General features: G+C 42.6%; 3 protein-coding genes across 4 annotated transcripts; all 3 read left to right on the top strand.

Moving 5' to 3' along the window:
- Window positions 1–14,436: 14,436 nt before the first annotated feature.
- On the top strand, window positions 14,437–19,454 carry LOC127782799 (histone deacetylase 6). Its single transcript, XM_052310067.1, has 6 exons — window positions 14,437–15,054; window positions 17,057–17,497; window positions 17,589–17,731; window positions 18,160–18,250; window positions 18,335–18,469; window positions 19,016–19,454. The coding sequence occupies exons 1-6, from the start codon at window positions 14,512–14,514 to the stop codon at window positions 19,037–19,039; spliced, it is 1,377 nt and encodes a 458-aa protein (XP_052166027.1). The 5' UTR covers window positions 14,437–14,511; the 3' UTR covers window positions 19,040–19,454.
- A 10,974-nt stretch (window positions 19,455–30,428) lies between these two features.
- LOC127781147 (mitochondrial pyruvate carrier 4-like) lies at window positions 30,429–33,799 on the top strand. The gene is made up of 6 exons (XM_052308057.1): window positions 30,429–30,588; window positions 32,154–32,255; window positions 32,756–32,854; window positions 32,956–33,008; window positions 33,186–33,259; window positions 33,349–33,799. Exons 2-6 carry the CDS (start codon window positions 32,204–32,206, stop codon window positions 33,398–33,400), a joined length of 330 nt encoding a protein of 109 aa, XP_052164017.1. The 5' UTR covers window positions 30,429–30,588; window positions 32,154–32,203; the 3' UTR covers window positions 33,401–33,799.
- A 17,753-nt stretch (window positions 33,800–51,552) lies between these two features.
- LOC127782239 (phosphoenolpyruvate/phosphate translocator 2, chloroplastic) lies at window positions 51,553–58,416 on the top strand. 2 transcript variants are annotated; one of them, XM_052309342.1, is made up of 9 exons: window positions 51,563–52,099; window positions 53,413–53,535; window positions 53,627–53,779; window positions 53,880–53,965; window positions 54,894–54,978; window positions 55,119–55,238; window positions 55,363–55,431; window positions 57,885–58,014; window positions 58,106–58,416. In XM_052309342.1, exons 1-9 carry the CDS (start codon window positions 51,719–51,721, stop codon window positions 58,180–58,182), a joined length of 1,224 nt encoding a protein of 407 aa, XP_052165302.1. In that variant the 5' UTR covers window positions 51,563–51,718; the 3' UTR covers window positions 58,183–58,416. The 2 variants fall into 2 exon arrangements, with proteins under 2 accessions (XP_052165303.1, XP_052165302.1); XM_052309343.1 differs by lacking the exons at window positions 57,885–58,014; window positions 58,106–58,416 and adding an exon at window positions 56,039–57,877 and having other exon boundaries at window positions 51,553–52,099.
- The last annotated feature ends 2,532 nt before the right edge of the window (window positions 58,417–60,948 follow it).

The raw sequence follows: 60,948 nt of genomic DNA on the forward strand, positions 1-60,948 counted from the left end.
AGCGCTAGGATTGGGGCGAGGAGGACGCGAAAACGGTGGTTCGGCGGGTGCTGGGCCTGGACACCGTCGAACAAATGCTGATTCCAGATGGGATCCTCCCTCTCTGCAGCGACCCCGACCGAGGGAATATCCTGGCTGTGATGACGGCTGTCGGCGCTGGTAGGGGTCGGCCCCGCCGGGGCGCCGTTGGCGGCGGTGGCAGTGATGGCGTAGGTAGCAGCAGTGCGACCGCGGGCGGCAATCGGACTGGCGGCTCCGACGGGGGTGGCGGCTCCAGGACGCCTGGTCTGAGCCGTGGGCCTATGGGAGACTCGGCCGTCGACCCGAAAGGGAAGCGGAAGATGTCCGAGTCTCAGCCGCCCTCCCTCCCCTCCCCCCCCCCCCCCGCACGGAGGGGGAGCCGAGCAAACAGTCGACCGAACACCAACGGGCCATAAACGCCCCGTCGCGCCTGAGGCAGGGTGGAAGAAGAAGCAGCTCTGGAAGATAGGGCAGACAGAGCCGTGTCGGGGGAGCTTCATCGAGCCTCCAAAGTGGACGTTCAAATGCCCCTTTCGCAGGTACGGTCATCAATGCCCGGCCCGATGCTCTCCATCCACTTTAGCTTCTTGCTTCTTCCTCTTCTTTACTTTCTTAACGCAACTAGGGTTCTCCTGTAGCGAGATTCCTTCCCAAGGGGCCTCAGCGTCCGAACCCCCCCCGGGGGTCGAAGCCCGAGCGACCGGGACAGCCGGGATCTGGCCGATCTGGTGCTACGGAGCCTTTGCAGCACCCCGGCGGGGCCCGTGGGCCGCACGCCGGGTCTGGCTCCGAGTCCAACGCGGCCGAGACCGCCCCCTCGAGGGAGGAGGGGGCGCAATTCGCCGTGGGCGATAGCGGCACCGAAGCACCCATCGGGGGCGATCCCGAGGGCGCAACCTACGAGGAGCGCCGCTCAGGAGCGGAGACCGAGGCGGGACGCGGCCCGGAGGCCGAGACGGGACGCACCCCGGGGGCCGAGGTGGGGCGTGGCCCGGAGACCGAGGCTAGGCGCGGGCCTGAGCCTGAGGCCGAGGCTGAATCGGCCCGGGGGCCCGAGGCGGAGGGCGACGGCAGCAACCGTTCTGCTCTGCACCTAGGGCGCCCTCCGGGCCGGCCACGCGGAAGGGGGACCGAGCACAGTCTCCAGTCCCGTGGGGGGTCCAGCCGCACTCCGTCGTCCCGGGGGCGGACCGTGACCTTTTCTTCCCCGACCCCCACGCGTATGGAGCCGCTCCTACAGGTGCTCGCCCCCGCCGACTCCACCGTCAGGGAGGGGCTCAACGCCCAAGTTCAAGCCCTGGCGGACGAGCGAGCAGCCCTGGAGGCAGAATGGGCGCAGCTCATGGCGGACCGCGCGCGGGTGGATGAGGGATGCCGCGCCGTGGATGGCCTGGTGGAGACGGGGCGCAAAATGCGCCAAGCCCGGCTGGCGGAGATCCAGGCGCGCGAGGAGACACTGGACTCGGTCATGCGGGAGACGGAGGAGGAGCGGCAAGCGGCGCTCATCGCCTCGAGCGCCTTAGACGAGGCGCTAGGCGACATCCGCCTGCAGTACGAAGCCTACGCCGAGGACCTGGCGAAGAGGGCTGAGGACGCCCGCGGGGTCCTCGACGCTGCCGCGGCCCAAGAGCGACGGGCATAGGAGGTTGACACCTCGCTGCGGGCCCGGGAGGTGGCGCTTGAGGCCGAGCGCACCCGCTCCGCGCAGGAGTTCAAGGCCACGATACGCCGGCGGATCGAGGTCCTCGATCGCAACCAATGCGAGCAGGAGGGGTGCGGTCGGGCACAAGCGCAACGGGCCCAGGAGCTGGAGGAGTGGGCTCGAGCGCTCGAGGAGCGGGCGCGTGCGTTGGACCAGCGCGAGACTACCTTGGCCGCCCACGAGGCGACGGCGGCCGAGGCGGAATCCGCCCTTCGCCTCCGCGAGGAGGCCGTGGCCGAACGCAACCGGACCACCCTCGCCGCCGAGGCTTTAGTGGCCCGTCGCGCGGAGGAGTTGCGGCTCTGAGAGGAAGCGTGGCGGGAACGAGATGAACCGCTGCGGGGTGGCGGCGCGCCGGCTAGGCGAGCAGCTCACCAAGTGTGAGGAGGCCGTTGCTAGGCGTGAGACCCGCCATCTGGAAAGCGCCCGTACTGAACGCGCGGCGATAGCGGCGAGGGTGTCCGAGCTGGGGGCCAGGGAGAAGGAACTGGCAGCGCGCGAGCAGCCCGGCGACACCGAGTTGGTCAGCCAGCTCACCGCGGCCCAAGATACTCTCGCCAATCTGGGGCACCTGGTACAGGACCAGGCTGGGGAGATCGTGGCCCTCCGCCTCACCAACGACATCGGGCCCGGCCAACTCTACGACGCCATTGAATGGCTGGAGCGCGCAGGACGCCGGGTGGGCATCTCCATGCGCCGGGATAAGAAGCTCCCGCCCAACAGGCCGGCGCTCGCACTTCGGCTGGACGAGATGGCGGCGGACCTGGAGAGGCTGGAGGAGGAGGTCGGCGAGGCTGTGAAGTCGTCATCGGTTTCCTTGGCGCAGGCTGCGGTGGAGCTTGTCCTCGTGAGTCATCAAGCTCCTCGTGACCCCGGCTTCCTTCCGTGGTGCACGCTCGAGGATTTCCCCCTGGGGACTGAGGCGAGGACTTGGGAGCAGGTTCGGGACGCGGCCGACGCGATCATCTCAAGCTTCGAGGGGACGGCCCCTCGGTTCAACCTCGCGCTTCCCTCAGACGAGGAGAGCGGGAGCGACGACGGCGGTGGCGATGACGGCGACGAGGATTGGGGCAAGGTGGTCAGCGGCGCCGGACTCGGAGGCGGGGGCACTCCGTGACTGCCCCCGCCTCTTCTCCTTTATTTTGTTATGTGCTTGTGGCGAACGCTCTGGTTGTAAATAAAGCTTCCCCCTTGCACCTTTACATTCTTGCTTTCTCTTCTGAATGTCTGCGGCAAGGAAAAAACCAAGGCGAACGCATTTAGTTGACTTCTTTACGATCAGGTTGCCGTTTTTACTCCCTTTGTCCCCCCCCCTCGGGCTCGTTCTGGTAAAAAGGGGGGAATTCGCACTTGGTCCGCAGCACCTAGGTGGCGAGGGGCAAGGCCGTCGCTCCGGGGGAGCCGCCCAGCGGGACTGGCCAGACCAGGACTACGATGACTGGGGGTCGGGGATGGCCATGTGTAGGCCCTTTCGAGCCCCTAGGGTCGCCGCAGCCCGACGCATGGCCCGCGTTCAGGCTCCCCTTCGGTGATTTTCAGGTTACCCGACACCACTTAGGGTTCGGAGCAAGCACGAATCATCCCTAAGCCAGCACGAGCCATAGGAAGGAGCAAAAAAGGGCGCGCAACAGCTTTTGATTAAGCAGAAAGATTTATTGCTGAGGAAGGAAGTGGATACAACATATTTAACAGTGGTAGCCACCAGCCAAACCCGCACAAGTCGAGGGATGTGCGGGGGTTGGCCCGACCCCTAAGAAAGCAAAAAACGCGTGACATTATGAGTAGAAACGGCGGAGATGCTCGATATTCCAGGGGTTAGGCAACTCCGTGCCGTCCTCCGTGGCTAGTCGAACTGAGCCCGGCCGGGGGACACCCCACATTGGTGAGAGCTTGCTCAGCCCTAAGCGCGACTGTATGCTGACTTGTAGTGATCAGGCCCAGACGTGGTGCCAATTGTAGCGCTGCAAGCTTTGCTGGTAGCGCGCCGCTCGCAGGGCCGCGCGCCTTCTCCGCCTTCCAAATAGTTGAGGTCATCACGGCGGAGGTCATCCTGGTTGGCCTCATTGTACAGCGCGACGCGAGGCGAACGCAGGGAAAGCTCCGAGGGTAGGACCGCCTCGGCGCCGTACACCAGGAAAAAAGGCATTTCTCCCGTGGTGCGGCTCGGGGTGGTCCAATTTGCCCACATCACCGCGGGTAGCTCCTCGAGCCAAGAATCCCCGTGCTTCTTCAGGATGTTGTACGTCTTGGTCTTGAGGCCTTTGAGGATTTCAGCATTGGCCCGCTCGACTTGGCCGTTGCTCTTGGGGTGGGTGGGCGAGGCGAAGCACAGCTTGATGCCCATGTCGTCACAGTAGTCGCCAAACAGCTCATTGGTGAACTGGGTGTCGTTGTCTGTAATGATACGGTTGGGTACACCGAACCGGGATGTGATGCCCCTGTTGAACTTGAGGGCGGAATGCTTGTCGATCTTGACGACCGGGTAAGCCTCGGGCCACTTGGTGAACTTGTCGATGGCGACGTATAGGTGCTGGTATCTGCTGCGGGCCGCTTTGAAGGGCCCTAGGATATCCAGACCCCAGACCGTGAAGGGCCAAGAGAGCGGGATGACCTGCAAGGCCTGGGATGGCTGGTGGGTTTGTTTGGCGTGGAATTTGCACGCCTTGCATCGCCGGACCCATTCTTGGGCGCCTTGCAACGCGGTCGGCCAGTAAAAGCCTTGTCGGAAGGCTTTACCAACCGACGTGAGTGAAGCTGAATGAGCCCTGCACTCAAAATGGTGGGCATCGGCAATGAGCTCGATGCCTTGCTCCCGAGAGATGCATTTCAAGAGGATCCCATTGGTAGCACACCGGTAGAGGGTCCCTTCTACAAGCACATACCGCTTAGAGATGCGCACAAGCTTCTCAGCTTCTGCACGATCCTCAGGAAGAGTGTTATCGTCGAGGTACGCCCGGATGTCAGTCATCCAAACGACCTGACGAGGGGGGTCGGGATCGACCCCCTCGGGCCCCGAGGCCTGTGGCTCGCCAAGCATCGGGGCGAGGACCATGGCGCCGGGCTCCCTCAGGGGGTCCAACTGCGCCAATGGCTGCAGGAGCCTTTCCTCGAAGGCCCCTGGGGGAGTGGGGCTCGTGTCAACGCGATGCGCGACAACTCGTCGGCAATTGCATTGTCGCGCCGGGGTACGTGCCTGAGCTCGAGTCCATCAAAGTTGGGGCGAAAATTCGGGGGCCACCGGACATTCCGGAGACTCGCCACGAAGGCCCTGCAATCGGTCCCTCCAAGGGTGAACGCGGGGGGCGGGCCGCCTCGTGTGGAGGAGCACAACACTCCGGATGAGGAGGCGCCCTCCCCCATGCGGGCAGCACGGCGCTCGTCCCTGCGTCGCTCGATGTTGATTCGAGCATCCTGCTCCTCGTAGAGGCCATCATGACGCCTCCAGCTTCTCGAGACCCTTGACAACGTCGGGGCCGTCGACCGCCTCAAAGTCTGGGCCGACCGACGGGCCCTCCTTCTTGCTGATGAGGAAAGGGCGGTGGGGGTACGCAAGGTACCAGTGGCGGCGGGCCGGCCACCCGCAGCCAGCTGTTGCTGGGCAGTGGTGACCAGGTTGGCCACGTCGTCCAACCATCGCTGGACAGGAGTCTCCGGCTCCGAGTTTACGGGGGGATGCTGTAGAAGGGCTCCCGCCGCTTGAAGTGCGCCTCGGGGTGAGCCGCCGTCACCGTACGTCAGGCGGCATCGTGCCCCGACGCTGCGCGGTTTCCCCTCGCCCGGCGGCGGGGAGAGGGCCGAGCCACCCGACCGGGTAGGATCCTCCCTCCGTGGGGGGTCGCGGTGGGGAGGAGTCGGAGAGTTGTGGCGGCAGTGGCGGGGGCCGCGGCTCCCGCTGGCATCCTCACTCCCGGAGGGAGTGGGGGTGTGCGCCACCACTTCTTCCTCCAAGACCTCGACCATGATCGTTGAGGACAGAGAGAAACTTGGGGCGCAAGGAAACAACTTCTTTCTCAAACGCGCGAATTCCCCCTACCTGGCGCGCCAGCTGTCGAGGAATGATCCTCTCTAGCGGGTGATCGTGAGACCCTCCTTTTGTGAGTTCGGCCGGGGGAAAGGGCGCGTTGATCAAGAGCGTATGTCCGCCTAGAGTCTTCCGAGACCGCGCGTGAGAGCTGGGATTATACAGGTTCGGGCCGCTACGGAGCGTAATACCCTACTCCTGTGCGTGGGATTTAGGATGGAGTGTTACAAAGGTTCCTAAACTCCAGGGAGAACTCTAACTCTTCTTGGTGGGGCTCAGGCTAACTGAGAGTCGTCCCCTCCTCTTAGTGGGGAAGGTCCTCCTTTTATAGTTCAAGGGGATACCACATGCACTGCCTCTACCTACTTCTTCACGGGAGGGGGACCCACACTGCCTGGGTAGTACTGCCATTCGTGCCTTCGCCTGGAAGCTAAGCAGCCGTCCGTCCTTGAGTGGGGCCCAGCGCCATCCCCCGCCTGACACGGGGGATGCCCTTGTCATTCCCCTTTAAAAGAATGGAGACTTTTGGCGGTTCACCTCAAGTGGAGGGAGCTCCTGACGGTACATTGATGGGATGGAGCATACCTGCCCCCACTCCGCCGAGCACAGGGCGAAACATGGGGGCACCGCCGCCCGTCCGATCGGATGTGACCGGTCACAATCCGGTCATGCCTGATTGACGCAGGTCAATCAGGCAGCGCCGCACGTCCGCCCTCACCACATTAAATGTGGCGAGGGACGGTTGGGGCACCGCGCATTGATGGCGGTCCAGCTTCGACCACCACCCCACTCACTCCCCCCACCATGTGGCGGCCGGGCGAGGGCCTCAGGGCGAGGCAACCCGAGGGCACGAGGGGCGCGACGTGGCACCCCGAGGCCCCCTGGCTGCCTCAACGTTGTCCGAGGTGCGGGGGGAGGGCAAGGCTGCATGGCCGCGTGATTGGACGGGAAGGAGACTTCCCTACATTTCATATACCCCCGGGCCCATATCACTGACAATATGTGACAGTAATGTTATTCTTATTTTATCTATAATTTACTCTTTTATCTATATTTGATCATGTTTCTACAACACTGAAACTGGTGTGTCGAACATACAATTTTCTCTCCTAAACTTTTCTACTTTCTTGCAGTCTTCAATTGATTCTAAGTTCTTTACCCTAATTTGTTGTTTATAGTGATATCACTATGTCAAATGAATCGTGTTAGGATGCAATAGATTTATGGAAAATAAGTAGACTATTAATGTGTTGTATGCTACAAACAGACTGCCCTCGCTAGTGCAAAGTACCTCATAGGGCTGATGTTATTAAGACTGTGTAAAAGGTTGCTGCAGTTTGTGATGACCTCCATTGTACCACATTGACTAAGGGATCTGATGATAGCAGCAACATCAATGAAGGCGTGGAAATGAGCAATGGCAGGACCTTTTGTTGTTTTTGCTGTTGCTACTACTGCTACAACTACCCTGCCATGGTGTTAACGCCAAAATTTAGTAAGCCCCGAGGTCATCATCGGCTTAGCAACCATATTGGCTTCAGAGTCCTGGAATTGGCCAATGGGAATTGTCACTCATCGGCAGTCAGATTCTTAGTGGATTCGGTTAAGAAAATTAATCAATTAAATGAAGCTTATCTAGAAAAAGTTGAGTTCAAGGAGGATGCGACATGACAATTTATCTATTAATTAGGAAGAGTTAGTTAGTTTCCTTTTATTTTTACGAAAGTGTGTTTAGTGTCTTTAAGACTTGTATCTTTTCTTTTCTCTTTAGAAAAGTTTATGTCTTGTCCAATAAGGACTAGTATCTACCCATGGGTATAGATATGTACACATGGGGTCCTTGTAATCTATCTCCATAGATCAATACAATATATTTTCGGCGCATCGCCACCCTTTTACTTTCGACAAGTTCTTGTTTCGAGTTGGGTTGCATCGGTTTCGATCTCGGACAAGGGGTAAGGCTTGTCATGGCAGCTTGTATCGGCGGGATTAGGGCTTACATTATTTTGACACTCTAATCTAGCTAATGCATCTGCCTATTTATCATATGTCTTAGTTAATCCAAATCGATGATTTAATTACCTGTATCGGCCAGATCTTTTCTAGGGTTTTGCTGGTATCGACAAAATTTGTTTCATCGATTTAGATTAGGTAAGGTATCCACTACCCTGAAAATCAGTTAAAGGCTTGATTGTTTAGACTTTATGCTTCTTTTCACACTTACTACTTGTTAACAGTGAAATTTGGTAAGCCCCGAGGTCATCATCGGCCTAGAGTCAATATCCGCTTCAGAGTCCTGGAATCGGCCTATGGGAATTATCAAGTCGCCAATAGTTGAATTCTTAGTAGATTCGGTTAAGGAAATTAATCTATTAAAGGAAGTTTATCTAGAAGTGACCAAGTTCAAGGTGGATGTGGCATGACAGTTTATCTATTAATTAGGAAGAGTTTGCTAGTTTCCTTTTATCTTTAGAAAAGTATGTTTAGTGTTCGATAAGGACTTTATGTTTTCCTTTTATCTTTAGAAAAGTTTCTTCCTTGTCCAATAAGGACTAGTATCTATGCATGAGTACAAATATGTACACCTGGGGTCATTGTAAACTATCTCATAGATCAATACTACTCTTGGCGCATCGCCACCCTCTTTTCTCGAGTTTTTTACTTATCACAACTGAACTTGGCACCTGACGCAGGGTTGCATCGGCTTTCAATCTCCAGCGAAGAGGTAAGTCCTACGTTCCGCCAGCCCAAGCAATTATACCTACCGGCTACGTTGGTGTTGTTCAAGGCTGTATTGCTTCGATCTCTTGGATCGCTCTAGTTTGGTTGATATATTTGCCTACCTATTTATTATGTATCTTAGTTAATCTAGTTTGGTAGCTCAATTTACTTGTATCGGCTGGGATCTACTTTAGGGTTTTTTGCCAGTATTGGCTAAATCGCTTTACTAGATTAGATTAATTAATGTATCCATAACCCTGAAAATTAGTCAAAGGCTTGATTGTTTAGACTGTATGTTTCTTTGCATACTTTGCGATGCATCATCCCTAGTTGTGCTTAGAACCATAAAAGCTAACCTGTCTTTGATTATAATAAGGGTTTCATCGGCGTTTCAGCCGATGAGTTATCTGGACGTTGCATCGGCTTACAACGATTACATACAAGTTGGAATTAGCCGATTACAACAAAGATTTCACTGTGTATCTAATCATTTGGATATAATGGTATCGGACTTCCAGCCTCTCAGGGTTATGGATACCACATACATAATAGTAGTTGACTAAATCTCGGCAGGACCCACCACATACCATGTTTTATACGGAAATTGACTTCGGATATGGAGGGAGTTCCGGATAAGGAAAGACAACCAGAGTTCTATATGGAAACGACAAGGACTACTCGGATTGTATCCATATTGGTTTCCCTAGTTCAACTTGGATAATGGGACACCTATGGGTATAAATACAAAACCCCTAGGAGGAGAGGGGAGACGATCAACACCCACCACAATAGACGGAACAACAGAAGCCACAACACACAAGCCAACATATGCCGAGACAAGACGCCGGATATCGACTTCAGGGAAAAGTACGGCTAGTCCCATACGGTGTCTCCGGATACTGTCAGGAGAGACGAAAGCGCTATCTCTGATCTTGCCGGGCACGGATTCGAGGAGGAAGACTACCCTGTTATCGACTACGAGTCAGACCTTCAGACCGCCATGTCGACAACAGTTAGATAGGCTACCCCAAATACTGTACTGGTGTGATTATGGTGAATAAGAGCAACAACCGGCTTCGGCCAACAGGATGTAGGGTTATTACCTGATAACTCAGGGGCCCGAACCTGTATTAAAATCCTCGTCCCTGTCTCTTTTACCTCAGTCTCGCGTATATCCTAGCACCGACGATCCCCATACTATACAAATACCGGAATCGCGATATCAAACGTCGACACAGCCGATGTATGATTTAACCATCGGATCACATATTCTATGATATTATTGTCAGCCGATTGATTTACATTGGATTATATTGTTATTTTATTATCATCAGCCGATTGTCTATATATCGATATTTACTCAAGTATCAGACTCTGCATTGAACATATAGCCGATTATTCAAAACCCTATCGACATCAGCTAGTATCGGCATCAGTTGGAATTACTCTATCGGCTTGTTAGCCGATCGACTTTTTGATCTATTGTCTACATATCTTGTTAGTTGCAGGATTAAACTAACTGGCACGCTCGCATCCCATCAAGATTTAGGACCTGCATTGGAGCTAAGCAGACATCCCAGTCCTTCGTGTTGTTTTCCACGTCAACACATGGTACTTCAAAGTAAAAAAAAAAGGAAGTGTTTGAACCTGTTAAGAATGTCACCAATACACTCGTCAAGCTGTTTGAAAGCAACATCAAATTTCATATGTTCAAGCCAGAGAACTACACCACATACCACAGTATCCTATATAGCATTTAACATTTCCGTTTCACTCCTAGTTAAAGAAATGGTGAAAAGGGCTTTGACCACTTATATTCTACTATATTTCTTTTATTATAGTTGATTAACTTATTCTACTATATTTTTATTCATTTCACTCCAAGTAAAATAAATGGTTAAAGGGGCTTTGACCACTTAAATAAATTCGTCGTAGCCTGTGTTTTTATCACAAAACATGTCAGTGTTTTATCAAATACAAACAAAACCATGTATACACGAGAGAATTTGTTCATCTGGTAGTGTTTACACAACACATACACATATACTACCTCTTTACTTGACATTTTAAAAATTGACATACTCTCCAATAGATACGTTCCATCATTAGTTTTTCTATTAAAAAAATGGCTGTGAAAGTAATTTTCATGACAAATCTGTAAATGTCATCTTCACATATTAAGAACATAAGCAGTATTACACTATGAACTCTTTGGTGATCAATAAATTCATGTTTCCTTACCAGAAAAAAAATCATACACCATAATGAATATCTTTTGTTTACTTCCCAACATGCCAAACAACGTATGTGAGAATTTCTTCCAGTTGTTTTTACCTTTCTATTGATGCTTATACATGCATTGTCTATTTATAGTGATTCTATTTTACTCTCTAGATACAATAGTAACTATCAACCAAATTCTCTCTTCACCTCCCTTATTTCACTATCCCTGGAGGTGCAACAATTTTTTTCTTGTTGGCATCAAAACAGTTTATACTAGATGATGCCCCGCGCGTTGCTGCGGAACTTCGTATTTAGAAATGGAGGACTACATGGGGAGGTCACAGATAGATGTAATAGATAGCAATCCCTTTACCATAAAATAATTTTATTTATCTTGTAACAAAATATAGTTGCCATGTCTAAATAAACCATAAGAAAATTCCCTATCTCGTAATAACATTCTCTTTCTTGAGAATACTAACCACTTGTTAGAGTGGAAATATTGTGACGATGGAAACAAAATAACTTGTAGAATTCTGGACTGAAAGAATTCATAGAACTGAAGATAAATAGTTGCACTAACCTGATGAATCTCCCAATGTTTGAGAGAATGTTTAATTATGCTGTGACAAAGAACATCCTTTATACTCTAGTCATAAAAAAAATTGAAGAATTAAATTACGTCAACCACAAAATTGTATCTTATAAACCTGAATGTCAAGTAGGAACATCATATAGCAAAGAACGATTAGCATGGACAGATCCAGGGAACAATATGTACCTGAATTAGGTTCACTGCTGAAATAATCACGGTATTGACCTTTCAATCAATCATAGTCAATTAGTGAAAATCTGATAGTTTTGTTATGGAAGAAATTACTTAGCACCTCTTACAAAGCAGGTATATATCCCAGGATAGGCATATAATAATATCTGGAAAAGCCAGTGACCATTAACCAATGTGAGGCAATTACGCATTACCGAATATATTGTTGATATTTTCTTGACTGAGGAGTCATATTGGTGGAAGTACATGTTGTAGTTGCTGATTTGGGTGGGAGTGCCCTGGGGATTGACCTCAGCCGTAGCCCATAGCTGCTGCTACAATGATAATAGGCAATCTACTAATAGCAATGATCTGCAAGCGGAATTCAGAAATAAAACAAATTATAGGTGCAGCAATGATAGAAAATTGGTATGCATACCTGTGATCTTAGCGTCCTGGTACCATATTGGCTCATCTAACAAAATGTAACGATCGAATAAATTTCAATCCGTTTGAACAGGGGGGGTAGATACCTAAAGAAGAGCCCAAATCAAATCGCTTCGATAATCTTAGGGACAACAGGAACAGGTCAATTTATCATCAATCTAGCATGACTAACGAAACATAGAGGTCCTCTCAAAAAAAAAAAAAGAAATATAGAGGCCAATAGATTGAATGAACATATGTGGTTTAGAAGAGTAAGAAGCATACCTAGGAATATATACACATGCGATTTGTTGAATGTGAGGAGGCGAGTGAAGGTTTGAGGGGAGGGAGAGGCAGGGAGAACAAATCAAACGACAGTTTCCAGTGATCGAGACATGGTAATAAGAAGCAAATAGAAGAAGGCAAGTGGTTTGGCGGAGCTTGATGCGGATTTGCCGACAAAGAAGCTGAAGAGAGTTGTCTCCATTATTGTCTTCATGTCAGCCATCAAGGCTGCTCGTTGGTGGACACCGGCGTTTTCCATTTCCTGTCCCTGAGATGATGAGCAGCCTAGGGGTGGTGCCTAGCCAAGGAGAGGGAGCGGAGCAGTCGGGCGAGGAATCGCCGGGGAGGAGGTTGGGGAAAACGATCTATTGGGCTTTTGACACATGGATATGGGCCTCTCCTGGATGGCTCATGGCTCTATCGTTTCGCTTCGGGTCGCTTCAGCGTTGGTACGATAGGCAACATGGGTTACCATCCAGATCTAATCAAACGGCTGTAGATCAAGTAGATGACGTGGCTTAACCACAACTCAGAAAATTGATAATAACTACACTAAGTAGGGATCACTTGTATGGTATTATAGGATGCATAGCCTCCACGAAGCTACGATGGCAAACACTAATACAAGAGGAAACAAATCGCTTTAGAGTATATTGATCATCTTCACCAACTGTTACAACACATATTATACAAGTAACTAAAAGTCAAAAAGATAATTTAAATATGAGTAATGCTTACATTTAATCCATGTCATTTGTGAACTATGTATCATTTACGAGAGAAACAAATTGTTGTTTCATTAAAGTAGAATATCTTCAATATTTTCCAAGCACTTTTATAAAATTATATGCTCCTCTTACATTTATAATTTCTGGTTGAACCTTACATTCTACAAGTACACCATAGTTCAAGCAATGGTTGTTATGCATTAATTCTCTACTAGTACTAATAACTTATTGTTGTAAAAAAAGCATAATATGTGATGCAAGTAGGACGACATGCATATTTGTATACTCCCTCCGTTAGATAAAAAACGAATCTAAAACCATATGTGACATATTTTAATACTATAAATCTGGATATATGTATGTCCAGATTTATAGTCCTACGATGTGTTACATCCGGTACTAGGTTGGTTTCTTTGGATGAAGGGAGTATGTGAGTATTTTTCATAACAAATTTATAAATATCATTTTTTACATACTAAATATTAATGTTTTATTCTTTTCATGTATTAATGATGCATGCCATTTGTTTGCGGAAGGAAGTGGTATTATACTTGATGGTTTGCAACTTCATATGTTTCCTTCACCAGACAACTCTTTGCATACATATATAGTATACCATAAGGAACATTTATGTTTATTTTACCAACATGTCAAGTAAAGTAGGTGATAATATCTTCGAGCTGTTTTCTAACATCTCTTTTCTTACCTATTTATTCACTGTCTATTTCTACTGATTATGTTTTAGTTTCTATAATGGGAACTAATGGCCAAATTCTCTCATCACTTCCTACATTTTTTTCTTCGTGTGCCTTATTTCACTAAACAACTGCAAAATTTCTTTCCTAGTTAGCCTCCAACAAACTGCAATGGCAAACACTACCACGAGAAAAAACACATTGCTCGAGGACATATTGGTCATCCTCGACCAACGGTAACATCACATATTATATTACTAAAAGTCAGAAGATTATATTGCAAACATCTCTACAAGTAACGCTTGCATTAAATTGTATGGGTTTAAAGCAATGCTTCCTTTGCAAGAGAAACATATGGCTATTTCGGCATAAAAAGGAATTTCATCATCTATTTTCCAAACAAGTAAGAAAATAAAATTTTGGTCCTCCTAACTATTGCGATTAGTTTTAGTCCAACCCAGGATTATTTCACTACCACTATTCACCATTGTAAAAATCCTATCATATACTCATCCGTTCCGAAATATAAAGTGTTTCCTGTAAAAAAATATAAGTATTTCTAGATAGATTCTCTACCCGACATCTATTAGCTTTGAAATCATTAAAATGATGAAAACTATGAAACCCAAAAATCCTTATATTTTGAATAAAAAGGTACAAATTACAATAATATGCCATTTTTTCAAAAAAAAAAGTTAATGCAAAATGTCGAAAAATAACCAATGCAGAAAACCTATAAATTCTATGACGTGTAGGGTGAAAAGGAAAAAAAGAAGGGAAAAACTGAATCCCTCTGTCCCTCCCGTCTCCTTGCCTTGGCTATAAACCCCCGGAAACCACAAGGCAGAGAGAAGGTCCTTCCCTTCCCACAAGGGGAAAAAAGGGGAAAAAAAAAAAGAAAAGAGAAGAAGAAATCCTCCGAAATGGCGGCGTCCGGCGAGGGGGCGTCGCTGGCGTCGGCGGCGGGAGGGGAGGACGGGCGGCGGCGGCGGGTGAGCTACTTCTACGAGCCGTCGATCGGGGACTACTACTACGGGCAGGGGCACCCGATGAAGCCCCACCGCATCCGCATGGCGCACTCGCTGGTGGTCCACTACGGCCTCCACCGCCTCCTCGAGCTCTCCCGCCCCTACCCGGCCTCCGACGCCGACATCCGCCGCTTCCACTCCGACGACTACGTCGCCTTCCTCGCCTCCGCCACCGGGAACCCCGCCCTGCTCGACGCCCGCGCCGTCAAGCGCTTCAACGTCGGCGAGGACTGCCCGGTCTTCGACGGCCTCTTCCCCTTCTGCCAGGCCTCCGCGGGGGGCAGCATCGGCGCCGCCGTCAAGCTCAACCGCGGCGACGCCGACATCACCGTCAACTGGGCGGGGGGCCTCCACCACGCCAAGAAGGGCGAGGCCTCCGGCTTCTGCTACGTCAACGACATCGTCCTCGCCATCCTCGAGCTCCTCAAGTTCCACAGGGTATGCCTTTGTTTTGTTGGGATGCTTGCCTTGGTTGTGTTGTGTACCTGTCCTGTGATCGGAGGAGGAGGAGGGGCATTACGATTTGGAGGTCGTTGTCTAGATTTAGATGCGAATTGGAATGGTTCCCGCTGATGGACGCGAATATTTGAGTGCATTGGGTTTGTGTTTCGGTTTAGTTTTTATTTTTTAGTGCGTGGTGAAGAAGATGCTAAGACTTGGGGAGGGATTTGGTGGTTTGACTTCCAACAGTGCGAGGAGAAATTACTATTGTTCGGATGCCTGATTAGGTGATTGTAGAAATTTAAAGGGCTCTATCTCTTTCTGTGAGTGCGTGCACGCGTTCATGCTCGTGTGTTTGTTTAATCTTGCAATAGGATTCCATATTTGCTTTCAGTGTTAATTGTTTGTTTTCATTGGATTTAGATATATGAATGATTTCTATGTTTTTACCTGGCCCGACATATTTGAGGAAGTTTGAAACAAATGGTGCATTTTGGGGATTTTGCTGAGTTTTTATGAGCGGAGGTTGCTTATGTTACTAGTGACATTATGGGCATGGTTATTGTCTTAATGTTGTCCAACATTTTATTTGTGAATGCTTAGATAGTTAGATTGATCAACATTAAATACAGCTGGTTGAGTTGTCTATAAAAATTTAAAAATGCTTTCAGAATATTATAACTTGGTTGGGATGTACAAAATATGTTCGAACACAAATCAGCTCAAGGCTGCATGTTAGAAGCCTTAACAACACCCAAAAAAACTGTGTGACCGAATAAAGTAGTTATCATCTTTTCTTTTATAAATCAGCTTTGCAGCCACATTCCTAGCGATTTTGCAGCTAAATTTTAACTAGTTTGTATATTTATTGAGTGTGTGATATTATTGTTCATATGGTTACTTTTTCTGTCAGTAAGTTGTTTATCTGATTTGATTATTAGGTATTGGCATTAGTTTTAACTGAAAAGAAGGTGACATAGATGTGATGTGAAATGGTTAATATGGCCAGTCTTACTGGGATGTATCTTTAATGGTCCATTCATCCATTGTTAGCAAGAATATTTTTTTTCTGTGATGTGAACTAACATGTATATCCTAAATGGAATTTTTATATGCATGGATTGTTTTGGAATATGTGGTATTGCTGGTGATATAGTTGTGTTGGTTACTTTACTGCTAGACAACATTTTCTTTTTGATATGCATGCAGCATTAATCTTTGTGATTTGGACTTTTTGGAACCATCTGTTGATTGTTTTCTGACCATTTATCAGTAACTCAGTCCAGTATTACTTTCACAGATACTTCATCCAGTTTGTTGCTCATATGACTGGCTTTAATGTAATTATTCGCATCTATTTACAATAAATGTTGCTGCTGAAATATCATGATCTATATGTGTACCTTTCACTTGTAATTCATTTAGTACTACTCCCTCCATTTAAGGTTATATGACGTTTTGACTTTGGTCAAAGTCAAACTGTTTCAAGTTTGACTAAGTTTATAGAAAAATATAGTAATATTTATAATACTAAATTAGTTTCATCAAATCAATAATTGAATATATTTTCATAACAAGTTTGTCTTGGGTTGAAAATGTTACTACTTTTTTCTACAAACTTGGTCAAACTTAAAGCAGTTTGACTTTGACAAAGTCAAAACGTCTTATAACCTGAAACGGAGGGAGTAATTATTTACCATTCCTGGAGAACTGTTTTAGATACCGTACTTGCCAATATAATAAGTCCTGAACATATCTTTTAAATTTTTTAATCACCAGGCTTAATAAAATTTGGAAGGCATGTGTTGCAAACTTATTCAGCATCGTGATCCATGTTTCATCAAGCTTTAGTGTGTTGATTGTGGAATACATCAAGAATTTCATCTTGGCTTTCTAAACCACAACTGCACTTCTCTGATGCTATTGAATATTGCTGCTACTACAACAGTCCTATGGCTACCTAATTTTTCTGATAGTTATCATTCTTCTTTTGTTGTAGCGTGTGCTATATGTAGACATTGATGTCCACCATGGAGATGGCGTGGAGGAAGCTTTCTTCACTACGAATCGAGTCATGACTTGTTCCTTTCACAAGTATGGGGACTTCTTCCCTGGTACTGGGCATATCACTGATGTTGGAGCAGGCGAAGGAAAACATTATGCTTTAAATGTGCCCCTGAGTGATGGCATTGATGATGATACCTTTCGTGATCTGTTCCAGTGCATCATCAAAAAGGTAATGGAGGTTTATCAGCCAGATGTAGTTGTTCTCCAGTGTGGAGCCGACTCTTTGGCTGGAGACAGGTTAGGTTGCTTCAACCTGTCTGTGAAAGGTCATGCAGACTGCCTCCGTTACCTTAGGTCATTCAATATTCCTATGATGGTTTTGGGAGGTGGGGGTTACACCATCAGAAATGTTGCTCGCTGCTGGTGCTATGAGGTCTTACTTTTATCTCTTATTTCATGTACAACTGATTGAAGTTGTTGGTTTCATGCTGAACAGTTCTGATGGAATATGGTTGTTGCAATAGACTGCAGTTGCTGTTGGAGTTGAACCTGATAACAAGTTACCTTATAATGACTACTATGAGTACTTTGGTCCTGATTATAATCTCCATATTCAACCCAGAAGTGTGGAGAACCTGAATTCGACTAAAGACCTGGAGAACATAAAGTAAGTGGACTGTTTCTATCAATATGCTGAATCATCTTTTTTTTTTTCTCCCATAAGTTGGCCCATCAGCTTCTGTGTAGGGTGCCTCAAGCGATGTTTTTTAGTAGTTTTCTCAGCATGTCATTTATAATGGTGTTTCCATATTCACTATCTATACTGTTCAGCATATCACCATTGCTATAAAATGTTGGAATGTCTCTGAAACTTCACACCTTCAATTAATGTTTCATTTTTTACCCTGTATGAATTTGTGACTGTATCTTTTTGAAGTGTGTTCCCATATTCTGTAATTTTCAAATGTAGATCATGTGAAAACCACTTTCATCGCTCCTTGCACTTTGTTGCTAGGGTCCATTTTCTCACTGCTTCTTGTGTTCATTTCCTTTCTGTAGTGGTTAATGTATTTTTGTCATTTGACTGATCTGCAGGAGCATGATATTGGATCATCTCTCAAAAATTGAGCATGTTCCGAGCACTCAGTTCCATGACAGACCATCAGATCCTGAAGCTCCAGAGCAGGTTACTCTCTTGGCATAATTTTGTATTATTCTGTTAATTCGTTTTCTTGCTTTGTTGTGCAAATTTGAGAATGTGCTCTTGTAGGAAGAGGAGGACATGGACAAGAGACCACCTCAGCGCAGTAGGTTATGGAGTGGAGGAGCTTATGAATCTGATACAGAGGATCCTGACAACATGAAAACTGAGACCAATGACTTATCTGCCAGCTCTGTCATGAAGGTTTGAACTTATGCTTCTGAGAATCTTTCTTCCATCCTATAGTGTACTTTGTTCTTGAGAATTTCTAGTTGATGCCGTAATAGTGATGAATATTCTCTGTTATTGACGTTAAATTTTAACCATCTAACTAATGAATTAAGTTTAGATTGACAAAGTGAGCACTCAAGCATATACTCTCCATTCCAAAATATAAGGCACTATCATCCTTAACCCAAAGACCAAGAAACAATTATTTTCATCTCTTTGTTTGGATCACTCTAATAAATACAATTCATGCACCTAATAAGATTAGAGATCTTGAGGATAAAGGATTTAAAAAACAATAATTTAGTTGAGAAGAGGTGCTAGTTAATTATTTGCATGCATGCACGCCTTGTATTATGAAATATCTGAAAAAAAAATGGTTGTGCCTAATATTTTGGAATAGAGGGAGTATATAGCAATAACAAATAAAATAGCTTGCAGCTTGTTATGGCAAAACTCCGTATGTTGCTAGCACTATTTTTGGAAGATCATAGTGCCTAAAGTTCAGTGTTATTCGTGCAGGATGAATCGAATGATGATTCCTAGAAGAGATCCTGCGATTCTGGTTCTCAGCACTCCTGATTTGTACGTGCATGCTGAAGAACAAGGAAAGTATCTGAAGATGTCTGATATCTGCGCCTGACCATTTTGCAAAACAATGAATGCTTTTTTGGGTGCTTCTAACTTTCAAGCATGTCGGTAATTCTGGTTAGTCGGCGGCACATCCTCAAATGGTTTGTGCCAGAGGAGTGTATGCTAGAATGATTCTTGCGCTGATATGGATTTATAGTTCTTTTATGTTCATACTTCTCCGATGTGTTGAACTCATACCGCAGATCCGCAATCAGTTCCCCCTAGCCTGTCCAAACTTATTTTTTGTGGCATTTGAAATCCATCTGAACCGCATTGTCATTCATATTTTGATTAAAGAATGCCTGAAGGGAAAATTAGTTCAAGTGAATTCCCAGCATAGCTGCTGCGGCTGCTTCTTTTTTTTCCTTTATTTTTTGAAATGAAACTGCTATTATAGTTGTCGTTGGAAGGCGTGTTGAACTGTTGATTGTCCATTGTTGGTTGTTGGAAGGCGTCCGTTGTCGTTGAAAGGCGTGGTCATTCGGATCAGGTGTAGTTGGGGGCAACTTCATGCATTCCACTGCCGGCTGTGAGATCGAATCTAAGGACATTATTCATTCGATACTATAACAGCTACTGTAGGTCACTGTAGAAGCGTTGCTGTAGCTATAATCTGGTCCGTTCATCAAGAAAGCTGATGGATAATAATTCATGTTGTAGCTTAACTTGCAGTGGACTGTGTTGACGCAAAACGTGTCCTCTGCTAACACACACTGAACACCTTGTGTGTGATTTGCAACGGCACTAGAGATGTGCTGCCGCAAGGGATAGATGCTACCAAACAATCACCTGGAAGGAACCTTATCAAGATGAATTCATGTTGGTTTGTGTTAGGTTGTTTGGTATGGTAGTTAGGACATTCTCATAAAGATGAGAGACGATAAACAATGTACTACCACGGGGATACATGCTAGCAAACAATCATCCAGGAGGAATCTTGTCAAGAGACGATAAGCAATTATAGGATTGGAGGGTGAACGTACAGAGGATAAAAGAAGAAAGATAGAAGTAGGGTAAGAAGATATATACATGTAGGCATAGTATATTGGTTTTGGTAATGGATTGTTTGTTGTTTTATTTGGTTGTTTGTTGTTTTATTTGGCCTTCGGCTGTTTATATTTATCAGAGATCATCTTGCATGAACAAAGCTTCTCAAAATATCTTATTAGGCTTAGAGATGTATTAGGACTCTACAAACCCTAACCCTAAGCAAGGAAACATAAAAAACGTAAGTAAATTTGACTTTGACTTAGGATTATCGTTTAGATCGATCGGTCATGACCTCCAGTAGAGTCTCCGATCAGAATAACCAGGGTTTTATTAGACCGACAAGAGGCCTGGCCTAATCATACGCGTTTGCTAATTGGCATGTATGTGTTGAGTTTTTTTTATTTTTAATTTTTTTTATTAAAAGTTTTACAAAAATAATTTTCTATTTCGAAAATTGACAGAAGTAGTCGCCCGCCGCCTCCCAGAGGGCGGCGAATGTGACGTGGCAGACGGCCATTCGCTCTCGGGTGACGGCCGTCAATGAAATTTGCAGGCGGCCCCCTTGCCGCCCTCCGCTAGGGCGATTTTACACTGTGCGGGGGGCCGCCTGCAAATGGGCGGCAAGGGGGGGCATGGAAATTTGCAGGCGGTCCCCTTGCCGCCCTGGGGGAGGGCGATTTTTGCCTCCCCCCTATATAACCCTGTCCCCCCTCTCTGAAATTTCATTATAATCTCCAAAAATCCAAAAAAAACGAAAGAAAGAGAGGGGAGGGCAGCAGAAGGTGAGCGGCGAAGCCCTGCTGGTTCGCTCACTTCATCACAGGTTTGCTCCCATACCTCTTTTGCATTTGTACTAATATGTTATGTTTGAGTACTATATGTTGCGTTTTAGTTTTAGTTCCATTTATTTTAGCAGATCTATAGCACACAACACATATGTGTAGATCCAGAGCACAGAATATAATAGTATGAATTGAGACATAGACAGTAGTGTTAATTGTAAGATGTAGTTTAGTTTGATTTGGAGAACGTAACCTACTTTTAGAATTTTGGAGAACAATATTGTAGAGAATGTAACTTAGTGCGTAGTACAGAAATGCGAGGTTAACGTAGTTATTGTTTTCATCAGGCACAATGTCAAATAAGGTCACATTTCAGATAGTTCACGGTGAAGGAAATATTAGATTTGGTCTAGATGGTGTTGATCTGTCAGATTTTGTAATGACATCTAAGGGCATCGATAGGCCTGCGGAGAGAACATTTCAGTCAATTTATAGTTGGTTGTTGAGAAGAATTAGAATAGACCAAGAAGTCTACACAATGTCAGTATCTGTTGTAGTGAGTCGTGCAACAGAAGGTTATTTTTGGGAACTAATGCCGATGGACAGCACTGCTGCTTGGAGACGGTATGTGGAAATGGCTTTTGAACGGTCATGGCCCCTCGTTATATTTGTGTCGGTACAAGAGAAAGATACAAATGTTTCAATGCAAACCGAAGATGTGGAGGGTCCTAGCAATGCAGGGGATGTTGTTGGACCATCGATGCAAAATGAGGAAAATCAACCAAGGGAGGAGCAGGCCATGGGCATGGCGGATGAGGGGAGAGAGTCGGTATAATTGTTGATGAAATGGAGAGGGAAGATTCGGATAATGAGCAAGCGGAGGATGACGCATCATCCGATAAGGAAGGTGATGTAATGGCCACTGATTGGGCAAATGAGGACTTCTCTGGACTTGCTATATCAGAGGGTGATCATGTACCCTGGGAGTATAAGGAGAACAAGGTAATTGAGGGTGCTAGGTATGCTCGTAAGGATGAGATGAAGGAGGCGGTGAAGCATTGGGCAGTTTCCTTGCAGAGAGAGTTTAGGGTGGTCAAGTCAACAAATTATGTGTATGAAGTGAGGTGCTTGAAGGAAGATTGTCCGTGGCGTGTCCATGCATATAAGGGTAAATGGAATGATTATTGGAAAGTTAGCATTGTGACCGAGCACCAGTGCTACTTACAAGGGGTGGAGAAGTATCACCGAAACATCACTTCAACTTTTGTGGCAAGTGAGATGTACAGCAATGTTGTTGGTAACATTGGCTTTGAACCAAAATCAATTATTAGCCACATCGAGAACAAATTCAAGTAAACCATAAGCTATGCAAAGGCCTGGAGAGCCAAACAAAAGATTATTGAGATAAGGTATGGCACATTTGAAGCTTCTTATGATAATTTGCCTCATCTATTAGCCACCATTGCCCAGAGGAATAATAATACTTACTATGACCTACATACATTTACATCGGCTGATGATCGAACAAAGAGTGTGCTGCAAAGAGCCTTTTTCTCATTGGGTGCTTGCATCAATGCTTTTGTGCATTGTCGACCTGTTCTATGCATAGATGGAACATTTTTGACAGGTAAATACAACTGTCAGTGGTACCTGCTCGAGCTACCACTGGCAGGAGCCCCAGTTGGTCCCGTGGACGGTGTTTTTGGCTGGAAGGAGGATATCACCGCGCGCTTCGAGCACGTGATGCGCCTTGCACACCTAGAACCGCCCAACACCCTTCCCCCGTACTCTACCGTCAGGCCTAGCAAGGCTTGGTTGCTTCAGTTCACTGTAAGTAAATAACTTGTTATTATCATACATGCTTATTTTGCGATCAACAGATTGTTTTGTACTAACATTTCATTCTTAATTGTAGGCGGATCTTCTCCACCCTGACGCTGATGATTACTCGGTCTGACACTCCCTTGAGGCGTACCTGTTGTGGTTGTTCAGGTGGGTGATGTTCACTAGCACCCACGGGCACGCTGTGGACTGCCGGCTGGTCCACTACGCACGGTCCATCGCGGATGCTCAGCCACAGGATGTGCCGCAGTGGAGCTGGGGTTCTGCCGTGCTAGCAGCCACGTACCGTGCCCTCTGTGAGGCGTGCACGAAGACCGACGCGGGAGCGATCTTCGCTGGTTGCCCTATGTTGCTTCAGCTTTGGGCAGCCGAGAGGTTTTCCATAGGTCGACCAGTGGTGGACAGCGCACCCTACGGGGTTGGTCGCAACGCACAGTGGCCAGAGGACGGTCCCACGATGGGGACTTGCTGGTGTCGACGTGGGGTTAGTGCAACTTTGCTGCGTCATAAGTTTATCAGTCGTCTTTTTTTTTTATCATCACATAACATGTCTAATTCCGATCATGTTTATTGCAGCGTCGTTACGCTCACGTCCAGGTAAGACGAGGTTACCCGGACTTCGTGTTTGAGTTTGACTGTCTCCAGTCGAGCGACGTCATCTGGGAGCCGTACATAGAAGAGGCCGTCGCTGCGAGAGCACCGCTAGGACTTTCGTCCTTGTGCACACGCGACCAGGCTTACTGGCTCACCATCCTGCCGATGGTGTTCGACATTTTCGTCGAGCCTCACTGCCCGCAGCGTGTGATGAGACAGTTCGGACTGAGGCAGGTGTTTCCGGGCAACGTGGAGCCGACCGTCCTCCCTGCCGACATCTCGTGAGTTCGGATTGTTCATTTCAAAATTTTTATGCTAATTACTTCATCGAGCCATATAATTTACCTCTCTTCATAGGTTGACTCGACGGGGACAGCTAGCAGGCGCACTTTGGGCTCCACGTGTACAGCAGTACGTTGACAACTGGGTGTTAGCTACAGAGGAGGTGATCAACGAGCTCTTCCCACACACGGAGGAGAACTACCGTGACTACCTCCGTTGGTACCTTCCTCGCACTCGTGCGCGTGTGACCTTCACTCCAGACGCCCCAGAGCCGCATGTTGCCGCTGTCACGGACGCGTATCCCACGCACCATGACCGAGACTACTTCGTGGGGGTACGTCGAATTTGTATTAGTTCTTACAATTATTTCATTTATCTTGCATAATATAGGACAATTACTGAATTTTTTATTTCCATCTTGCATAGGCCGATGCTGCACGGGATATCAGTGCCGATATCACCGCAGTCCAAGTGAGGTTGAACAGAGGTTTGCACTTGACTGACGTTGAGCAGAGGGTGACCTTCGACCGGATGCAGGAGAAGATGCGTGCGGTCATGCGCGTCTTCTCCTGTTGCAGCGCTGTGGACGTCGTACCTCCAGCTGGTCCGGTACAACCATGGCCTCGCGGGCCTACCGTCGGAGCAGGACCTCGACCTACAACACCGGTTTCGCACGGTACTGCTCAGCCCAGAGGTTTCTTAAGTTTTGTTTCTGTTTTTGTACGAAAACATCACCCCGTCGTAACTTGATGTTCCATCCTCGCAGGACCTCGTTTGCCTTCGAGCGCCCCTAGCGTTGGAGCAGTGCGACCTACAGCACCGGTTTCACACGGTAGTGCTCAGCCCAGAGGTTAGTTCATTTTTGTTTCAGCTTTTGCACGAATACGTCACCACTTCTTAACTGCATGTTTCATCATCACAGGACCTCGTCTGCCTTCGAGCGCGTTCGCAGGCACGACCGGCGCTTCCGCGAGCTCCGCAGGGGCATTCGCCAGCGCTTCCGGCGCGTTCGCCACCTCTTCGGGCGCGTTCGCCAGCTCTTCCTCTCACGGAGCGTCGATCCCTCGCCCACACGGTACTTTAATTTTTATTAATACTATTAAATACCTGTATGAAACTGATGGTCCTTGTCCAGCAGGATTTCCAGCCGGGATCTTCGGTACTGGTGCCTCTTTGTCTCACGCCGGTAGGTCTGGTCCTACTAGCCAGTTCTACGACGATGACTTGCACGGTGCGCACGACCACGACATACTAGGCTCCTCTTAGCTTGGAGGCGCTCAGCCAGAGGTCACACCTGTACAGGCAGGACGGGTTGGTCGTGCCATACCACCGGACCGACTCACGTACTCCCAGGGGCACGTTAGGGCGCAGGGTAGGAGGGACAGGGGTAAGAGGCCTTGTCAGTAGTGTTCTACCTCTTCAGTGCTTATGTGACCGTTTCTTTTGGCTTACAAACTTGTAAAGCAGTACTACTTTTGCTTTTACTACTGCAGTACTACTTGTGTTTCTCTCGCCTATATAGTTCTTTTCATTCATATGGTGCTAGAACAACTTATGCTCACGACAACACACTTTCGGCGCTTCACGGTAGTGTCAGATCCACTAGTGCGCACAGTCCACCACAGCACACATGAAAAGCACCAGCTCGAGTAGTCACTATCAACTTTCGACGCTGCCTGCTGACATAAAGTGAATCACACCCGCGCGTGCTCGTCTTGTCACATCTAATGAATAATGTATCTCATTGAGTGCACATATATTGCACAGAAAACGACGCTATATAATTGACAAGCTGAAGGCAACCTCTTCATATCTTCTTTCCAACTAGCACACAACTAACGAGAATGGAAGCGCCATTCCTTGAGCGTCTCAACTGGCGAAGCGATCCTTTCGCTGGTTGGTTTCCACCATGGTGTGACCGTCCTTTGTGCGATTGTGGGGATGGATGCATACTCAAGTCTTCCCCCATGATACAAACTCGGGGCAGGAGATTCTTCCAATGCGCGAACTTTGATCAGGTATGATTCATCTATTCGAAGTTCAAATGGATAAAAAACTAACTTCTTCGTACACAATTGTAACATCTTACGCAGACATATCGTCCAATGTGCAACTTCATCGAGTGGGTAGACATGGAGAACCCACAAAACGACGGAACACGTGCATACCCACGTAGTGAAACAAGATCGGACTACCTAAGGCGGAAGGATGAGCATGAACGTCGAATTGCTGCTGAGGCTTTAGAATGGCAGGTAAATCCCCTAGGACTCCCCACGTGGCGTGAGCGTCCGGAGTGTCGTTGTGGTGACCGTTGTCAGGTCATAAGGTCTGTAAGGCACCGAACTTGAGGACAAAGGTGTTTCGTGTGTCCAAACATTGTCGACGATGTATTCGTGGTAATTACAACTATTCTTTTCATCACTCCTCAGTACTATCATTAACTTAACTATCCCCACAATGGATGTACATAGGAGGATGTAAGGAAATGTCAATTTGTACAATGGATTGACACAGTCAGAGTTACTTCTAGTGGCGGGCCGATAACGCAACCTGAACCGACCATACAGTTCATTCATGCTTTGATGGAGTACGAACGTCGGGTGGAAATTGCAAGCTTAGACTGGAGGAACAATCCATTAGGGTTACCTAAATGGTCCGAGCGTCCAAAGTGTGGGTGCAGAGATCGCTGCCAGGTGGCTACCTCATTTGCAGAACAAACATTTGGAAGGAGATATTTTGTCTGCCCCAATGTAGACAACAATTTCGTTGTATGTCTAACCGTTTCCAAAATCCGCTATGATTTGCACAAAATTTCTACCCAAACTGAATAACATTACTATTTTTTCAGGGCAATCCAACAATGTGTGGATTTACTCGACGGATCGACAATGTCACTCCATCATATCATGGCCAAAAGATAACAGAGTCAGAAACACAAGTAGAGTATCAACGATTGAAGGACCACGAGAATGCAATGCATATTGACCGACCTAGAAGGGGCCGATAGGTTACCGCAGGCTAGATTCGTCGGGATCGACAAATTTGTACCGTGTATCAATGGCACTTCTTATCTATCTTATCATTACAATGTTTAATTATGGTGGTGAATTTTTGTATGCGTAAGACTAAAAAAATAATAAAATTATATTTTACCAATCTTGGAGATTTTAATCTTGTATAGTTTTCAATATAAAAGATTTGATAACAATTTTCTATTTATAAAAATATCTATTTCTCAAATAAAGCACAATGTAAAATCGCCCTCCCCCAGGGCGGCAAGGGGGCCGCCTGCAAAATTCTAGGCCCCCCGCCGCCCATTTGCAGGCGGCCCCCCGCACAGTGTAAAATCGCCCTCCCCCAGGGCGGCAAGGGGGCCGCCTGCAAATTTCCATGCCCCCCCTCGCCGCCCATTTGCAGGCGGCCCCCCGCACAGTGTAAAATCGCCCTAGCGGAGGGCAGCAAGGGGGCCGCCTGCAAATTTCATTGACGGCCGTCGCCCGAGAGCGAACGGCCGTCTGCCACGTCACATTCGCCGCCCTCTGGGAGGGCTCCTAGAGGGCGGCAGGCGAGTACTTCTGTCAATTTTTAAAATAGAAAATTATTTTTGTAAAACTTTTAATAAAAAAATTAAAAATAAAAAAAATTCTGTGTGTGTTGCTGGCGCGCACTCTTCCGACAGGCCCACGTGACTACGTAAAGCCCATGGCCACGTGACTACGTAAGGCCCATGCAACTAGCAGGACGTGTTTTGATTTTCTTTTTCCATGGATTTCTCAATCACACGCGCATGATTTTTTTTTCACAATTTTTTTCTCAGCGTGAATTTTTTTAATCAGGTGCACACGAACGCACAGTAACCAATCCATCAAGATAATGATGATAATTAAGATAAGATTTGTTTTTTAAAGATTTTTTTAAGTAATAGATTGAAGAGAAATTTATACGTGAAGTCAAATTCTAAAAAATTTCAATCTAGATTTGAAAACTTTCAACTCGAAATTTGAATTTTTGAAGTCAAAATTTGAAAACTTTCAACTTATCATCTCGGACTTGAAAATTTTCAACTCAGATTTGAAAACTCTCAACTCGAGATTTGAAAACTTTCAACTCGGATTTCAAAACTTTCAACTCGTATTTGAAAACTTTCAACTCGATTTTGAAAATTTTCTACTCGATTTTGAAAACTTTCTACTCGATTTTGAAAAACTTTCAACTCACAATTCAAAATTTTCATATCAAAACTGAAAACTTTCATATCAAAATTCAAAACTTTCAACTTAAAATTGAAAATTTTCATATCAAAATTCAAAAATTTCAACTTGAATTTTGAATTGGAAACTTTTTACTCAAATTTCGAAATCTTTCCACTACAATTTAGAACTTTCAACTATTTTAAAAGTTGTAACTAAATTATGTATATATGGTTTTTCTTTAAAATAGTGCTAATGATGACAATTAACGCTAATTACTTAATTAGTGGGTGAGCCTTGCGTCGATACGGAAAAAGTGCGCGCTACTTCTCCTGCTCGCGCGTCTGTGCGAAGTAGACGCCCCCGTAATCATACAGTGGTTTGAACATGATCTCACTGGTCTTCGCGAGAAGACTATGATCCTTTCTAAATTGCTTTAAATTTGTTTTATGTTGAGACTTCTCCATAGCCTTGTTTGATAAAGCTTATAACTCCTAGAATCTCAATTTTTTCAATAGCGGAACAAGTGGATTTTTTTTCCAGAAAAACACACGGGAAGGTAGAGTTACCATTTCCTAACCTCCACAACCCTAATACATTTTAGAGTTGGAGCTATTTCATGTCCTAAAATTTTAAATTTGTATAAGAATGAAACATGTTAATATAGAAGATGGATATAACTCTCTTTTCCTAACCTCATAACTCCGGATTCGTTCCATATTTGAAGCTCTATTAAACATCCATGGACATTTCATCCATTGAACATGAGTAAAATGGTGATATATATTATATTGGTGCCCATCATTGCTAAAAATGTTATTATATATATAATGATGATGCTCTCTCTCGTGACCCGATCTTCTGGTAAGGGGGATAACTCTCGCTTTGATCGAGTGCGACGTTTGCGACGTGGCTACCAACCAGAACAAGTCCAGGACGCTGTGCAATCGCTACACCACGAACGATGTCGTACCAACCGTGATACGCGGTTGATGATCCATGCAATGCAAACGAGAGAATACGGCAAGAACAAGATAAGACGGAATCTAAATATTGCGAATAGGTAATTAAGCACAAAAAAATAGTTGTGATTGAAGTGGTAGATTTAATCGACCCGGCAAATCAACACACCAACTATTGAGGGCTCTGAATCTATAGTCGCCGACTAATCGAGCGAGGACTAGAGACAAGGTGAATGACACTTGGCAAAATTCAACTAAACAAAGCCCAATTGTTTTTGAGGATGTACAAAGATATTTATAGAGAAAAATAAAGTTAGGGTTAAGTGCTAATTCGTGGAGGTGGATAGAGACATTTCCGAGATGGGCCTAGTCTATTACAAGGCCCAAGGCCCAAGTTCGGTTTCAGCAACAACACTGTCTTGTTTTGACAATTCCCGTTGACTCAGAATGAATTTGGATATGAGTCTGGATGCGTTTGAAAGGTAGCAAGATATGCTTTCCATCAAGTCTAAGATCACCTAAATCGGAGGGAGTTGGTATGAAGGCGCTAGGTCCGTTTGAAGTCAGTGTTGTCTCCGGAGGCCGAACTGGATTCCAAAACTCATTGGACTTTAATATCTTGTAGATCCTCCATTCATCTGATCTATTCTTTGGCAATGGTTTATATTTCTCATGCTTGATTGTATACATATACTTGATGGTCACATTATATAAGCCAGATAGATTAGTTTGGAACATGTGTGTAGTTTGGCATGAAATGCCAATATTACACCTCGAGCTTCCTTAAACTCCTCCAAATGGTGTTTTCGTAATACCGTGGAACCTGAAACTAATTTTCTGATAGGCGACAAATAAAATGATTTTTAAAATTGTACATGTCAAAACTTTGAAGATGTTGATAAATCATCGTCTATTTGTACAAAGTTGATATAGAATCAAAGCGAACACCCTGTCGCCCATGGTGGTGGAAGAATTATAAAGGGATCGACTTTCTTATATCGAAAGTCTGACGGTATACATGAAGAAGAATATGAAATTTGAACTAAAATCACAGGATTTAATTTTTAACAGAGAACCATATTCCAAACTTATTATTTTTAAGGAAAACCCAGACAATTCTTTCGTGCAAAAGCAGCATCCAATAGGGGTGTGGCTAATCGATCCCCACGCCCCCTGTACACGAAACTGCTAATGCGCGGGTGATCGCTCCCACGAATTTAGGTGTATAAACTTTAGATGCATAAAAATACTATATATAGAAAATATTTGAATTCAAATTCAAATTTGAAACAGGTATGTAAACTTTTGACTTATAAACTTTGGGTCTATATACTTTAGATGTATAAACTTTAGTTGTATAGAAATACTATATATAGGAAAAATTTGAATTCAATTCAAATTTGAATTGGATATATAAACTTTGAGCCTCTAAACTTTAGATGTGTAAACTTGAGATGTATAAACTTTAAGTGCATAAATTTACTAAAATAGGAAAGAAATATGGTGCCAAAAAAAGAAACCAGGTCTTGGGAGAGGGAGACCCAATCCGATCGCCCCTGGCGGCCCCCGGCGATCAATCGCGCAATAGGTGTTTCGATCCAATACCCCCTCTTGTTGCTGACGTGTCACGGCGCAATGGTCAATGGGTTTGGAGGTCAATAGGGGACAGAGCTCGCTATCCATCCCGAATCCCATTTCCCAATTCCCTACTCCCAAATCCCAACCTCCCATTCATCGGGTCGTGTCGCCGCGGACGAACAACACGGCGAGCGGCGCCGGTGGCGAGCTACCTACCCTCCATCTCTCCAGATCCCTTCCAGGTGAGAGCCCGCCGCCCCCACCCTCCCCTCCCCTCCCCTCCCTTTCGCCGCGGACGCCTCGCTCTTCGCCTCTTCGCCGCCACCGCTTTACCCCCGCCGCGCTTGATACATTCAGAATCTGGCCTGCTCGCGTGAACCGATCCGAGGCCCCCTGAATCATGTTGTTGTTTGAACGAATCTGATTGATGTCCTGGTATGAGTAATTTCCAGGTTTGGATCAATGATGATTGGGGAACTGTTGCTTGGAATTTCAGTGTGAAAAAAAATGATGTAGAATTTTGCGTTCCTTCGTTTGGTATTCGTGCTTGGTCATGGTGGACTAGATATTTTTGAGATTTATGCTTGTTTGACATGGTGCCTGACATAAAGTAGTTAAAATAACTAAAATGTCCTGTTGCCATCACCGAGTATTGCCATTAGGATTGAAATAGTCTGTAGAAGAAGAAACAAGGAAAGGGAAATTTTGTTCCATTTGTTGGATGTTCTATGGTGTTACAGAACTTGGCATTTCAAAGCCTCCTCTCACTCTCCCTCTGGGACATGTGGTTCTCTAGTCCTTGGACCAAGGTTAAGTAGTGCTGTTCAACCTCTTTTCTATGGGCTGGAGAGACCCTGCCTGAGTGGCTGCTGTTGCGGTTTTGAGTGGGTTGGCTAACCGGAGATCCCTAGTTATAACCCCTCGTGAGAATACTCTCACCTAATCGTAGCTAGGATTGGATTTTTTTTGGGACGGAGGGGGTATGTTGCTTCACTTGTCAATAGAATCTTGCTCAGTAGTCAGGACCAATGACATTTTTTCCTAGATTTAGTCTGGTTGCAGCAGAGTGTTAACTTCAAGAAGCTTCAGCCCTTCTATTGCCTGCTTCTTGTTGAGCACCTCCAATGTTGCATTAGTGGTAGGATGTTACACATCTACCATGAGAACAATAATAAAAATACTGATACTGAGATCCTAGATGCCTGGTAGATGAACAGCCTGCAGAATGCACTAGCCCCACTTGTTGACTACTTGCAAAACCAGTCTCAGGATTGATATTTCTCCTTTCCCTTTGTTTTTCTTATAAAATCTCATTTTGTATGCCTGGTTTCTGATGTACTTATGTCTTGTGGCAGTGCCACATTTAACTATCCAATTAATTTAAGCTGTTTTGGACCAAAATATTTGTTGCGGTGCTTCTTTTGGAGTAATTAATTTTATGTACACAACTGCCTATGAGGATTACTCAAATCATTATGCCTATGAATAGCTCAAGATGGAATATGGATTTAGCTATCTACACAATATTTTCAACCATCTACAAATTGGAGCTGCTTATGTTCAATATGCTTAGTAGTTGTTGAATATCATGTTTTTATGGGGTATATACACATGTTGTGTGTTGTGTCAGTACTGTCATACATGAGTTGGATACTTTGATTTATTCATAGCTCCATGTAATATGATGGCATCTGATTTCTTGTATTTCTCTGTGGTTGTTTGTCTTTTCGAAATTCAGCTAGTTTTTTTTAATCACATTTGAGATATCTTGAAGATGAGAATGCTGATTGTACTTTTGTGCTTGCAGGGACAGTACAAGACAAGTCGCACAAAACAGAAAATCTTGTGATAGTTTAAATGGCTTCAAAGCTTCAAGCCTTTTGGAACCATCCTGCTGGCCCCAAAACCAGTTTGTTATCTCTTTGTGCAACTGTAACAATTTGTTGGCACCACTGTTTATCTTAGGTCTATGATTATTGTTTCTGATCCGAAATTAATTATTACCCTGAAAGCTTGCTACTTCCTGTAGTCATGAAAACATGTTCTTTTGGACATGTCTCAGATTCTCAACTCAAACTTTCAAGACTTTAAACATCATTATCTTTTCAAATATTTTGATCGGATGCATGAAAATAGTATTTGTCTAGAAAAGTACTTACACAATACCATAAGTTTATTGGGTTTTAAAAATATATTGCAATAGAAATGAGTGGTGAAAGTTTAATTATGTGACTCCTTGGATAACCAAAAACACATGTCATCATGACTGGAGGGGGAGTACTTCACATTGAAGCATTGGCCAGCTCAAGTGGCTCAATACTTTTTTTTTTTTTGCATTTCAATTTTGTGTGATGGTTATCTACCAGATGGTGCATTTAACCTGTTATTTGTTGACCTTCGTTGTCGCAGTTCATTTCTGGGCTCCGACATTTAAATGGGGTATTAGTATTGCCAATGTTGCAGACTTTGCTAAGCCACCTGAAAAGATATCCTATCCACAGCAAGTTGGTATGTTTAGGTTACCCAAATCACTGTCCTTCAGATATCAGAGCCATACTAGTTTGTTATGCATTATTAGTATATGTTTATACTGTTGTTGTGGCATGCAGCTGTTGCTTGCACTGGAGTCATTTGGTCACGCTACAGTATGGTTATAACACCAGTAAGCCCTTTGTACTTATCTATCAAGAGCAGGTTTAAACTTTGCATTGTACTGATTCTTTGGCTACCTCCTTTGCAAAATACCCTTAATTTCAAATATGCAGTTGTATATTCATTCAAATAGTCAGGATATCAATTCAGGTCCATCTCATTGCTTTGTATTGCTATAATGTTGCAGAAAAACTGGAATCTATTCAGTGTTAACGTTGCAATGGCCGGCACAGGCTTGTATCAGCTTTCCCGTAAAATAAGGTATGTCAATATCTAAGCCATTTCCCCATTTCATTATTTGACGACTTCTAAGAGCAAGATAATATGGTTTTTGTTGATCTCCTTTGCAGGAAAGATTACTTTTCTGATCAGAAGGATGATGTTGCATCATTGGAAGGATAATGATGACTGACATGATGAAAACCCGGCCCACAACCTTTGAGCGATACTCAACTCACTCTGAATTGCAGAGACGCGTCGTTTTCTCCAAGACAGGAACCTGTCGTTTGTTTCTATGTTTCTCTTGCACCAATTTGTGGATCGATCTGGAATGTTACATCCCAAAAAAAAAAATCAAATAATCTTTTTGACAATCTGTGCGAATAAATGTGCAAATACATCAAGTAGTCTCTCCTTTATGTTTCTCCGTTGTTTATTCACATGTTTTGCTAAGAAGCTGTTACAGCGAACAATCTTTCTGTTTGCTATCTGAAGTTACTACATTGTAACCTGGCTTTCAGCTTTCAGATTACCGTACCCTGTCTGGTAATCGAATGATTAAAGTTTGCTGTGATTTTCTGATGTGTTGCACTAGCAGCAAGCCTGAAAGGCGTGTGGAGGTTGAGGCTTTAAATCTTTATAGAAAAATATGAGGTCTCTAGGCATGAGACCGTGCGCATTTCTAATAAAATAATGGTGTAAATACGTCAATTCATGTCAGAGTGTTGCTACTATTTTTTTTCTTCTCGTAAAAACGAAAGTGCATTTCATCATGCGAAGATGCAATACTTTTCTAGATAGTTTGAACTGCCCGTGCAAAACTAGGTGAAATCCATAACCAATACCTGAGAATTTCAAAGCTCCAAAAGTTGCAGTATAACACAGTATTAATGGATCATAGTTTCCATTTTAACTAATTCAAACTCAAACCAATGTATCAACCGAAATATTCAAACCAAAAACATAGCAGACAAAGAAAACCAAAATCGTTTTTTTTTTCCTAGAACACGTAGGAGATCTGCGTACCAAAATCATTTTTTTTCCTAGAACACGTAGGAGATCTGCGTATCATTTTATTAAGATAGAGAAGAAAATACGTACAGTGTTAGAGAAAGACTTTGACACCCGCCCACTAAGAATACAACAGAATACCACACACCCAAAGGAAGAAAAAACACACAAACTAGTGCATTAACAGCCCAGCCCTAAAGAGATCATGGAGCCTAGCAGCTCCTGCTAGGCACCAAATAGCGTCCTCATTAGCGATGGCTCGGAGGACATCGGCCAAGCATGGGGTAGTGCCATTAAACACACAGTTGTTCATGTGCTTCCAAATTTACCAAGCTACCAAGATGATTAAAGAGTTTAGCCATTTCTTCTCATTAGTAGGTAAACCCCTTACCGTTATTGACCACCAATTAGTACTCCTAGCAATAACCTGGGTTGGAAAGCTAGAGTAACCAAGCCGTTTCAGGACCAAACACCATACTTGTCGAGAAAACACAAAAGTGATTAGGATGTGATAAATAGTTTCCTGAGCTATCACACAATGGACATGTAGGCGGGTGTTGAAGTCCTCACTTGTCCAACCGGTCCGCTGTTCAACAACTATTATTAATTGCCAACCATATAAACAATTTGAATTCCAAAGGCACCCAACTCTTCCAAATTCTTCTCCAAGGTGCAAACCTTACCGTCCCAACAAAGATGGCCTCATATGCAGATATAGAAGTATAAATTCATGAGTTTGAGAGCTTCCAAACATGTTGATCTGGGACTCGAACTTGTAAGATCACCCCTTTGACCAAGTCCCAGATCTAAAGAAACTCCACAAGAACCTGAACCGTCAATGGTCCGTTAATATCTGTTACCCATTTTTTGTTGTCCAAAGCTTGCACCACCGTACACCGCCTGACAGTATTTTTGGCTATCAACTTAGTCAAATTAGGAGCTATCTCACTAACAGTTTTCCCTTCCAGCCATCTATCCATCCAAAACAAGGTGGATTGTCCATCTCCTATGCAAGTCTTTACCGCCATGCTAGATAACTCACGAGAAACACGAGGCACCTGGACTGGTAGACCGTGAAGAAAAAAAAATCGTTCACCCAAAAAGAAATTACACCCCCCGGGTCGCCCTTACCCTTTTTTGCAGATTACAACTACCCCGCGGTAACCGCCGAAACCGCGTAAAATTCACCTCCAAAAATTTGAATTCAAAAATCGGCGGTTCCGCGGTTCTGGCACGCTACCGCGCTGTTTCTGGCGATAACCACGATATTTGCTTGATTATCGCCGGTTGTGTAGCAGAACACATGAAGTTGAAAAGACACTGGAAAATATTTGAAAATACACTTAAAATGTGTGTAGAAATTGGAGATAATTGGAAGAATATATAGGATACTTACAAATCTAGCTTTTGTATGTGAAATAAAAAAAATTCGGTATGACATTTTTCTATATTATGGATTTCGAAGCATTTCAACATTTCGTAGCATAATAATTACAAATTAGCATTACTTGCACATCACTACCATATTTTACAGGAACAACAAATGGACAACAAATGACCCATTATCATTACAATAAATGTATATCACTAAACACGAGCATACCTACTCACCCAACAAATAACATATCAACTTTACAAAAACATTTTCTGCATCACTAGCAAACCATATTTCACCTATTCAACAATCTTTACATCTCAACAAACATCAATCTTTCACAATGTATTTGACCTAAACCCGATATATTTTTTCTTTTTCCAATTTCTAAACTATTTTCAGTTTGCCCTCAGATTTGAATTTTTCTTACCCTATTTTTTAAAAAATTCTTCACTATCTGCCACTACAAATCAAGAACTACATCTATGATTTTTTTCAATTTTTTTTAGAATTTTCAATTTGCTCAAATTTCATCCAAACCATGGCGCGGAAAAACGTTACCGCGCCCTAGCAATAAGCGCGGTAAGCACACAATAAGGTACAAAACCTCCCCACCGCCGGTGAAGCAATTGCCAATCTCCTCTCTCTCTCCATTCTCCTCTCCAGACTGATGACTATGTGGCTATGTGGAGCATCCGAGGCTAAGCTTTGTTGCACTTCCTCCAGGTTATGGAACAGGTATACCATCAAATAACTTCGAGAAACGTCGGTTGGTGGTATTTTGCAACGGCAAAATTCGATATCCGGAGATTGCTTGTCAGCTTGAAGGCGAAGATCATCTGCCTATGCTGCTCAGAATGTGGACATTCACCTATACAGAGGAGAATGACCATTGGTTTGTTGAGTTATGTGTCAATCTGCATGAGTTGTGCAATAATGGGTGTTCTTCATGTGGATTTACTCAGCAGATAGTCCCCAAACTAGGAATTATCCATCCTTAGAACCCGACAATTGTCTATCTATTTTGAGCATACGATTTGATGTGTTCACCGCAATGCTAGTAGGATGTGTGCATTATCTGACCGATGACAATGCACACTACTTTTGCTTATCTTGCTTCGTACAGGCTTGGTCAGCACTTCCTAAAGGTATGTCAAACCACCTAGTTATATCTATACCTATATAAATTAGGCACTCACTCTTGCTTATCTTGCTTCGTACAGGCTTGGTCACCACTTCCTAAAGGTATGTCAAACCACCTAATTATATCTATACCTATATAAATTAGGCACTCATTTCGAGCTCCTACGTTAAGCAACTAGAAAAATCTAGGCATTGATATGATCGATCGTATTGTTGTGACCATAGATCATATTAAGAGTCCTTGTTAAATAAATCATGCAATTAGAAACATCCAACCGTTGATTTGTTGATTGTATTATCATGTATTCATGTATATTATGTTTAGAGTTGTTAAATAATTATTGTAATTTGAAATATCCAGCTGTTGATTTGTTGATTGTATTGTCATGTATATCGCTTGTTTCTATTTGTTACATTCTTAGTATCCTTTATCCAGTTTTATTTATATATTCATATGATTGATTCATCAGCCCATTATATGGTATGAAGCTGAACCACATAAATTTTCAGGATGTCATTGGCTATGTAAAGTATTCATCATTCGGATAGTTTCAACAATTACTTCATCGGTTTATGTTTATGCTAAAGGTTTTGTTGTCAAAAGACAACTGCGTCACGTCGAAAGACGTGGTTCACTCGGTGAGTTGTTGGAATAGTAAAGCAATATATTAATTGGTAAAAAATTTTGGGATTCCCCTATTACATGGCCCTAGGGGGCTATTTATAGTCTTAGTACATGCTAATACCCACTAGGGTTTAGTTAATACAGGGGAATTTACATGGTTACCCTTATGATAGGGACATTAGCGTGGGTATTGTTGACGGTCGTTACAGACAAATTTCGACCGTCAATATAACTAAAATAATGGAGAATTACCTATTCTTACAATGCATATTTGTTTTCAAATAATACAGTTCCACTTGTACTTGGAGAATAACATGTTGCAGGAATTTATCAAATAAAATAAAGAGAAAGTGGAGAAAACCTCACTCCTAAGCAAGCAAATGGATAAGGAGGGCCCACATGACAGGTGTAACCGCCGAAAACCGCCTTAACTGCCACAACCGTCATTGGGACCCACCTGTCAGCCACCCTGCCAAACTTAGGGGCCTGCTAGGCCGGCCCAGGTTCGATCGAACCTAGGGTTCAGCCGAACCCTGGCAGCTGCGGCTTCGGCTAGCCTTACACGTGGATAGGACAGTCAACGAGCCGAGCTCGAGCGAGCTTGTCTGCCCAAGCTTGAGCCATGCTCGAGCCAAGCCTATTGCACCTTCAAGCTTTTAGGCAAGCTCGATTTGAGCTCGTTCGAGCTCGAGCTCGGCTACCAAGCTCGGTCATAAGTAGTATAAGATATTTTTTAGTGATAATCCCTTGATAAGTATAATTATTTTCTAGTTAATCACACTAATAAAAGAGTAAAAAATGATTAAAATAAATATATTGTGCTAACACATGCTAATTTATTGTGTAAATAGATACTAATATATATATATATATATATCTATTAGTTAATTAAATCAATAAGGTAAACAAACAATATAAACTATGCACAGTTAAGCTCGGTAGAAGCTCGAGCTCAGCTCGGTAAAGCTCACGAGCTTTTGCTCAAGCTCGGGTTTGGCTCGTTTGGAGCTCGAGCCGAGCTCGAATCGAGCCTAGAACGAGCCAAGCTCGAGCTACTTGCGAGCTTCGAGCTTTTTTGACAGCCTTACACATGGATGTCCAGGATCGCTTGCTAATGACGGTTACATGGGTAAAATAGAAATTTCGCATGTCAGTAACCGTCATAGCGAGCCTATAAAAGGAGGAGCTCATTCACTCTCTCAACACACTCAAGCAAGCTCAAATTCCTCTTCATACTTTAGTATTAGTATCTTAGTGCTAAGTGGAGTAGAATAGAATAGTATTCGGAGTCTTCGGAAGAGTTTTGGTATGGCTCTAGTAGCTCTTGTATTCTTTTCTATAATACTTTCGATATTAATGAAATACTCTTCTTTATATACTTTTGGTACTTTATATAGTATGAGTATTGTTCTTATTTTATATCTATGTCATACCGACTGTGTGGGTAGCCTATCAGAGAGGTGCAATGGTCCGGGTTTAATGTCTGATTTATTAGTTGCTCTATGTCATGTGCACGGGTGTAGACTATAGAGTAGTATTTAGTAATATAAGCATGGTGCTTAGATTATTAAATATCATTAATTGGACATATATGTTGTGGGATAGTAGAGGTGGGTCGCTAATGATGACTGTTCAGTATAGGTATTCCTCCATGTTAGTATATATTCCTAAGACAAACTCCTGGGGAGGGTACTCCTGCGATTTAGCCTCGGTTGGACGGCCATGATAGGTTGTCGTAAGGAACTCGGCAAACCAGGGTGGTCTCTCGAAGTACCATGAGGGCACTGTTAGGGGTATTGGCCACACAATTGTATACTAGCATATATAAATTAGGATTTGAGTGTATACTAGAAGTATAGGAATTGAATGCTTCCTAATTCTTCTTCCACTTAGTTAGAATTACTTTATTATGAGGATTTGATTAGCTTTGCTTCGTGTCAGTCTACCCCTATATATTAAACTTAACCCCTGCTTAGACTTTGACAATTACAAGTAATATATGTTTAAAGTGCATTAGCAAAGTTCACTCTTATTATCTTCGCTTGGGATTAAAAATACGATACCTTGGAATACTTCTATATGAAATGCTACAATGGTACATCCGTGCGCTTGCAGATTACTTCTGTAACCATAAATATACCAGGACTATTTTTGGCGCCATTGCTGGGAATCAATTGTTCTAGTAATGTCGTTAAGAAATACCAACAAGTATACAATGTCTTTCATATTCATGGGCCCTATGGCGTTCTTCTTGGGCCGGCCCGTTAGTGGTGAAAGGCCTACATGGGCTGCAGGGCCTCCCAAGCCCTTAGCTGAAGGCATCTTCTACTTCGGGCGAAGGCCTCTTACTTCGCCTTATGGCCTTCACCCTTAGTGGTGATTCGGCCGGATGGTGAGCTTGATGGCGAATCCTTCGGTCTTCGTCGCCTGGCTTCGCTCAGGTGCTTCGCCCTATGGTTTCGCCCTAGGATGGTGAGCTTGTGGCGAACCCTTTGGTCTTCGTCGCTCGACTTCGTCCAAGAGCTTCGACCTAAGGCTTTGCCTTAGGCGCACCCTTGGATTCAGCCGACGCCTGATGAGTTTGGTGGTTTGGTCGAAGGCCCTCATGACATGCCTCTAACAGGTTTTAACTGTCATGCATAAGAGGTTAGGCATTGGCATTAACTACATTGGAACTTCAACGCCTTCATACGTTCTAGTTCCCTTTAGTGAATACAATGAGTTTTGAAGCTTTAAAATAGTCACTAGTCAGTGATACAATATTATGGTATATCGTTTGCTACATAGTTTTGATTACAAAACTTGAAATTCAATTTAGTGTTTTTTCAATGAATTTGTTTCACCGACTTTCCGTCATGAAGATACTTCAATCCAAGGGACTTGTCCATCCTTGCAACCTGGCAATTGTTTATCTATTTTGAGGACATGCTTGTGGGATTTGATGTGTCCATTGTGATCCTAGTAGGATATGCGCGTTATCTGACCGATAACAATGAACACAACTTACTTTGTACCAGCATGGTCACCACTTCCTAAAGGTACGCCAAGCCACCAGTTTATATCTATACCTATATAAATTAGACACTCGTTTGGAGCTCCCATGTTAATTAACAAAAAAAATCTAGCTGTTGATATGATTAATCGTACTGTTGTGACCACAGATCGTATTAAGAGTCCTTGTTAAATAAATCATGCAATTGGAAAATAACTAGCCGTTGATTTGATGATTGTATTATCTTTTGTATATCATGTTAAGAGTCCTTAAATAAATATTGTAATTTGGAAAGATACATGGTGACTAGGGATTCTAATTTTTTTCTTGCATTGAGAGATTAAAACATATGTGGCGTGTGGTGTGACTAGCTATGTATCAACAACAAAACAATTTATAAAGAGTTTTTATCGCTAATGTTCTTTTTTTTCAGTCGTATTTTTGTATACAAGGAATGTCATTGCTAAACGTGAAATTTTTGTCATAGCTATAGGACTTTGGGTTTCAAAATTGGTTGGAATTCCTATTCTGACGGTAGCACATGCTCCTACTACTGCAACAAGTTTGATCCCCAGCGCCAAAGAGTATCAATGACCTCACTATTGTTTTCAATATGAAGGTTATTTCAAGCTTATCTTACTTGCAAAATATTACTATTCCAAAACCTGCATGTTGTGTAGCCATGAAGTTTGGTCCACAAATATGTAAACATGGCATACAAGAGAAAACACAAAATGAAATGAAATACAAGATTTCATCTTAGTGATACATCATGCCATATATTCATATTTTGGAAGAATAATGTAAGATAAGCCATCTCAGCAAAGCCTTGCTATGTCGAGAACCGTGAGGATGGATTGTCAGTATAGAAAACCAAATACTTTATACAAAAGTTCGTGGGCTTGATATGTAGTTGTCAAGTCGATATTGACTATACCGCTAAGTTTGTTCGAGTTCAACAATTTACCATCGATATTGTCTTTTTCTATAATATACCAGTGACTTTATCAATTGTTCTATGCCATTGAGCTGGCTCATCTTTTCAAAAATACCAAAAATACCCTTAGAGACAAATAAGATTAACAATTGATTTATCTTATTAGAAGTTTCAAAAAAAATATGAAAATTTTTATGTGGCCTCTTTACACAACATGGAAGTTTGTATACAAGTTTCAAGTTTTTTTTCTAGTATATTTATTTTCTAGAAAAATAATATTTTTTATGTGGTATATGAGAGAGAATTTTCTTATATGAGAGATAATAGCGTAAAAATATCTTATGTAGTGTATGAAAGATGATTTATGTTAAAAAAACAATAAAAAGGTATTTTATATAGCATATAACATATAAGTTATATATATAAATGTAAAACTTGAAACTTCTATAAAAATTTCCATGTTGTGTAAGGATGTCACATAAAATTTTTCATATTTTTTGAAACTTCTAATAATATAAATCAATTGTTAACCTTGTATGCCCATAAGGGTATTTTGGGTATTTTTGAAAAGAAGGTTCAGCCCAATGGCGTATTGTAGAACAATTGATAAACTCACCGGTATATTATAGAAATAGAAAATGTCAATGCTAAATCGTTGAACTCGAACAAACTCAGTGTTATAGAATAGATTCTCTCTTTCTTTTAACCACCTTGTTAGTTTGGAAACATGCAACCACTCGCTTATTTCTCTCAGCCGCATCCCTGAATTATTGAGGCCCCTTTCATTTTTTCTGAATTATACGACACCCTTTTGTTTCTTTTATATAGCTTCATATGCATGGTTATTAGCTTCCAGGTCCTATACTTTATTTAGTTAACTCTGCATAGCAGTGCCTTGGATGTGTCCTTCATGTTTTTCAGATAAGGGAATAATTTCATCAAAATGAAAATTGGTGAATGTCCTTGTTGTGAAAGAAACATATCTTTCCTAATATTGTACAATAGTGCACATTAATTATGAATTAAACTAGAATATCAATTATTATGACAAATTATTTATTCTAAGCTACACAATCCACATCTTCTGCTATCTTACCTCTGGTTGCTGGTCTATTGTTCTGAACCTGTATTGCCTATTTGTCTTGGATGTTCATACCATGTACTTCCACAAACAGCTTCCATGTGTTCCTTCCTTTACTAGATGTGTTATTTCTTGGCTATGATTTACTTTTGATAGTATGATAGGTCAAATAGATTTATTTCACATTGTTTTTCTTGTTTTTCTTATTTGCACCTCCAATTGCCGGATGTTTCTTTCTCAAAGACAACAATTTTTGTTGCCCAAAAGCTTATGATGGTACAAAATTGGCCCAAACCTAACGATGGGCCGCTAGCGAGCGAGCGAGAGTACTCGTTATCTATATATAAAATGGTGCAAGGAGATGATTATGAATTTGTGAAACCCTATCTTGTTTTCTGTGACATCCCGGCCCAATTAGGATGAGACCTGTGTGGCCCATGTGAGCTGTGTGCGCATGTTTAGTTTCACATTGCTAGTCTAGCAAGGGTGGAACCAACTTATAAGGGCCTCATCCCTCCAACCATACCACTCCCGGGTTAACCCCTTTACACGAAGCGAGGACGAAAGTGTAAGTGGGCCCGCCCATCAGTTGGTCTAGCTACGCGGTTCTGGAGAGAGGGCTCTTACAGATGGTATCAGAGCCAACCCTTGCGGTTGCGCATACGGACACTGGACGTTGTATGTGACATCCCGGCCTAATTAGGATGAGACTTGTGTGGCCCATGTGAGTTGTGTGCGCATGTTTAGTACCACATTGCTGGTCTAGCAAGTGTGGAACCAACTTATAAGGGCCTCATCCCTCCAACCATACCACTCCCGGATTAACCCTTTTACACGAAGCGAGGATGAAAGTGTAAGTGGGGTGGTATGTGTAAGTGGACCTGCCCGTCGGTTGGGCTTGCTACGCGGTTCTGGAGGGAGGGCTCTTACATTTTCCCCTATCCTGACATACTCTTCCTTGGATTTAGTGGGGCATAGTGACCAATCGACATTAATTAGCCATAGTGATTAATCATCATTACCAACTTCTCTAATAGTAAGGACCGAAGGACCGAATAACAATTCGTGAAGGGCCACCATCATATCATCATCAACAGTTTGGATTAGTGAAGGATTGAGGAATAGTTTATGAAGGCTCCAATAAAGCACATAAGGGTTGAAGAACAGTTTATGAAAGCTCCAATATCCACTTCATTGAGGAGTGGATGGATTCATTTTCTTCTTCTTTTGAGAATTGCGTGCTTCGATGATATCTTCAAAGATGAATGGTTTTGTATTTGTCCTAATGTGTCATTAATCTAGTGTGTAGTTTCAAATGCAATATTATTGCATACACATTGCATTTGAGTAGGGGTGTTAAGTATATGTGTAGTAGTGTGTGTCAAGGGTAGTTGTGTCTTTTCTTGTTGCATGATATTCTCGTAATTACTACATATTAGCCCTAAGGGCCTCAATCCAACGCATTGTCGAATCCGTAATTCCTCTCTTCTTCTCCCTAAATTGGCATATCCATGCTTAATTGTGTATTGAAATAGAGTTTGTTGTATAGAATCAGTTACTACTAGTTGTCAACTTGATATTGTAGTATGAAACTAGTATAATCATATTTTAGTGCTACTACAACAAAACAAATTAACTATAGCTTTAAGATTACCTTGTGGTGTGATACTATATTATGTTTTGCTCGTTATGCTTAATATCTGATCGCACGAAGTGCCTTCAATGCATCAACATGTACTAATTGCTATGTATGCTCCTTGCAGCATTTTTATTTTTTAAAGTTTTTTTATCTTGTTTTTCTTGTCGTGTTAGGTTGGTTATAGTGAACCTTACTCGTTTTTTGTTAAAAAAGAAAAAAAACAGCATCTCACCTTATGCTCAATCAATAAATATTGTTGTTGCCTTGTTAGTATTATGCTATGATTTTAACTTAATATTTTTTAGCTCGTTTTATGAGATTGGATGTGTCAAAACTCAATAGTTTTGGTTGTTAGCAAATACTTTTTTTATAAAAAAAATAGTTAATATATTTTTCAATGAACTTTTATTACACAAATATAATTTTAGCGTATTGAGGAAATAAGAAGCAAACCATTATACTATATAAGATTAAATGTGATAAATATGTATTCGAATTTTTGCACGAGAATATTTAGCTTCTTACTAATTATGTCTGGATGGAGATGACTAGTTGACACGCTTTCACACTGTTTCGTTTATAGGAGTATATGAAGTTGACAGCTATGTATTAGCGTTACAACGTAAAGTCATACATGTCACTTGTGACCAATATTATGACTCATGTGTCATGAAAACTAAAAGAGAGAATAATGGAGCTGAATAATTCCTTAAATAGTGTCAGGATTGGTGGTAGGACATGCATATACTCATTCTGTTTTTTTTATTTTACATTACTAAAGATAGAGAGAGAGAGTTCAATGTTGAATTCTAGATAACCAAACTTAATGCCTGGAGTAGTATGATAAGCTTAGGTGGTGTTTGGATCCGGGGGCTAAACTTTAGTCCCTGTCACATCGGATGTTTGGACACTAATTTGGAGTATTAAATATAGACTAATAATAAAACTAAGTGTATAAATGAGAGCTAATTCACGAGACGAATTTTTTAAGCCTAATTAATCTATAATTAGCAAATGTTTGCTGTAGCATCACATAGGCTAATCATGGATTAATTAGGCTCAATAGATTTGTTTCACGAATTAGTCTAAGGTTATGGAATGTGTTTTGTAATTAGTCTATGTTCAATACTCCAAATTATCATCCAAATATCCGATGTGACAGGGACTAAAAAATTTTAGCTCCATCTAAACAGGGTCTTAGCCATGCAATGATATGTACAACACATCAATATGCATATGATGTATATGACCAATTATTATAGTTATGAACCAACTTAATGAGCTAGAAAAAAACAAAGCTGGTAGTATTTATGCTCCATTAGTATGCCCTTGCAGAAGGTTTCAAAATACAAGAGGTATTAGGATATGTTGTAAATTTTAGTCACACTATAAGCAATCATTTATACACCGAGCAATTATTTTATACTACATAAAGGTAACTGGTTTGCAAGATTTTGTAACAATAATAATTGATATGTAGAGGTAACTGGTTTGCAAGATTTTGTAACAATAATAATTGATATGTAGAGGTAACTGGTTTGCAAGATTTTGTAACAACAATAATTGATGTTGGGTCTGGTGCATCAGAGAGATAAACAAATGACACATAAAAAGTACACTGGAATTAATATCGAGCACCAGAATCGAGTGGTAAACGCCTTCGTGTGGGTGACACTGTGTCCGTCTTAGGTCGGCATGGAGCCTCACGATCGAGGCGGTGAGGAGAAAACGCATAGCAGCGGCGATGGTGGTGGGAGAGAACGCGACAGGCATGAGAGGAAGAGAGAAAGCGACGGGATGCAGCGACGAGAGAGAGAGTTGCCGGTTGGTAGGGTAAGCATGTATTTTCTTAGATTTTGCATACAGTACTTGCAAAATATAATACAACTCTATGTACAAAAAGGCTGCATCACAATAAAATAAAATAGCCTTTCTAAACAACCATTGTTCCAACTACTATTCGCTTAACTTAAAGACTGCATAGCACTTTGATAAAGTTCAAGTTCACAAGTAAGATTAGTAGGGAGCATGCCAAGCCTTTGTAAGCGATCCTTGTTCATATGGTGTATCTTGTACCCATTGCCTCCATCAACTTTGATGACTTCTATGAAGCAAGATTGTAGGGTTAAGAAAACCCGATTAACCAAATCTTCGTCATACTCATTGTACTCCTTTTGCACGTTTTCTATAATCTCTTCCATGGATTTAGAATTCTTTAGGAATGTTTTGCATTGAAGAGAAAATAAAAATCCGAGGTCAAGCACATTCATATCAGGGGATTTTAGGGGCTAATTTTTTATTCATATGTCTAGTCATGTTTGGGCAACCGCAAGGGCAAATGCAGAGTCGTCTACTGCAATATGTGTTCGTGCATTGTCCTGTTATATCCATATGGTCTGCCCAATATCTTCTTGAGGCCAACATGAGACAATAGCTGGAATCACTTTCGTAATCAAGAAAGCTCTACTTGTATCCCTGGAAATTGTCAAAGATTTTGTGATCAAAATAACCCTCGGTCTGTTCTAGCTACTCCTCTATGATGGCTCCTACGACATTGATGAAATGGAAAGTTAGTTTCAAAATGATTTCAAACCAACACAAATAGAGCAAATAGATTCCCTCACCTTCTTAACGAAGGGCCATATACCTAGATTGCCATCAAAGTAGCAATTTCCATTCGCATGATATCTAGGCCTTGCAAGTGCTGCTAAAAACATGACTTTGTCTATTGCTTGTTTATTTTGAACTAACCTCACCGGTTCATCCTCTCCACCATACAAGTAAAACCTCCCTAGCAATTTTAGTGTTGTTGAACCACTTCTCATCTATGTGCACAACGTTGCGCATGTCATCAAAAGTGGGTTGAGTATGTACTGTTTGCATGTCCAGCATGGACACACAAAATTGCAGGCAAAGCTTCTTATTTGCATCTATGAGAAAAGGCTTCAGTGTGTTTGAGTGACGAAGAAGGATGCCTTCTTTGAAAGCTCTATGCACTGTGGATTTTGGAACATTCAAAGCTGAGGCAAGATCTCTAATAGTTGTCCGCTGGTTCAATGGAATTGTTGCAGCCTGTGACCAATCTCTATCAACCCTTTTCCAGCCACATTTCTTGGACTTTTTTGATGTAATGTCAACTTTGATACCTGCTGCTTGGCATTTCTTCACTTTTGACCACAAATCCTGGACAACCCTTCTTCTAACATTGAACAAATTTGCAACGATGGTTGTCGCGTTCCTTTCTATTTTGCCATTGATACTTTTTGCAAGTAAAGCTTATAAATATCTTGTCGCTGTTCATCTGATAAATATTTTCTTCTCCTAATATTTTTCATGTGCATCTTGGTGGTGTGCCATGTCAACTGGTTCATAATATGCAAAATTTAAATTAAAACGTGTTGTTTGGATTTATGTCATTTCGTAAAGTATAGTTGCTCTCATAGGAATACCTGTTTCATCGGTTCATACATGTACCTCGTCCTGAACGAAGAAAATGTCCACATGGTCAGCATATACATCATTATCCTCATCTGCATGGAGGGATAAAGGTTAGAGATAACGTATATAGAAACATTAAGCATAACTAAATTTGTACTTCCTCCGTTTCATATTATAAGACTTTCTAGCATTGCCCACATTCATATAGATGTTAATGACAGTCTTATAACCTGAAATGGAGGTAGTAGTATAATTAGCAATCCACTTCATAATTAATTTGACTTATGAGCTTTTTTTTTGCAGTGTGTTACTCCAACTGTAGTGTTCTGTGCCAAAAAGTCTAGTGAAATTAGTTTTATAATTGACGATATATATATATATATATATATATATATATATATATATATATATATATATATGTAAATTTTCTACTCCTACTTAATGACATGATTGAAGGTATGAGTAGATTAAATGATGGATTTTGAACATCAAGCTAGCAAGGTAACACTTCAATGAAATTTTTAATTTCTAATTTATGGATACATGTATATGTTTCCTACTGTCATATTGAGGGTAATGTGTAGTACAGTAATACACTAATGATGAACAGCTTGAACTTGCTAGTACTAATCGCAATCCTAATATTATTTTTCTTCTGTGTAGGATCAACACACTGACAAATGGGAATCAATCCTGGCCAGATATATTTGCAGCTCGTTTTAAACTCATTGCAGCTCACTTTGAGTTCAGGACAACTCTTGCATTGCAAGTATAGAATAACCATCTATCTTCACATCAGTGCAGTGAGTACATTTCCTTAACCATATTCTATTTTTCTTCCTATGCCATTCATTTGACTGTTTTATGTTGCTATAAATTCCAATAGGGAGTATATAACTTTTGAAATAAGAAGATGGCATGCCTGCCATCAAGTTGAGAAGGAAATCGCCTTGATCTTCCTCTTCTTGAACAACATCATCTTGATGCACACAATGGACTTGGTCTTCTTCAATGGCAACAGGTTGGTTGAGGTCAGGAATTTCTTCATCTTCCTCTGTTGGCACTGAAATAGGATGACATGGATTAGTGGGTGTGCTGTAGTAGCAGATGCAATTGTATTGGTGCTAATGTGAATGGGAGCAGGGAGATGAAGAGTAGGGCAAAGTGGCTGAAACTTCACATGTAATGTATGCAAACTGACATACCTGTGTCCATGTTCAGGTCAAAAGGGTAGTGGTCGACCTCCTCTTGGACAGCAACATCTTCTTGATCCACAACAGGGGCTTCTATAACAATATTGTGGAGATTATGGATACCCCATACCCACACGGCATGTATATCCGACTGGGTATTGGAGTACCATATGTAGATGAAATATCTTTAAGAGACTCGAGTTAAATTCCTAACTTGTGTATCAAGGAAATACCCAGGGTCCTAGTCGGCTACGATTGTATTTTATCTTTACTCACCTATTCTGTTAGGAATATGGCTGTATTTTGTAATACGGACTCCTTCCACTATATAAGGAGGGGGCCGGTTGCCTCTTGGGGCATAACTTTTATCCCAGATCATATTATCAATAACACACTCGGCAGATCAATCCCGGACAGAAGTAGTGTATTACTTCTCATCGAGGAGTCCTAAACCTATATAAAATTCCTTGTCTTCAAACCCATCCACTTTTCTTTTTTGATAGCCACCCCTTTTTGTATTGCCGAAATCTTGTTTCGACAAATATCTTCTCGTTGCACAGCTCGGAGTTCTATAGCAACATCGTCTTGATGCACAACAGGGACTTCTACATCTCCTACAACTTGTATGGTAAATTCTTGATTGAGGTAAGGAAGTTCATCTTCCTCCACTTCTATTGGAGATGAATTAAGATCGATTGGCATGGATTGGTGGATGTGCACGATGAGATTCAATTGGGTTGCTGGCAATATTGTGAGAATAGGAATAAGAGGCTGGGAGGGAAAGTTTAGAGCAAAGAGGCAAGGGAGTATTTATAACCTTTTGATTCAAATTTGTATGTTTAAATCAGGGTTTGTGTAAATTGTGGCAAAAATTGCCTGATAGTGGAGGCAATTAAATCCCACGCTTGAGATAAGTCTGACATTGCTAGAGATGTGTCTGGCATTCCCATTAATTGAAGTATAAGTTTATTCTCAATATGTATCTTTTGCAGTGCTTTGATTACTGCAAGAATACATTCTATTAGTCTGTTTTTCACTGCATTAGTACCTTTTTCAGGGTTATATGAGTCTTTTGGTCATCACCTTAATTTCTGCTAAAATGGGAATAATCTCCTATATTGTGGGACGGAGGAAGTTTAAGCAAGATTGTCAAGATCGGTATCCTATGTAGTATCGTTTTGCTCAAAGTAGTATCGTATCGTAGTATCGGAATACTATGAGATTTTCTTTTTTTTTCAAGTTTAGTTAATATTTATGTTAATTACGTATAGCCATTCTATATAAAAATGTGGTAATAATATATGTCTGCCAGTGATATGGGCCCGGGGGTTACCCAGGCTGTGAGGAAGGGCCTGCCCCCGGTAGCCGCGTGGCCTTCCCCCAAGGGGGTTCGGCCCGAGGCAGGACGGCGGCCGTTCCCCACACGTCCCGGGGTCGGGTCACCCCGACCCCCTCCGCGTGGCGCCAAGTGTGCCGCGCCAGATGGGCGCTCCTAGCACCCACCTAACAACATTTAAGACGGTCTGAGCGAGCGCTCCGCGCGCAACATTTAATGCGGCGTGGTGCGTCAGACCGGTCTGTGACCGATGATTGACATGGCTAGGGTAGTGCGCCTGCCATGTCAGGGCCGGATACGGTTTGCCTAACCCGTTTAGGGCAGGGTTCCCACTTCCCGGTACAAATGAGGACCTAAAAGTCCTCATTCATTAAATGCCAAGTGACGGGCGCATCCCCCGTGTCAGGCGGATGGATTTGATGGGCCCCGCGCTACAGCAAGGCATGCAAGTGCCTTCCAAGTCAAGCAACGAGACGCGAGCTTAGTATGATTATCCTCCCTAGTTAGGCTCGGTGGACCCATGTGGTAACCCCTCCGTCCCTAAATATTTGACGCCATTGACTTTTTTTAAAATGTTTGACCGTTCGTTTTATTCAAAAAATTTAAGAAATTATGAATTCTTTTCCTATCATTTGATTCATTGTTAAATATACTTTTATATATACATATAGTTTTACATATTTCAAAAAAAATTTTGAATAAGACGAACGGTCAAACATGTTTAGAAAAAAAGTTAACGGCGTCAAATATTTAGGGACAAATGGAGTATAAAAGAAGGTCCTGGCCTACTGAGGGAGGGATGATCCATTTTGACTAGCACAGTCTCTTGCCCCTCATCATCAACACCTTCTACTCCAACAAGGAGATCTTGTAATCTCTCCCTCTCAATAAGCATAGCACATGAGTAGGGTATTACGCTTCTCAGCGGTCCGAACTTGTATAAACCACGGTTGCCTTTCCCCCGAGGGGTCGCACCCCCTCTTCTTCATACTTGACAGCGAACCTCTCAATCTACAATCACCGTCCCCGGCCGAACTAAAAAAGATAGGCCTTTCGGTTCCCTGGTGGAGGAGTACACCCTCCGACAATGTCATACAAATCGAGACATTTATCAAGAGAAACCACGTTAGTTTTGATATATTTAACTGATTTTTATATAAATTTGGGCATATTTATTTACATTATTTTCAAATCATGTTATTTCAAATAATATTTTATAGTATCGTAGGGATCATAGAATCAGAATACCACCTAAGATTTCGTAGGATCGTGTAGTAATGAATAGTTGGATCGAGATACTATTAAAAATTAGAATACTAAGTGGGATCGATATCGTTTTAATTTGGTAGGATCGAAACATGGTAAAATAATGGATACGAATCGGAACCTTATATACAAGTGAAACTCCCTCCACCAACTCCAGAATCGGCTCTCTCCATAACCCCCTTCCTGCAACTGCAAGCCGCCAGAGACACCAACCGCAGCCAGCTTGGATATTTTGGTAGATCCGCCCACTCACTGCCATGCGGGCCCAAGTGTCGGCTCAGCCTTCCACCTCGCCCCCTGCTAAATCCCACCAAACCCTCCACCCACTCACCTCTCCTCCCCCTCGACCTCCCCGCCGCGCCACCACCTCCTCCTCCTCCAAGCTCTCCACCCCACGCACTCCGGAAGCTTCTAGAACCTCCGGCCTCCCCTTCCCCCGGGGGAACCTTCTCGCCTCCCGCCGCCATGCAGAGCGCCGCGGCGGCGTTCGGCCTCGTCCGGCCGTGCCCCGCGCGGCCGCCGCTCCAGCTGGGCCCCGGCAGCAGTAGCTGTCGTCCCATCCTGCTCCATGCCCGGCCCCTCGCCGCCGGCATCGCCTCCTCTTCGCGAGGGCCCGCCGCCGTGGCGGCGCGGTCGCTTGGGCGGCTGCTGCTGCTGCCGCCGCCGCCGCCGATCTCGCCGGACCGGGCGGGGAGGGGGAGGGCGCGCCACGTGGCGTGCGGCGCGGCGGCCGGGGACGCCAAGGCGGAGGAGGAGGAAAGCGGCCTCGCCAAGACGCTGCAGCTCGGCGCGCTGTTCGGGCTGTGGTACCTCTTCAACATCTACTTCAACATCTACAACAAGCAGGTGAGCAAGTGAGCTTATGATCTGGCTCTTGAGTAATTGTGAATTAAAAATGCTGGAATGCTCTGTAATTGTGTAGATTCGGATCAGAGTTTATTTCACAGCATGAAACTCTTGCGTTTTGCATGGGTTATTTATTGTGTTCTGCCTGCGATCCTGCTGCTTGAAATGGGAAAATTGTAACTGCAGTATATCTGTCTCTATGTGAGGCTGCGATTCATTCTCGCTATCTTTCTTTTTAGAAAAGACAACTATCTTGTACTGGGTGATCACTGCTCAATAAGATGATTAATATGATATTTTTCGAGTGCAGGTTTTGGTTATCTTTTTGTGGGTTGAATTGATTGTGTTTATGCTAGTGGACATTTAGTTTGTCAATGTGTTGAAATACATTGTGATGTTGTTTTGCTCTTTTGGGCCTTCATTCTTGACTTTAGGCCAAAGGACCCAGGAAAAGTTATAGACTTATAGTTGATTTGTATTTGAGTACCTTTATTAAAGCTTTTGTGTGATGATGGCCCCTGCAAAGCTGCAACTAATTATGGTACGGTATGAATGGTCTGTCTGTTTTGGTGCAAGGTAGCGATAAGGATGTTCAATGTGCTATTTTAGATCTGAAATGAAATAAATTCCAATAATTTATGATTTACTTTTGTTGAGATCAAGTTTCTGTCGTCCCTGTAATTTCCTTGTTAATTGTTCTGCACTTCTGTTCTAATATACAGAAAATGACTTAGATTTGAAGTTCAATGTTATATGTTAGTCCATAAGGTTCTCGATGACATGAAATCTTGTATCCTATTTTCTTTCAAGTTTCTCAAGATGTTCTCAGATATCGATTTGAAGTTGTTTTTAAGAGTCAGAAGGTGGCATCTCTGTTTGGAACATAATATTTGCCTTTTGCAGTTTGAAACATGACGCAACGTTGCACATATGTTTTGATATGACATCAACTTTTTAGGTACTTTTATCCTGCGATAGTCTGGCCTTCTGACCATTTCATCATTGTAATACTTATTTATCTCCTTTGATTATACATTCATTCTTCTATCTTATTCTGCCTTGCAGTCAGTACCTCCAGTTACTAGAGATTATATAATCTTCCTACTAAACTTCCCTAGATGCATTTCTGTTCATCATGCAAATCTGATTTGGTATGCATGGGTTTTCTTGATTATCATCATACAGCCTTTCTTTTCTAAAAGCATTTTGTATTTTGATTGTGTTGTTCTTCCTGAAGGATATGCTATATTGTTATATTGATTATTTTCGCAGATAAACTATTAACTCTTGTTTTCTGTTATAATGTTTGACAGGTCCTGAAGGTTTTCCCATATCCAATAAACATTACAACAGTTCAATTTGCTGTTGGTACTGTCGTTGCTTTGTTCATGTGGATCACTGGTATCCTTAGGAGACCAAAGATTTCTGGTGCACAGGTAGATCTTTGATATTGTTTGACACACTTTCATTGTTTAAATGGGTTGTATTAACAAGGAGTATCTGTTGCTCTTGTGTTTTCCTTTTCAGCTCTTTGCCATCCTTCCTCTAGCTGTGGTCCATACTATGGGCAATCTTTTCACTAACATGAGCCTGGGGAAGGTTGCTGTGTCATTCACACATACCATCAAAGCTATGGAACCTTTCTTTTCTGTTCTCCTCTCTGCAATTTTCCTTGGCGAGGTAACTTGTAGTGTCCTATATAATGTTGATTGCTGCAATATATTATGTATATCTGAGAGAACTACCTGGGTTTTCTTTCAATAATTGAATGGCATGGCAGTTGCCTACAGTTTGGGTGATACTTTCACTTCTTCCGATTGTTGGTGGTGTAGCATTGGCATCTCTTACTGAGGCTTCCTTCAACTGGTATGTAACAAGTACTATCATTTGAATCCAAGCTTAATAAAATGAACTGTAAAGGAGCAATTATGCCAAACATTTTGGGCTTATGTGTTTCTCTGCTATTATGTCTCATTTCTCGCTCTTTTTTTTCTTGGCCAATCACATAGTGTACATTGACATAAGTAAGGTGTTTGATGTATTTGGCATATATATGTTTATGTTTTTAACACAATAATATTGTATCTATGTGACATTTGGATTATTGAATCTATGGCAAAAAGGTGAAGTTAGTAATTTACAACTGATAAAACATGGAATACATAGTTCACACATCTTTGGGTTATTACTTGCTAACTCTTCGCATGAGCTATTGCGTGTAATTTGAATAAATCAAATTCAAAGGAATTTAATGCATGATTCTTATAAACAAAAATATTCCATTCTTGTCATCTTTGCATGCCTTCCTTATCTCTTCAGACAGTTCATGTGAGCAGTTAGCAAGTTAGCACTCGCGAGCAGTCTTTACTCTGTAACAGATACATTTGCATTTTCCCAGTTGAACTTATCATAATTAGCTCATAGGAAGATTCTAGTTCCTGAAAAATGAACTATGTAAAGATCAAATCATCAAGTCACTGATACAACTCAGTCTTATTATTTTTTATTTTGATGTAGTGTAGTGCCTAATAGAACAGCGTTGTTTTGCAAACTGTTCTACTCAATCAGCATCAACCTACTTTGCACAGAATTAGAAAACCTCATTCTGTGCAGAGCTGGCCAGGTCCAGATCTTTTACCAACCAAAATTGTTCGAAGAAATATGTCTCCTATATCATGTTTAATGTTATGTACTGTTCGTATATTGTCACCATATTTCAAATTTCGTATGAATGAGGGATATATAACCAACCTCCTGCTATAATATATTACTTTGCTGTAACCTGATACAACAGGGCTGGGTTTTGGAGTGCAATGGCTTCAAATGTCACCTTCCAGTCAAGGAATGTGCTGAGCAAGAAACTCATGGTTAAAAAGGAGGTAATTGTGAATATATAAATGTGTTACAAAATAATGTTATATATTGGATAGGTGGCTTTATGTGTGAACTATTTATTGTGTTGATTATCTTGCATTGCTGTACTACTTCCTAATCCACTTCATTATTCCTACTCAAGCAGGAATCTCTTGACAACATTAATCTTTTCTCAATCATAACTGTGATGTCATTTTTCCTTTTGGCCCCTGTTGCCTTCCTAACAGAAGGCATCAAAATCACTCCTACAGTTTTGCAATCTGCTGTGAGTAATACACAACTCAATTCATTTCACTGGTTATTAGAAAATACAAAAACAAAAGAAGCACCTTTCTCACCTTTCATGATCCTAATGAAATTTCTGACTGATTTCCTGACACATGATGTAGGGTCTGAATGTAAAACAGGTGCTTACAAGGTCTTTACTTGCTGCACTTTGTTTCCACGCGTACCAACAGGTTAGTCATGCATGCTGTCGTTTTTTCATGTTTGGTCATATACATGTTTAGTTGGGATAGTTGATAGTTCTGTTTATGGTTCAAATGCCAGAAAGTGCATTTTTAAGTCTGTTGGAGTTAAAGTATTCTTCTTACAGCACTACATTCAAGTGATATGAATAACCAATCCCTTCTAGTTATTTCGTGGCTTAAGTTCATACTCCTATGGAAACTGAACGTCTAATACCTAATTTAGAACCCAGGAATTTCCTGCCAAAATTGATACTTCCGTGATAAATTTCTGCATTAGAAACAGTGCCTAAAGCTCTAAAGGAAAAACTGTGCAGATTTTGATCTGTACTTGTGGAGTCATGGGGTCGAAATACTCGCATGTTCTAGATAATTTGTTTTTGCAGATTTTCTGCACAAAACTAATGCATATTTGCAAGATTGTTGAAAAATTAGAACCATTTTGGCAGTAGCATCAATTCCATGTAGGAGAAGTTCTGAATCACCATTGAGAATACGATAAAATTTCTTCTCCTTCAATGTAGTGAATGCTATTGCACTAGAGTATTTTCTGATCAATTGATTTATTAGTGTAGAACTTATTTTGTTGGTATGGCAGGCTGGCAGCTAGCTTGTTTTCACTTCAAGTGGCAGTTGGATTCCATGGCATCATGTCCTAATTGCATTTGTGTACCTGCAGTACTTGTATATAGAACAAACTCTATTATGGCAGCAGGGAGAGTGAATAGACATAAGGACTCGTAGGGATGTGAACGGTCATGTCATGCAATCTTGTCCTGCATGGCCGGAGGTCGGCATGGTAGCCATAGGGGAAATCCCTTTTCGTATTGCTTTATACCCTACTAGCTAAATGCCCTTGCATTGCAGCGGGTTATTCAAGATAGGAAAAAAATAAAATAATTTTATCCCTTGTTGAAAAAAAATTAAGCTTCTACTTGGTTGAAACAAGATTCTTCTACAAAAACAAAAAGAAAAATGCTATAGTTAAGACTATACTCCCTCCAGTTCTCAAATTCTTGATGTTTTGGGTGTGGAACCAAAGGCCTCTAATTCTTGACGTTTTGGCATTTGGCTGTGTGCATCTGAGGTGATTGCCCCTGCATGCTGCATAGCCATTGCTGATCCCAATAGCGCAGTAGTACAATTAATATGGATAAAACAGGGATTATGCCCCCTAATAAATCTCTCCTTGGTATATGTGATTCACTCCAAAACGTCAAGAATTTGATAAATCGAGGGAGTATTTCTCAATATGAGACATAAATCCATATGCTTTTCAGTACTTAAATATAGATTGATGACTCCATCCGTGTTAACGAAATGTCTATTTCATATGATAATGTGTACTTATTAATAAATTTTGTTGTATAACTCATTTAGAATTAGAATAGAAGCCTTAAGATGAGAAGAAGCAAAGCAATAGAAATTTAAAGAGCTGCACCAAACAGAGTATTGGGGAGCAAGAGCAGTTGGAGACTAACTAAACAAGTACACAGGTACATAAAGTGGTAGCATAGCACTCACATGTGTAATAGTTACATCATGGCCCACACGTTAGTGTTGGTGGTGATGGCATACTCACCACCATTTGTACAAGCTATGCCAACCTTTTACACTCAGGTGGCAATGTACATAAGGAAACTAGAGATAAAATAGCGATCCAATCTAAACAAACTAGGAGATATAAGGAAAACTTTTTTTGCAAATATACTTATTATTTCAATAATTTACGTTTATATACATGCATGGGAAGGATTTGCAAAAATATACCCGTCCCGAGGGATGAAAACGCGGGACCTCGACGGTCCGTAGCTCCAAAACACGGGACTAACGGTCCCGTGGCTCCAAAACACGCCACCATGGTAGCAAGTGATTTTTTTTACCGTGTCGGTACTGCTTAGTACTGTTTTGACACTATTTTTGCACTGTTTGGAACTGTTCATAGGTTGGTTCCCGGCAGTAAAACTGCTGGAACTAACATGTGAACAGTGTCAAACAGTGTCAAATAGTGTTTCAATAGTGCCAAAAAGTATTAATTCGATGTCTACCGCGGTGGCGTGTTTTGGAGCCGTGGGACCACGATGGTCCCGTGTTTTGGAGCTGCCGGACCATCGCGGTACCGCGGGACGGGTATATTTTCGCAAATCCTTCCCATGAAGGTATATAGACGTAAATTATTGAAAGAATAAGTATATTCGCAAATTTTTTTCGAGATATAAGAAGGTTAGAGATCATATCTCGATGCAACAGAAAGAACTATCAATATGCTTGTCTCCGCAATATACTCAGCCATAGAGCCGGTCCATATCAACCTTGCGGTAACCTAGTGTCTCTACTCAATGTGGACTAACCTTGTGACGGGGGCAATGTCTGCAAAGATGGTATTTACTAGTATGTGTGTGATGTTTCTTTGCTTATCGATCTTATGCACAACTTTGTTGAAGGTGTCCTACATGATCCTCGCGAGGGTGTCTCCTGTCACTCACTCCGTGGGCAACTGTGTTAAGCGTGTCGTGGTCATCGTAACATCGGTTTTGTTCTTCAGGACTCCTGTTTCTCCTATCAACTCCCTCGGTAAGTCCGCCATTTCATCTTGATCTCTATTTCTGACCCATTGATTTCTTCCATTGAAGCTCACACGTTTTGTATGACTTCCCTCTGGTAGGCACTGCCATCGCACTTGCCGGAGTTTTCTTGTACTCACAACTGAAGAGACTGAAGCCCAAGCCCAAGGCTGCGTAACTGAAGCATGCAGTTGCCATCTTATTGTAGCAGTCTTTCCAAGATGAATTGTCGTAGCACACGTTTGGAAATTTATAGTGCATTTAGTGTAGAGGGAAGCTGTGTTCACGTTGAAGCTAAGTGTAGTAGGATCATGTATGTGGTCTAACTCTTACAGTTAAAGCAGGGTTTTGAAGTACATGAGCAGATTTCCGTGCGTGTTGTTGCAATAAAGTTTCGGCTTCAATTAATGCCCATCAAAATAATTATTATTCTAGAACATCTTAAATTTCATGCAAACATCATCTAGAAAATATAAAGTATTTCAAATCATCTTCCTCACATTATTTTGTTAACATTGTAACATTTAACATTTCTATGATATTTAACATATATTTATCAATGTATTCTGCAACAAAGCGAGGGATATTATATAGTATATCACTTGTTTTTGTGCCATTCGTTAATACCGACCGTGAACAACCATGTCACTAAGACTACAGTGATTATGTTAGAATTCCACTTCGAGAGGCTCCCTCTTATGTGGATTTTGTGGTGTTTTGTTTTGGCCTCCACTTATGTTTAACATTATTTTGCGTTGATTTTTGTATGGATTCTTTTGAGTCTTGACTGTCTGTAAGATGAGAACAATTGATTATTCATAAATCAGTCGTTGTAATGATTTTCATAATTGATAATAATAATAATGCATCCACATACCAAGGGTATATAACCATGAAAAAGAAGAATAATGCCAGGTATCATCGTTTCTTCTGTTTTTTCCCCACATTGCTGAGCAAGTGAATTCGATCTCTTTGGCCACTGCACAACCCGTCAACCCCTTATCATTTTTAAGACCTTCAACTTGTATTCTTGTCCCTCAAATATTGAGTCTTCAATGTAATCTTTAATACTCCCTCCGTACTCCTAAAGGAAGTCGTTTAGGACAGCGACACGGTCTTCAAAACATAACTTTGACTTCTTTTTTCTGTAAAAATATTTATTGAAAAGTGATATATGTATACTTTTATGAAATTATTTTTCAAGACAAATCTATTCATATAATTTTTATATTTTCAAACTCAATAATTCGAGAGTTATTCATGATTTATATTCCCAAGGTTTGACTTAAATATTATCCTAAACGACTTCCTTTATGAGTATGGAGGGAGTATTTTTCCTTGCCATCGGGGGCCTTCATCTCTTGCAATTCAATGGTGTTTATAGAGAGAGATTGTTCATACACTCGTATACCCGTAAAATTTAATCATTGTTTATTAATGATTGATTGAATCTGAATATGTTGCTATCATTACTTCATTAGTGGCACAAGGATATTGTCACGGCTCGTCCAATCCTTCCGGCGTCTCGCCTAGATTGATGTGGATTTGACGAACTCGTAAGAAGATTTCGGTGGAATTTTGGGATAGAGAGGAAGAACTCGAGCTGAGGTTGGAGGAGAGGTAGTTAGTTGGGAATTTGCTTTTCTCTTCTTCGATAGCCAGCCCCTGACTCAGAGGTCTGTATTTATCTAGTTACAACCCAACTGCCTCAGCCTATATGGCGGCCCGATACATCCATCTAATGGCAACACAAGTCTAATACACAGGCCAAGCCTAACAATTTCCCTTCCCTTAACAACCGACTTGACCCCAAGCTGGTGCCCTTGGAAAACGCTGACGCAGTTGCTGAAGATTTTCTTAGGTTGCCAGTTCTTCCGGAAGCCCTGACCATTGTACCAGCCCGAAGCGTACCGCAGCACAACCTCACTTGATTAGTTGTTGACGCAGTATCTTCTCTAGGTGACTTCCATCTGCTTCCTCCAGACACTGCACAGGGAGGTCAGAACAAACTTGCGTACCTGGAGCAACAGCTTTCTTGAGGAGAGAAACATGTACAACTAGGTGAATCTGGCTCTCCTTTGGCAACTCCAAGCGGTATGCTACCTTTCCCACTTTATCCAGCACTTTGTAGGGTCCAAAATACCGGAAATTCAGCTTGTGACATGATCTGCGCGCCACTGATAGCTGCACATACGGTTGAAGCTTGAGGAACACCATGTCTCCAACCTCAAAATGTCTCTCTGAGCGGTGTTTGTTAGCTTGATGCTTCATTCTTTGCTGAGCTCTGGTGAGATGCTGGTGTAGGAGATCATTCATGTGAGCCCTATCTTGTAACCAACTGTGGACATCTGGTACAGTACTTTGGCCAAGATCTGTCACCCCAAAGTGATCTGCCTTCCTGGCAAATAGAACCTCATAGGGAGTTTTGCCCAAAGCACTATGGAATGAAGTGTTGTACCAGTATTGAGCTTGGGATAACCACTGAGACCACTTAGTGGGACAAGAGTGAACTGCACACCTTAAGTAAGTTTCTAGGCATTGGTTCAGTCTTTCTGTCTGCCCATCGGTTTGAGGGTGGTAGGACGAACTCATATTTAGTTTGACATCAGCCAATCTAAACAATTCTTGCCAAAGTGCACTGGTGAATACTCTATCCCTATCAGAGATGATGATTCTAGGCATTCCAAACACCTCATAAACATGGCGCATAAACAGCTGAGCCACTGACAAAGCAGTAAATGGATGTGTGAGAGGAATAAACCTGGCAAATTTAGTGAACTTGTCGATTACCACCATTATTGTGTCAAATACCCCTAATCTAGGCAAGCCCTCAATGAAGTCCATGCTGATGGTATGCCAAGCCTGCAGGGGAACCGACAATGGTTGCAAGAGCCTAGGCAGTTTGCAATGTTCCACTTTTGCTTGCTGGCACACCTGACAACCT

This window comes from Oryza glaberrima, chromosome 8 (genome assembly GCF_000147395.1).
Source record: "Oryza glaberrima chromosome 8, OglaRS2, whole genome shotgun sequence".
Lineage (NCBI taxonomy): Eukaryota > Viridiplantae > Streptophyta > Magnoliopsida > Poales > Poaceae > Oryza > Oryza glaberrima.

Bases quoted from the DNA above. Each gene is read 5' to 3' on its own strand.
- LOC127782799 (XM_052310067.1), top strand. From the start codon at position 14,512: ATGGCGGCGTCCGGCGAGGGGGCGTCGCTGGCGTCGGCGGCGGGAGGG. The intron at 18,251-18,334 runs GTTACTCTCTTG...GTGCTCTTGTAG, and splicing joins ATCCTGAAGCTCCAGAGCAG to GAAGAGGAGGACATGGACAA. The intron at 18,470-19,015 runs GTTTGAACTTAT...TTATTCGTGCAG, and splicing joins CTGCCAGCTCTGTCATGAAG to GATGAATCGAATGATGATTC.
- LOC127781147 (XM_052308057.1), top strand. From the start codon at position 32,204: ATGGCTTCAAAGCTTCAAGCCTTTTGGAACCATCCTGCTGGCCCCAAA. The intron at 33,009-33,185 runs GTAAGCCCTTTG...ATAATGTTGCAG, and splicing joins ACAGTATGGTTATAACACCA to AAAAACTGGAATCTATTCAG. The intron at 33,260-33,348 runs GTATGTCAATAT...TCTCCTTTGCAG, and splicing joins CAGCTTTCCCGTAAAATAAG to GAAAGATTACTTTTCTGATC.
- LOC127782239 (XM_052309342.1), top strand. From the start codon at position 51,719: ATGCAGAGCGCCGCGGCGGCGTTCGGCCTCGTCCGGCCGTGCCCCGCG. The intron at 53,536-53,626 runs GTAGATCTTTGA...TTTCCTTTTCAG, and splicing joins CAAAGATTTCTGGTGCACAG to CTCTTTGCCATCCTTCCTCT. The intron at 58,015-58,105 runs GTAAGTCCGCCA...TCCCTCTGGTAG, and splicing joins TTCTCCTATCAACTCCCTCG to GCACTGCCATCGCACTTGCC.